The sequence below is a fragment of the Podarcis pityusensis genome, assembly GCF_964106645.2.
Source record: "Podarcis pityusensis genome assembly, chromosome: 12".
Taxonomy (NCBI): Eukaryota; Metazoa; Chordata; class Lepidosauria; order Squamata; family Lacertidae; genus Podarcis; species Podarcis pityusensis.
Window position 1 is genome coordinate 33,047,755 of NC_138037.1, and position 55,010 is coordinate 33,102,764.

The 55,010-nt window shown below is 42.2% G+C and overlaps 1 long non-coding RNA gene across 1 annotated transcript; it reads right to left on the minus strand.

Annotated features, from left to right (window-relative positions):
* Positions 1-641: 641 nt before the first annotated feature.
* On the minus strand, positions 642-28,606 carry LOC308459606. The gene is made up of 3 exons (XR_013978215.1): positions 28,494-28,606; positions 28,297-28,389; positions 642-786 (listed from the first exon to the last, which is right to left on the minus strand). It is a non-coding gene; the product is annotated as an uncharacterized lncRNA (long non-coding RNA).
* Positions 28,607-55,010: the final 26,404 nt, after the last annotated feature.

Below are 55,010 nucleotides of genomic sequence, written 5' to 3' on the forward strand. Positions count from 1 at the left end.
TAAAGCTATGGTTTTCCCAGTAGTGATGTATGGAAGTGAGAGCTGGACCATAAAGAAGGCTGAGCGCCAAAGAATTGATGCTTTTGAATTATGGTGCTGGAGGAGACTCTTGAGAGTCCCATGGACTGCAAGGAGATCAAACCTCTCCATTCTGAAGGAAATCAGCCCTGAGTGCTCACTGGAAGGACAGATCGTGAAGCTGAGGCTCCAATACTTTGGCCACCTCATGAGAAGAGAAGACTTCCTGGAAAAGACCCTGATGTTGGGAAAGATGGAGGGCACAAGGAGAAGGGGATGACAGAGGACGAGATGGTTGGATAGTGTTCTCGAAGCTACCAGCATGAGTTTGACCAAACTGCGGGAGGCAGTGGAAGACAGGAGTGCCTGGCGTGCTCTGGTCCATGGGGTCACGAAGAGTCGGACACGACTAAACAACTAAACAACAACAAAAAGCAGTGTTGTGGAAGAAATCACTGAAATGTCCAGAAAAAGCCTGACATGTGGCAGTCCATGTCAGAAGTGTAGATTTTAGAGAATTTCATTAACATAGCTTTTTAAAAATCCATTTTATTTCTTGAGATTTTGCAAAAAAAAAAGTTCAGCAACTTTGTCCAAATAAGCTCAAGAACTTTTGTGTCCGGATTTTCACTTTTTGAAATATGGCAACCCTAGGTGAGAAGGGAGTTACAAAAACCAACCAGCTTTGATCATTGTCACATTTGCTATAATCAATCTCATCTGCTTTCTGACAAGGAATCATGGTGGCATAATGACGTTGAATGAGACCTGTGGGACAGAAACAAGGAGAAGAAAGTGGCTTCAGTGTCACTGCCTTGCACATATAATATCATTGTCTGTTTCTACCTTCTGTCCTTTGTGTGGAAGATGGCAATGGATTTTATCCAACTAATTCATACTCAGAGTAGAGCCACTGAAATCACCAACTCTCTCTCTTTTAAAGAACCTCAGCTATTCCTAAAGCTTTTTAAAACCTTGCCCTTATCTTGCACTGAATGCCCACATTGAAATCAATGGGACTTAGTCCCAGATACATGTGTCTAGGATCACAGCCTACCAGCACCTGGATTTTACCTGGAAACTTCTGTATGCAAAGCAGATGCTCTACTGATGAGCTTCTGCCCTTCCCTACATGTCAAACAATTAACAATTTATACCACGCTTTCTTTTCCGCACACAGAACAGGAAAAGAACTTTGGCAGAATTACAATGGGGGGGAGAGACACAAATTAGCAGTGCAACAGGAAACACAAGGGAACTCAAAACAGAGCACGTTCTGCTTCCAAAAAAAAGTTTGAAAACCGGAACACCTACTTCTGGTTTTGCAGCGTTCGGGTTCCAAGTTGTTCGTGAACTAAACTGTTCGAAAACCGAGGTACCACTGTATAGGGTGAAACAAATATTTCCAGCATATTTCGAAGCCAAAACCCAAATGTTAAGATTCACATTTAAAACACTGGGTAGCCTGAGACTCTGTAAGCCAATATGGAGTTAAGCCAAACCACCTGATGACATTTGGAAAGATGTTGTACTATGTTCATTTGGCTTCTATTTAAGCATGGCATTACATTTCTCTCATCACTCTGCATTGCTTCCTTCACTTGGATCTTATCCAGTTCCCTTATACATTTTGTGAATCGTGCACAAGCCTTTTGGAAGTCTATTCCTTCCCGCAGCTCAGCTGCACCATTTATGAAGGCCACCAACTTTTCCTAAAATGGGAATATTGTGGGGCGGGGGGGATGAGAACATCACACAGAAGGCCTGAGAGAGAGAGAGCAGGTGGCCCAGTAGTAAAGATCCCACACCAGTGACAGGTTAGAAAATGACAGGCATGTTATATCAAATTCCATTCTTTTGGTAACAGAGTAAGAGGACAGCTGTATGTACAGGGTGGGAACATCTCTTATGCCAGCTGGGGCTAATGGTTTTGTGTTTCAGATTTGATACTGAGAATATTGCATTAGCTGGGGTTTGAATGTTTGGCTGAATGGTCTTCTAATTCCTAAAGTAAAAATACTTTTCTTGCCTTTTGCTGAAAGAGGCTCAAGAAAAGAAGTCGAGTTTATTTACTGCTCTTGGTTGTCATCCTAAAGGCATCATCTTAATATATTTATATCTATATTATCAAGAATCTCTTGAGAGCCAATATTTCAGAGATATTTAACTCAATGCAAAAATTCCACGCACAGTTGATTAAATGAAAGGCAGCACTAAATAACACTCTATCTATAGTACATACTTCATTCATTGCACAGACCTGGCCTGAGGCTTGTTTTAAAAAGCACCAGATGTTTCTTTGAGAAATGTATTTGTCTTTGTGTGATGACAGATGCTTTCTGAAATCACAAAGTATGTAATAGCAGAGTTTGCCATTTGCAATCAGGAAATTCAATTTGTATCCTCAAAGGCACAACTTGAAGGGCAAAACCCAGGTTTTATATGTCTATGTGTGTTTAAAAATGCTATATAGATGAATGCTGTTTAACATTATGTACATTCACTGCTACAACAAAGTTAATTTCTACTGTTGTGGGGGGTTTTGTTTTTTTTTGTTTTTTAAAGGGAAAACCAGTTTCAAAGCCACTGGTGGTGTAAAACATTCTGTATACTTTATATACTGCACATGATTTTTTATATATATAAAAACCCCAGCAACTATAAGTTTCATATGCTTCACCTCAGGTGACCTTATCAAGATACATTTTTCAGAGGTATCATTATTATCAATTTACGATGGGGTGGAAGGTTCACAGGCTACAAAGGACTTGCTCACAAATTCATTGACAGCTGCACACAAAATTATACCTAGGAAGTGGAAGGGGCAAGCAGAATATAAAATGGAAGAATGGTATAAAGAGATGTGGGATATAGCTATTAATGATAAATTAATATGTGCCATTAAGGTAAGATGGGGAACATGCAGGAGAAATGATTTTGAGGAGATGTGGAGGGTGTTTGTAGAATTCATACTGTTAAAATGGAAAGGGGTCAAACCATCACAAGAGGTGTTGAAATTTTGGGAGGTTGGGTAGTTACAATGGAATGGTCTCAGTGGTGGGGTGCACATTTTTATTCTGATTTATTTATGATTATTACTTCATCAAAATACAATTTTTTTAAAAATGCATTTTTCATGGGCAAATAACATTGCTGCTACTTAGGACTAGCCTAATTGAGGGACCACCTTCTTCCTTCCCACTTCTCCAGTCACTGTGGTCTTCAAGAGTTGCATTTTTTACTACGGCATGTGTTCCCAAAGTCTCCTCCATAATCACTGGGCCTTCAGCATGCTGTACCAACTCTATGGAAATCTCTGCCTTTGGACATTTGGGAAATGCCTACCGTATTATGTTTTAGGTGCTTGATCAAGACTTATCTCGCTACACAGCTTAGTTAGTTCCTCAGCGTGTGTCTACACTGCTGATAACCGTTCACTGTATATCTTGCATTTTATTTTGTATGTGCTATACTGGGTTTTAGGTTTTCAAATTGTGCACCATTTTGGTATTTATATGTTGAGTGCTATGAAATTTTGGGGAAATAAAATAAAGCAGGGGTTCCCAACCTTTCTATCTAAGAAACTGTTGTGGGTACTACAAAAGAACCCTTTCACAGAAGAAAAACTGGCGAAGCTCAGAACATCCCCAAGACTGGCAAAGCGGCTGCAGACCCCCAAAATACAAATAAAACACAGACAAAAAGAAGAAGACAATCTGCTCTAGAATCAATGGAAAAGATCTAATTTAAAAGAAATCTAGGAGAGGCAAAGGGTCTTGGCAATTATCAAATTGCTGAAGCATGGTGACCTCAGGTGCCATGTTAGAGACCCTAGAAATGTAGGGTTGAATCCAACAAAGGCATTGCAACAGGAATTTGCAATTTTTACTCCCCACCCCCATCTGCTCTGAAGGGTTGATGGAGGCAAAGGAGGACATCATCCATCTTCTTGCCTTGGAGCAAACAGCTGGCAGAGGGGGGCAAAATTATGGTGGAACACAGGAATGTATCTGCCTTATACCATGTCAGACCATTGGTTCATCTAACTCCATATTGTCTGCAATGACTGGCAGCGGTGGCTATCTAGGACAGGGGTAGGCAACCTAAGGCCCATGGGCCGGATGCGGCCCAATCGCCTTCTCAATCCGGCCCGCAGATGGCCCGGGAATCAGCGTGTTTTACATGAGTAGAATGGGTCCTTTTATTTAAAATGCATCTCTGGGTTATTTGTGGGGCATAGGAATTTGTTCATAGGGACAGTGGACTGGCCCACGGCTGAAAAGGGTTGCTGACCCCTGATCTAGGATTTCCAGCAGGGAACATTTCCAGCCCTCCCTGGTGAGTGATGCTGAAGATTGAACCTGGTGCCTTCTGTGTGCAGAGCAAATGCTTTGTTTCTGATCAATGACCTTGACTAACCTGCAGTTCTCTAACTCTGAGGTCAGAGGGGAAAGCCCCACCCTGTTCACGAGAGCTTCCTAGAGTCACTTGTTCAAGCTGTAGTTATGCAATCAAGAAGTCCTCCCTCTGAAAGACCCTTTCTAGCTATGCTTTGCTCTGTGTTGAAGGCGAATTCCATGCTTTTCCACTAGCCAACGAGGAGCAGAGATTTGTGTATCAGAATTAAACAGATACATATGACATTGCAGCCAGATGTCTTTGGGTATGTTTTTATTTTTATTTTACAAGAGATAAAAACCATGCCTAGTATGGTTTCTCAGCATGACTGTTTCAATTACGTATTTTAAACAACCTTCAAATGCAGTGCAGCAAATGGATTCAGCCACGATTTGAGTTGCTTTCAATGCCAGGTATACATAACAGAGAGATGCTGAGGCTGTGTGTGGTCTGAAGCAATTGTCTTTTTTTTCCTGCTGCACATTTTCTCGAAAAGCAAATAGACCTTTGCTTACGCTCTGAGTCACTGCAAGTGTAATGTTACCCGGTTATCTTTAAGACACAATTGGGAGTTGTGGAAAGGGAAAGAACCACTTCAGTCGATCATGTACAGAAAGCCCCACGCCAAACCAACAACAAGCACAAGATATGCAGAGGTCACAGCTTCAGCGCATGAGAAAAAGTTTGATTTACTTCTAATGGATGGATCATTTACGAAAGCACACCTGTCTCGATCATCAGCATCTCTAAATGTGCACTGGAAACAACTTAAAAGGCTTGGGGGACACAGATTTGCATACAATATGCCAAGGCTAATTTATATATAGATATGCAGCTTTTGACGGACTTCCAGAAGAGAAAATAAAACCCTTTGGCTCTTGGGCGGGATCTACACTGACCTGTCTAATATTATTTCCCCCTGTCAGAACAATATTAGATATGTTGTTCTAAAATGCCACAGGGCATACTTGTGAATTAAAACCTTTTTTATCTTGGTTTTTTTCCGTCAAATGTAAGTAATGTCCAGCCACACCATCTTCCAAAATGCTGTTTCTTTCCCTGCTGCTGGTGGGCGGTTGCTTTGCTCCACCCTCTGGTGTCACATTTTAATTCTTCCTCCCTCCCTGAGCACTGCCCCTCAAATACCATTGGAGGGGAGGTGGAGTTTGAAGGCAGGAAAAAAGGTAGAATGTTGCATAGGGACAAATGAGCAGTGTTTCACCGATATAGTGGCATAAAATGATTAAAGATTAAGCAATAAAAAAGACAAGGTAATAACTCATTATGAGCATAAAAGGTGGGACGTCATGTGTCCATCTACGTTATCAAAAGCATTCCTTAACCCTTCCTTAATTTGTCTCAGGGAGAGGGTGGAGATTAAGATGGTGGGGAAGTGGACCTCATTGGTATTGCTCATTACAGCGGGTGTGTGTGTGTGTGTGTGTGTGTGTGTATATATATATATGTACCAGGGTTTGTCCTCCTCCCCATATCACCACTCATCTAAACTGGGGGTGGGCATAACTGACCATTTCTGTTTCCCACAGTTTCTCATTTTTCCAATCTTAACTTCTGTTCTCCACATCAATTCCACATTGGTGGATCTTTGAAGGAAAAAAAAACATGGAAATAAATCAGCATGTTAGAGTGAATTTCTCCCAATATTGGCATTTTTGTGTGAAACTTTGCCTAATGTGCACTTTTTTGGCAAAGCAAGTCCCCCCTTACATAATGCATTCTTATAGGTTACTTTCACTAGCGTATTCATTTTATTTACACACTGTACCTCAGTATATGCATGAGATCTAAAGTAAAGATACAAAAAATTAATATTGATAGCAGCAACAACCCCACCACCAACAGAAAACCATAATCCTCAGCTTTTGTAGCTGGGGTCAGTCAAGGTCAGGTGGTAAAAGGTCTGCAAGGCAGGGAGCAGGTCTTCCAGGACTCACATATGAAATAAGGCCTCTTCTCTTGCATTAGATATCATTCCTTTCAATATTAGCAAGAATACTCTAAATTCTAACCACTGTCTTTCTTTGAAGATATTGTTGTTGTTGTTGTTATAATATTTCATACATGACTTTTACTGTTTACCTCTAGGAATTTCTAACAAAATCATCAATAGTGGATAAAATCTCTCTTCTTCTTCTTTTTAATCATGCCTTCTGATCACTTGAAAAGGGGAAGATTCCTGGACAGACAATGTTGCTGCTCTGCTGTCTAGTATGTCTACTTCCTCTATTCTTCCCATTATATATTGTGAAATGGAGATGAACTTGCCTTTATGAAAGAAAGAAAAATGGAAGTGTTGTTCTTACTCTGAACCACTCTGGTGTCTTTAAAAATAAAAGAAAAGTGGGGTATAGATGATAGATAGATGATAGATAGATAGATGATAGATAGATGATAGATAGATAGATGATAGATAGATAGATAGATAGATAGATGATAGAGAGATAGATAGATAGAGATAGATAGAGATACATAGAGATAGATGATAGATAGATAGATAGATAGATAGATAGATAGATAGATGATAGATAGATAGATGATAGATAGATAGATAGATAGATAGATAGATGATAGATGATAGAGATGATAGAGAGATATAGATAGATAGATAGATAGATAGATAGATGATAGATAGATAGATGATAGATAGATAGATAGATAGATAGATAGATGACTGATAGATAGATAGATATAGATAGATGATAGATAGATGATAGATAGATGATAGATAGATGATAGATGATAGATAGATAGATAGATAGATAGATGATAGATAGATAGATAGATAGATAGATGATAGATAGATAGATACATAGATAGATAGATAGATAGATAGATAGATAGATAGATAGATGATAGATGATAGATGATAGATAGATAGATAGATATAGTATATTCTCTTCATTAGCATGAGCCATTCCTCCACTGGTGTCATGGCCCAAGATTCAGACCTCCTGCTATTAGAGGAAGGGTCTCTGGTGACCTGGAGAAGGGAACCTATGGGTTCAAGATCTACCCCAGGCAGAAGCAGATTTAACCGCCAATCCCTCTTACCAGGGAACTCTGAAGGGAATAGGGGTGTCCTAACAACTCTCAGCAAATTTAATAATCTAAAGTTCCCAGGATTCTTTGGGGAAAACCATGACTGTTTAAGGTGGTATGATTCTAATTTAAATATAGCGAGAAGATGGGGCCATAGTCTAAAATGGTACAATTCACACACAGCATTAACACCTCATCTATGGTTTGTGAGAACTAGGCTAACACTAGAACAATGCTCAAGGTCCTGAGCATAAATGAAGTGTATATCATGGAGGTTCTGCTCTATTTATCTGCTAGTTGAATGGTAGTAACCCAAGGAAGTCTGCCATTTTGATGTGAACTGAAGATCTTCGGTTTGCCAAAAGTCGATTTGAGGATCTTCAGTTTGCCAACCAGCGTTCCACTTTGGGAACCACAAATAAATTCCATCCAGAGCTTTCTTATTCTATTAAAGTATCAAAAAATTAAGCTATGGGCCGAAATGTCACATTCTACTTGCTCTGAATCAGCCCTGGGCTGAAAAATAATTTGTGACTGGAAAATGACCAGTAGTTAATGCAAGCCAAAAGTGAACGAGTTTTTATTGTCTAAAAAATAAAGGAGGAAAAAAGAACACACGAGCTGATCTAAGGTTCCTGTTATTTCCTTTAATCAGAGTGTAAGTTGTTTCGTTTTTCCATAGGAGAAGTGCACAGCAAAATCCACAGCATATCAACTTTAATCTCTTAAACCAGAAAGCCGAAGAGAAGCTAATTTGAGAAGCACGGGGGGGGGGGGGGGAGCCTCAAAATGCAATGCCAAGCTGGTGCTTAGATCACACTGGATGTTAAAAAGTCTGGGGAAGATAAATAAATCAGCTCTGGATTTAGGGTCACAAGCAGCGGTTCCACCACACAGGGTGCCAAGCCGAGGGGGCACAAAATTGAGAAGATACATATCTGAGAAGATCCATTGGGGGAGGGGCACCAAATTTTTGCCTTGCACATGGCGCCATGTTACAAAAGATTAAGTCTATGCCTGGTGCAGAAAAGACAAACATCTGAGGAAAGAGAGTTCCATAGATGTCGGGTGCCTACCACAGAGATAGATGATTGATAGATAGATAGATAGATAGATAGATAGATAGATAGACAGACAGATAGATAAACTTTATTCGCATTAGCCAATGGCCATAGCAACACATCAGCTTCTCACGATGGGCTTTATTAAAGCAAAAAGGCTAATTGGACAGCGTCTGAAGGACTTAGAGCAACAGAACAATCTGGCCATTATAAAGAAACTCTGTCCTTGGTATGCCTACCACAGAGAATAGCTGCTCTCTCTTTATCAAGGTCCTATATTATTCTGTAGGGTCACTGTAAAGAATGCCTCCAGAGCATAGCACAACACAAGATCCTGCTGGTACGTTGCTGATGGGACCTGGTTTCAAGTCATGCTTTAAAACTTCAGTGGTAAGCTTGGGACACTTTGAATTGTGCTTGAACCTGAACCAGCAACAGTGCAATTCTTTCAGCACTGGAGTAATATGTTCTGTTCACCCATTGGCCAGTTACAAACCTAGCAGCTGCATTTTGGATTAACTATCTTTTCTGAACAGTCATTAAAGGCAGCCCTATGTACAATGCACTGCAGTAGTCTAGCGGGAGGCTTACCAGAGCAAGGCTAGCCATAGCCAGACTCTTTCTGCTTTTGATGACTGTGAATGGAAATAGAATGTGGTCAAATAGGCACCCGACTCTCATCCTGATCAAAACTAGCATGTAATTTCCCATTGGCTCAGTTGTGGTTACTTTTTCATTTACATACATTACAATACGCACACAAAAAGAAGCATGAGATGAAAAGCTGGCTAATTAAATAATGTAAAGTGCTTTCAAAAAGGAAGGAATAGAAATGGCCTTTGTTCAAGAAACCGATTCTGCGAACTTCTTCATCTCAAGTCATGTGGTAAGGCACATGGCCACATTAAAAAAAATCTTTTTTATCTTTCACACACTTGCACTTCTGTTTCGTCTTACGGCATTGATTCAGTCATTCTCTAAAGTTCAGCTCGGTCCCAGACCCGTTGGGGGCACGACCTCTCAGTTCCTTCATTGTGCTGAGGTTGTCATATTGACAAGCAAGTGTTAGATGTCATCTTTCTGCACCAAAAGCTGGCAAGCTCAGCTTGGAACAGCAACGCTCACATCAAAGAGACATCTTGCTGGAGACATCGCTTTCCTCTTCAGGGGGCAAACATGAGCAACATACTGTATAACCCCAAGTAACGTACGTAATTTTGGCAAAGGCTCTCCCTTCAGACGATCCTAAAGTGACTTTCCAAAGGTCGCTGAGGCTTAGGCAGAACAGCGATGCGAATGTGTACATTTGTATGACATTCCCTTGGAAAATGCTTTTATGTTTTCTCGCTAAATGCCTGCTCAATTTTGTTATTGTTTTTGGCACTTCCCCTTGGCATGAGATGATGGTTTATGTCAGGGAGATCAATGAAGCTTTTTCTTTTTCTTTTTTTAAAACAAAAGAGTCAGTGACTCTGAATCACTCATCTCTTGTGTTATTTGTTTGTTTCCTATTTCCTATAGCTGGCTCGCCCTAGAGATGTGCTCTGTTCTATGTTCTCTGAAATTAGATGTTTTCCATGCAGCCATATGGATCTCTCTCTTTTTTCCAGGGGAGAAAGCATCATTTCAATGATACCTCTTGAAGACTGGATTTTTGACATCTTGAAATTCTACATAAATCCATGCAGATCAGCTTAGGTCATGGTGGGTGAGGGCCAGGCCAAGCTGATTGCAATTAGTTCCCATTGAAAATTAATGGCACTTAGGTCATGACTGACTTTTAACACTGATTTAAATGGGTGTTTGCTTGAATGCATTGAGCCCAATGTTGCTTTGCAAGACTTGCAGGGGAACCCTGAGGAGCCACACACTGAGGACTTCTGGCAGTGGCGTGTAAATAGAGATAGGGGAAAGGAGGAGGAGTGGTGGAATTGCTAGCTTTTTGCTTCTGAGTAGGGGATAATTTAAAAAGAAAAGGGGGTTCCCTGGACAGAGGGATTGACTGTTCAGCCACTCTGAGAACTGTAGCTCCATGTGGGGAATACGGGTCTCTTAACAACTGTCTCCTTAATAAATTACACTACAGTGGTACCTCTGGTTACGAACTTAATTTGTTCCGGAGGTCCGTTCTTAACCTGAATCCGTTCTTAACCTGAGGTACCGCTTTAGTTAATGGGGCCTCCCGCTGCCACAACGTGATTTCTGTTCTCATCCTGAGGTAAAGTTCTTAACCCGAGGTACTACTTCCGGGTTAGCGGAGTCTGTAACCCAAGGTGTTTGTAACCCGAGGTACCATTGTATCTGGGAGTCTTCAGGAGAAGCCAGGGCTGTTAAAAGTAGTGTGATTCAGGTTTAAATGAATAGTGCAGATGGAGCCATAATCAGTGCTTTCTTCTGGGTGTATGCAGGGGTACGCATACCCCTAAACATTTTGTGAATCTTTGTACTTTTGTCCATTTACTGTATTTATTTTCCCCGATTTGAACTATAAAATGGTGATTTTCTTGAGTCAAAATGAGAGTACTGCTAAATATTTTTTTAGGAAAAAAAGCACTGGCCATAAGGATATCAGAACTTTGCTCTCCAGGAAACATTTACCTGAGAGAAAGCCCATTGGAAACAATGGGACTTCTAGTAGGACAAAACTTTGTAAGAATAAATAATAAATTATTAGCAATAGCAAGAATGAGTTCCTTGCCCTGTTCCTTCCCACTATAAATGTAAGTATTTAACATTTACCATAAACTAAAGGGCATTTAGATTTAGAAAATGAAGCTATGAGCTTGGAGGCCAAGATTCTTTCTTCTGTTGAACGAAATGAAGTTGCTTATAATTTTCACTCCAAACCACACCATACTCTGTAGTCTTTCTTGTTTCATAGAGTTTGATGTGTTTTACCCTCCCAGTATACTTGTGAAATGTAAAAATACCACCACCAGGTTTTCTTAATAAGATGTTTTCCCCTTTTATAAGCTCTCCAAACACAAAATGACACCCAACCAAAAGCATTTCAGTTAACATCTGTGTTCATCTTTATCAGAACTGATAATCAAAGAAATGGCTGCAATGTGGCTGACAAAGGGAGTTTCCGTCAGGATGAAAGTCAAATCAGGAAATAAATTGTGTGGGGGTGGGTTTTTTTAATATAAGTAAACCACCCTGAAAATGAATATTATTATGGCACTGACTTCTGAGACATTCATTTCAGAAAAGTCTCAGAAAGCAAGCCTCTTATTTCCATTTCTGTGTGCTTTTACATGTTCTGCAATTTCCTGAGCACTGAGAATTTTCAAGGGCAGTGCTTACCTGAGCTGGCTTTTGGCTGATGGAATGGCACTTTGGAGGGTAAGGCTATCAATAGCTACTTGCATGGTAGGATAAATAAATTCACGCAGATACGGATATTTTGTTTAAGGTTTTTGGGCAAAAATTTGGCCACAACTTTATTGATTACAGGAATGAGAGAGGCATTGGCTTAGGCATTGGCAAGACTATATCTGACTCCTGCCCCCTTTGCAGGAAGTCTGTAAGGGTAAACCACCCAAAGGGAAATGGCTTCGGGGGAACCCGCCTGCATCTCCCCTGGTGTTCCCAGAGGCCTGGCATGGCCCTCACCCTTCAAGCGGACTTCGGACAGGAACCAGGCCCCGGCTTCCTTTAACGGAATACCCTTGAAAATGGAGGGGCAGGTGATGGCCGACCTCCCCTCCCCCATTCACCATAAGCCAATGCCTAACCGCCAAACTGCTCACTGGAAGGACAGATCCTGAAGCTGAGGCTCCAATACTTGGGCCACCTCATGAGAAGAGAAGACTCCCTGGAAAAGACACTGATGTTGGGAAAGATGGAGGGCACAAGGAGAAGGGGACGACAGAGGACGAGATGGTTGGACAGTGTTCTCGAAGCTACCAGCATGAGTTTGACCAAACTGCGGGAGGCAGTGGAAGACAGGAGTGCCTGGCGTGCTCTGGTCCATGGGGTCACGAAGAGTCAGACACGGCTAAATGACTAAACAACAACAACCGCCAACCTTACAAAGTTGTGACGATTGCTAAGAGGTAGGCAAAAACCAAGTGGCCCATGCCAATTTGCCAAATGGAAAGAATTCCTACCCGGCCCCCGACTCAAGCCGGGAAACCAACCAAAGTCCAAAGCAAGGCCAAAGGATCTAAATTAAAGGGAGGGTGGGCGGGTGTTTGGAAGCACGAAGCAGGAGCCTGGCACAAGTCGTGCTGCCGCTTTTATACTTTCCCCCACTATCACCCTTGACTTGATTGGGCAATAGCTCTGGGTGATTGTGGTGAGGGCGATAGCTTCACCCATGCCAGGGTGGGGGGAACCAGGTTGAGAGCCTGCCCGCAACCAGGACCATCTATTAAGATGATCCCATTAACCACACTATGTTCTCCTTCCACACCCTCCAGCCCTCACAGTCAGGTCCTGTTTGTAGGCACCCCACAGGCATGAGGTTGGCCACTGTAAGAGCAGGATGTTGGACTGGATGAGCCATTAGTCTGGAGCTCTTCTTGTATTCTTACGTAATATTGGGAACAAGTTGAGCATTAGTGGAAACAGACAGAACACAAGTGGTCCTACAAAGGAAGAAATCCACTGTCCCAAATCACACCAGTACCTCCAGATATTTTTAGCTAGCAGATCCCGGCTCAACTCTCACTTCTCTCAAACTTTATCCCCTTTGTCTCTATTCTTTTCACACAGAGCTCTAGCTCACTTCTTTCTAAAAAGTGTGCAAAAACTTGTGTCACCCCAGAAAAATCCCAATATCCTACCCAAAAGTGGACATTCGTGGACAATTACGGAACGTCCTGCCCCAGAACATTCTTCTGTACAACCCTCATATTGTGATATAGCATAAAATCTGCCTTACTCACACTAACAATCATATAACAGTCATAGAATCATAGTTAGTACAGTTAGAAGGGACCCCGATGATCAACTTGTTGAACCCTCTGCAATGCATCATTAAGGTATTACAACAGCCCATAGCTGACTGCTCAGTAACTCCACTCCAGCCTCAAAAACTGAGCAAAAAATTTACTGTATTTTCTGGCGTGTAAGACTACTTTTTAACCCAGGAAAATCTTCTCAAAAGTTGGGGGTCGTCTTATATGCCGGCTACAGCAGCAGCTCCTGCAGCAACTCCCCACCAAAGGATAAAAAGACAGCAAATTAAATCAGAGGACACCAAGCTCTCTAGATGAAGCAGAAATATGCTTGAAAATTGGCCCCAGAAGCCCCCGGCCACTGGGAAGTGGAGCGGATATCTGAGCCAGACTGGAGACTGGTTTTTTAATTTTTTATTTGGTGTGCGTTGAAAGAGGGGTAGTCTTATACGGCGAGTATATCCCAAACTCTATATTTTAACTGGAAAAGTTGGGGGGTCGTCTTATACGCCCAGTCGTCTTATACACTGGAAAATACGGTACATGGAAAATGAGTCTGAAGTAGCAGACAGGAACAATCTCTTGTTGTCTTGCATAGATCATTTTATTTGCATGCCGCCTTTCCATATTTAAAACCATGCTCAATGCAGCTTACAACACGAAAAACAATTACATAATTACAAACAACACAAGTAGTCATAATAAACTATAAATGAAACGTCAAAAAGCGCACAACCAAATTAATCACGTTCTGCGTAAATCTTAGTAAGATCTAAAATAAAGATGCACAAAACTAATATCGGTAACAGCAACAACCCCCTTCCCCACAAAAAGCCTCTAGACGTACCCCAGTGTTGCCCAGATACCATGACTGTCAAAACTATGATAATTTCTTTAGCATCTGATCTCCATTTATACATATGTAATGGAACTGGAAGTCAATGGAATACATGTGTGTAAATGATAGCAGAACCAGGCCTCAAGTGTTTTCCTACAGTGTTGATGCCTTTCCAGATATTTTCATTTGCTTCCACAAATTATATAAATGTGTAGAGCTGAGATGCTCTCTCTCAGTGGGCATCTGCATCTTGAAATGTGTTGTGGATCAGTCAGTTCGGTGTAAGGATTTAAACAGATCTCTGAAAAAATATGGATTAAAAAAACAAAACCACACCCATCATAGATGCAGTACTGGTCATCTTCAAATTGCCTTGAGGTTTTCATGTTTAAATGTCTGATTCCCTCTTCTGTCTTGCAGACTCAAACTTTATTCATAGCTCCTTATTAAATATTATTTCCAAATCCTGTTATTGAGTTTGCTAAATTCTTTTGCCCCTTCTATACACACACACACACACACACACACACACACACACACACTTATTTCTTATTCATCTGACATTCAAAGGATTGCTTTTTTCTAACCACAGCAAACATTTAAAATCCAACCATCTAAGCTCTTAACTTGACTGCACTTCAGTTTAATGGGAAAGCACACTTGCCGATTTGACCTCTGATTGGATTCTGGTTGAGCGAAATAGGAAAGAGTTTCAAAGTAGACTTTCATACACAACCAGCTGCCAGTCTTTTTTCTAATGCACTGTGACTCATCCAGTCATCTATTCCCACCCCCCCATATATTTTTTTTCACAGTTATGCTTATTTGGCTGGTTCCTAATTGGAACCCTTTAGCAGAGTCCTGTCCTTAACCACTTTGAGGATGTTGAATAAATATGTCATTTATATTTTTAAAGGGTAAATTACGCATTTTAAAGGCAGAATCAGCAGGTTCTGGTCGGGGGGGGTATGGTATTTCCTTGACTGTTAGCAGCAATCCTTGTGAAATACGTTAAGTCATAATACATAATACTGGTTTTCCAAAACATTGCAAATTCGAGTGAAAATTAAGTTCTATTTGTTAAATTTGAAATTAAATTTGAAAATTTGAATTTTGAAAAATTTGAAAATTAAGTTCTATTTATGTGCTATTTGTCATTTCAGATGTAAACCATGCGCAGCCAACATGGTGGCCTCCAGATGTCGCTGAACTACAACTCCCATCATCCCTGACCATTGCCCATGCTGACTGAGGCTCATGGGGGTTGGAGGGCTGGAGGCTCCCCACCCCGTCACAGATTCTGTTACTTTTTGTGTGTTATGTTTTAAACTTATTTAATTGAGTTTTGCATTTTGTAAGTCATCCTGCCAGTCTGATTGAAGGGTAAGGTGTAAATCCCTACAATCAGGCAATTTATTAAATCTGCATGTGAATAAAATGATAGTTCTGAAACACAAGGAACACCCTTCCTTTGTCCTTAGATGATGCACGTGTGCGAATTGGGAGACATCATTTTAGGAGAAGTCTTCCATCCCTTGTGAGAACATGGAATGCCCCTTTTAGGATGGTGTTCTCCCAGTGCTATTCTTCCAGAAAAAGAGGTGCCATTCTCAATGAACTTTGCCCTTGTTCTCTTAGAATGGCAATGGTGCCCACCTGAGAGGTGATGGAGCTGAGCTCCGGTTGGAAAAAAAAATCCCTGGTGTTCTTCATTTTCACATTAGATCATGGCAGTATATACCAGGACAGCAAACCCCACAACTGACCCATTTTAAGTGGGAAATCCCAGAATCACAGAAGCCATTCCTGGCTTCTGTTTACATCCTGGAACTTCTAATTTTCTGGACTGGTGCTCTGGCGAAAATCCTCGTGCCAGATCACCGAACCAAAAGACACTCATTCTGTCAATAATCATTAGGTTTGTACCAAAACACCTTCCGGATTCTTCTGACATGTCCCAGAGTGCCAATTGGGGGGATGAAAATATTGGAGGGCATGGGGCAGTGCTCTTGTAGAGCTTCCAATCAGTTCAATGGAGAATGTGCAGGGGGACATCTTGGTAGATTGTTCTTTAAATATACCGTAACTGCTTTCCTCCAACAGTTCCTGTTCTTAGTAAATTGTGGGGGTTTTTTGTTTTTTTTAAATGATATTTATTGAGAATTTAAAATTACAGAGAGAGAAAGGGGAAAAAAAATAAAAAATAAAAAGGAAAAAAGGTAGACAAAAAGAGAAATTAAACAAATACAAGTCAATAAAAACAAAAATCAAAGAAAAAACAAAACACATAATACATCAAAATCAAAGACAAAAATAAACAAAAAATTAAAAACAAATCCAATATTCCCAAATCTTTATCTTTCGTTAACTTGTTCCATCGACCTCCTCACACCTCCCTTTTTTGTATTCTAGTTATTAATTATCTCAGCAAATCCTTTCCATCTTTCACTATATTCTGTCATTAAATTACCTTAATTTATTTTAACCTTATCTTACCATAAAAAGCCCTAAAGCTTAAAACTTAAAACTTATTTATACATAATTCTTTTTAACATAACATATTTATACATAATTCTTTTTAACATTTCTACTAAAGCCAAATAATTTCATTCCAACATTTTTCTAATACTCCTTAATTTTACAGTGATTTTCTAAATGAATTTTTAACAATTTCTTCCAATCTTCATCCATCGTCTCTTCTTCCTGGTCTCGGGTTTTGTCAGTCCTTTCTATCCCATCCATCTAGTCCATCAATCTGGTGACCTTCTATCCGAGGCTCTTAAGTCTTTTCCATGTCCCTTCTGCAGGTCTTCTTCATGTTTATATCTGCCCTTTACTTTATCTTCTGCTGCTCTTATTCTTAATTTCCTTCCTTTCTCTCGGGGAGACTCCAACTTGACAATATCTTTGTCCCTTCTCAACAGGTCAGCCCATTCTCCATAGTCGACACTGAAATCCAAAAGATATTTGAGGGCATGTTTCAAAGTCCCTCCAAGGTTAAGGGCCCCCACAACTCAAAACTCCCCCTGGCCCAAAGCCAGATCCGAAAAGTCAAAACATCCCTGCATAGGGGGATCTATCCAACTTCCCATCTACAGACCAAACAGTACTCCATCTCTCCAAATCTGACTTTCTCCAGGTTCAGTCGTCAGAAACTTATGTTCCTGCAAGGCTGCAGCTCTCTCCATTTCTATTACTTGAGGTTCAGCAACAACCTCCTCCTTTATCTTCTTCACCACTTGCTCTGTCAAAGCACATTCCTGGATTAATTCCTGAGTGGTTTCTATATAGGTATTCACTGTTTGTCCAAAATTGCCAACTGCAACAGTCATCAAATCCATCTTCTCATGTAGCTGTTCCAGTAAAGCACTTGTCTTGCAAAAAGCAAGCACTAAAGCTTCTTCTGGGCACATTCTTGTTCAAGGTCAATGTCTGGTCTCATGATCTTTAATCTCTACAGCTGTAGAGTTCCTCAGATCGACTCTAGCAACAGTTTCACAAGCTCCCTCTAAAGGAAACAATTTCTATTTGTATCCGTCTTTTTAAAAGCAGATCTAGCAACAAAGTTCCTTTCGTTTTTCAGATATTTTGTTCCTTTTAAGTGCAAAAGGGAACATTGGAATCAATATATTTCTTTTTTAACTATCTGTCAAAAACGTTTTATCCACAGTCAATGAACTTCCCCAAAGCGTCTGTCTCTGACACCCCGCTCCCAGGTTCAAGACGGTGGAAATTTATCTTTCTTTACTCTCTCTTCTGCAGGCTTAAACAGTCTAAAATTTCCCCCCTCTTCTCCTGCATCCAAGGGGGGTTTAGTAATTTTAACTGATGGAAATTTAGTCCTTTACAAACGACTTTCCAGACTCTAGCTTGCAATGTCTTTGCTTCAATCTATTTACAAAAGCGGAAGGAGGACTTCCTGTTTAGACCTTCCCGCTTCGGTGCCAAATTAAAAAGTTTCACAGTCCAATTTTCCGTTCTACTCACGGGCAGTTGTTTAAAATCCAATTGTCCACAGGAAAAAGTCAGCGCTCTCCGGCAACAGCAATGCAGCTTCACTCCGTGAAAAGAGCAGTCGATTCGAAGCACCGCGTCATTCACCCCACGTCGCTCCGGATCCCCGAAACCAGGTTTCCCCGCGAGTAGGGGAGGCGCAAAAGGTGCCAGCCGAATCCCACGTCCACAGGCTTCTCCCGCCTGTGGTTTTTGGTGGGTCTCCGCCTCGCCGCGGCGGTCCAGACCCTAGTTCTCACGAAGCGGATTCCTCCCGATCAGAGGAAATCCGCCATTGCCGGAGGCGCTAACCCAGAAGTCCCTGTTCTTAGTAAATTGAATGTGTTTGTTTTTCACAGTGATGGCTACCCAAATGAATGTGCTTGACATATACCATCATTTTCTGAGAAATGAATCGCACCAGAATTTATATACATTTCTTTACATCAGATACAGTGGTACATCGGTTTTCGAACATCTCCGTTGACAAACATTTCGGAACTTAATGCCATAAACCCAGAAATAAATGCTTCCATTTTTGAACATGCCTCAGAAGTCAAACTTCCAAGGAGGCTTCCTGTTTGAGTTTTCCATACGTTTTGAGGCTTCCATACGTATTGAGTTTTCGGTTTTCGAATGTTTCGGAACTCAAACGATCTTCCGGAACAGATTATGTTCGAAAACTGAGGTACCACTGTATAGGGAACCTCCAGAGGTCTTCATGTATTCCAAAGGGCCTTCTCTGCCCCACACATTTTCCTCCCGGTCTTCCCTTGTCTGATGCCAACCCCTTCAGCTGTTAGGTTTGGGGGGAAATCTTTCCATTTACACCAGCGGGATGGGTGGATATGTATGAATGGATATGTTCATGTGAGAGTGGGTGTATGGAGTGCCCTTCCCACTTCTGTTTTGGTCCCACCTATTTTGGGGCTGTAGCCCCACCCATAACCTGTAAGTGGCCCCCAGAAGGTTAGACATGAGTGAATATGATCCTGGGGCTGAAGAAGGTTCTCCAGTCTTGCTTTTCATTGATGCTTTCTCTACTTGTTCCTCCAGAATGAGTCATTGGCAGACCGTCACTAGTCAACCACCAGCCCTTCAGTGCATTCAACACTGAGTTGCTTTAGAGACGGTGTATGTACTTTTGTAACCTCAGAAAATATTTAATAAAAAACATTTTTTTAAAAATCCCCACTGATCATGACTGAAGAGGACATTCTTGTTTTTCAGCTAACCACTACTATTATGTCATTGACCACATGCCATTCAGCACTATCCATTTCCTTCTGTGAAGAAGCTCTTTTGCTAATTCCCTCCCCAAGGATGAGTCTCCTCTCTGAAATACATTGTGGAAAGTGGTAACCTGCAAGAAACCTCAGTGAAGTCGCAGGTATTTGGAAGTCTTCCCATTGGAAAACCATTTGAATATTGGAATTGGCAGATTTGCACTTGTTTGGGTTATTTTTATTGCATTTTGATGCTTTGCTGTGAGTTGCTTTGAACATTTGGTTGGAAAGTTGGGATATACAATAACCTCAATTACTGGGGAACGGATGCAGCAGTAGAGCATATGCTTTGCATGCAAATGAGCCCATCGCATCCTCCATTACGGATGAAAATGAGACCCATCTGAAAACCCAGAGATCTACCATTAGCCAGTAAAGACAATATTGAGCTAAATGGACTTAAGATCTAACTTGGTATAGTGCACCTCCTTTAGCCTTGTGACATACGAAGTAACAACAAAGGGAAGCATGGAAGCCCTCCAACCATATGCAGAAGTTTATCTCACCGCTGAATAACCATAGCCAATTCCTTACATCTGACATTAGGAAAGAAGACTTCCATGTTGGAAAGCATAAGTTCCAGGCAGGTATAAACTTTGGCATTTCTCTTTAAAAAGAAAGGGGGGGTCATCTCTGGGAGCTGGGTTGCAAAACCCAGGTCATAGAATGATCAAGAGAAATAGGATCCCAAACCTGCCGTGATCTGAGAAGTGGAAACTGGGGATTTAACATTTGTCCCACCACCTTACTCTGGTCAAAGTAGAGCTGCAGGGAGGTAACCCATATCAGCTGATCATCTAATAGCATTTGAGCCTTATAAAAGCTTCTGCGTCAAAATTCTTCACTGATCTGAGCAATCAAGAGACCTGATCTCCAGACTCATCTTTGCCCTTCTGCACCACGCAGGAACCAGGTTTGGTGCTCAGTGAAGGACTATATTTTGGCAATTTATCAAATGCCTGCAAACAAGGGTCATATAAACTGCCATGCATTACAGCTGCATTCGTGATGTCATTTTGGTACCAAGCATCCTTATCAGAAGTGGTGGCATGCAGTGAAATTTCTTGTAGGGGAACACTTGAGGCCAGAGGCACCAGCTTGCAAGGGCAATGGGGGGGGGAGTGATGTTGCATACATGAGCACTGCACTTCCCTTCCTAAACCAGGCAGAAGCTTCCCAGGCTCTGGGAAAGAGGTGTCGGGTTTTTGACAGGATGCTGGAACCCTCCTGCCTCCTTCCCAAAGCTTGGCGGGCTTTGGGAAGGTGGCTGGAGGGTTCTTGGACCTGTCAGAGCATTGTGCCTCCCTCCCTAAGCCGAGCAGAAGCTGCCCAGGCTTTGGGAAGGAGGCACCAGGGGAACATAGGACTAGTCTAGTCCCCCTAGTCCACCGACCACATGCCACTGATCAGAAGCACGTAAAATGGCTTCTGATAAAATAGTTGCAGTAGCATCTAAGATGCCACACAAGTAAGGAAATGTGATTTTCTGCTGCTGCCTGTCTGTTTAAAATCCAGTTACAGTTAGCTTCATGGGAGTCAAAATACTACAACTCTCATCATCCTTGGCCATTAGCTAAGCTGGCTGGAGTTTATGGAAGGCACCACAATGGCTGCCTCCAGAATAACAGAACCATTCTGCCCTGCACTCCTGGAACAATCCAGTCACATCTATCCATTAAGCATGATATTCATTCTTATAAAACCATGATGCATGGCAGCTGTGAGGCTATTGGCGAAACTAAAGCAGCGCTGATGCAACTGGCTAGCTGGCCCTCCCAGTGCAATGCCTCAAGAGTGTTTGCAGGCAGGTCCTATATAGACTTACTGGCTTTTGCAGCCTCTTATAGCACTGGGTCATAAGATAACACTATTGTTTTGAGCTCAGCTGTCTGAGCATTTAAAAAGCAACGACACAACAGGGCGTAACCTCAGAATGAGCCCAATAGACATGTCTGCACAATTTGCTCTGAGCAGCATCTGGAGTGACAGAACACACTTTGTGAGCAGAACTGAAAAGGAAAAAGCTAACACTCCTCCACCATCTGACCTTGCCCTGGAGCAAAAATAAAAATCTCCTTAGGTTCTACTCAATGTCACCCACAAGGTTTAGACAAACAATTCCCAAGTAATTCTAGGGGAAAGGCAAATTAATACTGAGAAAAATGGTTTTCCTTTCCTTTCCTCTCTCTCTCTCTCTCTCTCTCTTTGGATCAGCAACCATTATTGTGATTTTAGTGCTGTCGCCATCTCCAGCCGTTAGGATAGACTTTGCATCTCTACTGATTCTCAACATGTTTTGAAATGTGTGGCAGAATTCCTTTCTGTTCTGCTGTTCATCTAGCTACCTGAAAGCATTGAGAGAAAGCAAGAACTGGGAACTAGATAAATTAAAACCCTTCCTCTAGTTTTGTATAGATTAGAAAGTTCTGGCTTTGTCAAAACCACTCATCAAGCTTCCTCTAGGCTATTTGCTACCAATTCCATTCGCAGATGGGGTGATGAACTGGATAAGCCAGTTGCATGTTACAAAATGGCAAGCTTCATCTTCCTAGATGCTTGTCTGCAAGAATTCTTAGGAAGGCGACTTAAGCACAAATGCTTGAGCACAATTTTGCAGTATTGTGTGTGCTGTGTGCTGGCATCTATCATTCTCGAGAGACAATGGAGTGCGCCTGTGGGGGCGAAGTCAAACTGTGTTGTTTTGCTCCATTAGCAGCACCGAAATGACCTCTCTAGGGTGCAAGACTGGGCAGTGTGTATGGAGGTCTTGGGCGGACAACAAGACCCTCCCTCTCAGCCTCCCTGATGTGGTCCAAAGGAAATCATAGCAATACATTTGGGATCAGCTTGGCTGCAGGAGTTGCCGGAAGGAGGCGTACAAGACGCCAGCCAACTATAATAGGGACTCCACCCCATAGGTATGTCAGGTTTGCTCCTTAGCCTTTTCTTCTCCTGAGGAGCACCTGATTTGCATACATAAGGTCCCAGGTTCACAGGAATCTCCAGTTAAAAGCATCTCAGGTACCAGAGCTGTGAAAGAGCACCTCACCTGAGACGCTGGAGACCCAGTGGCAGTAAGAGTAGGAAGTTCTGGGCTAGATGCATCCATGATCTGATTCATTATAAAGCAGCTTGATGTGTGTTTATGAAAGTTGAAACCCAATTTATCCATGCAGGAAGGAAGCAAAGACATTTGCTGAGGTTAGAACCCTTTGGCAACAGAGCTACTACATTTGCTGTGCGCTGTGTGTGTGTGTGTGTGTGTGTGTGTGTGTGTACGTGTACTATAACAATCCCAACCCTTTTAGAATCACATCCTGGATGATGTCCACTCTGCAGTAGCTCAGCATGTTCTATTAACACTTCAGAAAAGATAATGTTTCTTAAGAGATAATGTTGCTTAGGAGAGCCTCTTGAAAGCCGAGTCTTGTGAAAGCTTATTCTGTTTGACACTGGTAAAAGGCAAAAGCCCCAGTTAAAGTGAAGTGACAGCTGTTTACATAAGCAGACCCTGGTTACTTTAATTATTCCTTTTTGGCAGGCTAGTAAAAGTTTAATCTTCCCTAAATCCTACAGTAATGTCTGCTTGCTGGAGGGTTTCATTGCCCTGGGAAAACGAAAGAAAACTTCCTCAAGAACCTATCTTGAAATCAACTAAGTTCTGCAGGAAAACTAAAAGGAACTAATGTGAAATGACCGAAGGCCATGAGAAATGAACATGGGTGAAATGGGCCAAAGCACAGGAGGTGAGTGGTTACTGAGGGAGGGGCTTAACCATGTGTATGCAGTAGGAAAAACATGACACCCAACTTGGGATAGAAATGGCCACAACTCTATTGATTACAGATGTAAGTCAGATTTGGCATAGGCCTTGGGTATGTAGCCTGAATCAGCCAACCCATTTGCTGGCTAATAACTCCATTAGGATTGATCCTGGTGAAAGAATACCGCCCCCTCCCCCCGCAATTGACGCAGTGCTCACAGGGTTCCTATTCAGGCACTGATTAGATCCAGATCTGCTTAGCCTCAGCAAGGTGGGGGATTTATGTGCCTTCAGACCATGCTCTTGGGGCACCACAATGAGGTGCCATTCTGTTGATTTCAATAGGCACTGAGTGCAACTGGCTTTGTCGGCATCCAACCCAATATACTTAACTTTGACCAGTTATTCTGAAAAGGTTCCCTATAGGAATCATAGTTAATATTGGGGAGATCATGCTGTGTGAATGAATGACGCTCCCCTCAGTTGCTTTATTTTGTGTAAAGGCTGAAAGTGGTGCAGCAATGCAAAACATATGCAAGATATTTATGCAGTATGTCACCCTTTTAAAAAGTGGCTTCCCACTCCCCACTCCCTCTCCTAGTGGAAAGTCTACCTGAGCTATTCAGAATGGCAGTTAGCATTAATGCATATTTCAGAGAGTGATAGTAATAGAATCTCTCACAGCTGAATGGTACTACTGATTGATATTCAGTGTTGCATGATAAATGTGCATGGAGGCTTATGTGTTGATGTGAAACCCTGGCAAATCATGTGGGAAGTGGAGACACTGAATGTCAAGATACAAGGCAACATAGCAGCCAGCAACAGCTGTTGAGAAGAAAATACTCTTTGGCCTGTATCTGGACTGTGATAATGCAGGCTACGTAGAAAGAAAATAGTTTTGCTGATGGGTTAGCCTTTAAAAATAAGCAGGCACACTTTTAATTTTGGGTTGTGATTTGTTTAGGAATCAAGGGCAGACTTTTGTAAAAGGTCGAAATTGATATATTTTTCAGGCAACCTTTAATTTGCTATGTTTTCAAGTTTCGGGGTGCACAAACCAGCTGGGGATGGTGGTGTGATAGATCATGGTTTGCCAATCCCAAATAAATCATGGTTAGAGAACTAGGTTGGATTTGGTAAACATATGAGGGTGTCAACTGTACATCACACACACACACAGAGAGAGAGAGAGAGAGAGAGAGAGAGAGAGAGAGAGAACACGCAGAGAAAATGCATTACTTAGGAAAAGTGGACCAAAAAGGGCTCCAATCTACATAAAAATGCATGTGCATGTGAATGAGGGCATATCGGTACTTTTTGTGGTCCCCTCTGTTTTCATGCTCATAAATGTGGCTGCCATTTTGTGCTATGTCACCCTCAAAGCAGCCATTTTGTGACTGGTACTCAAACTTCCAAATGTGCCTACTGTCCCCTAAAGATTGGCAACCCCTGGTCTATACAATCTGACAATTTAGGAAGCATTTGGTGCTGAGTAAAAACTTCATTTGCTTATGAGTCAAGGGCTTTTTTAAAAGGAAAAGACTTACTTTATTCAGGCTTTTAAAGTTTTAAAAAATGAATTACCGGTATATTTCCTAAATAACTAGGGGGTTCAAGGATATAGAACTGCAGATATAGACACTGGAATATGAAAAATATATACAATTTCTCTCATTAGACTTCAAGGCCTGAGCTTTTCCTAAAATAAGGAAACATCCTTCTGAACCTTTCACATAGCTCTGATTTTGATGCGTGCTAATGTACATAGTTTCTTCCAGGGGTGGTGAAACTGTGGCCCGGCATATGTTGTTGGACCAGAACTCCCCTCAGCCATGAAGGCTACAGCTGACAGGAGCAGGAGTCCAACAACCCCTGGAAAGCCACTGGTTCCCTATCCCTGAGTTTGCATCATGGATGCAACAACTTTACTAATACAAGGTAATATCTGTCCGTCTGCCTTTCTACCCAGTTACACAAATATCAAAAATACTCTGTGCTCTAATCCATGGAATGGAGACAGCAAACATTCCAAAGTTAAGCCCCATCTGATGAAGAGAGTCACTGGTCACAGTCCAGATGAAGCTGAGCACTTTGAAGTCCAGCTGATTTCAAAGAGAGAAGTCTAAGCATCTGCTTAACTCGCTCTCTTAGAAGTGCGCAACACAGCAAGCCTATCCTGATTAGCTTGCTTCTCAGTCTTCCTTTGTTAGAACTGCATGGAGCCATACAATCAGAAAAATATCTATGCCAGCATAGCAAAAGCCTTTACCAGTGGGAAGTTGTGGCTGGGGAAATCCCACCAGTGCGAGGAGCAAAAACTCAATGAACCAAAGATGTGGCAAGGAAAAAGCAGAATTCACAAGACCCCCTTTCTCCCAGCCCAGATGAGAGCATTGTCATGGCTGCAAAGAGATGTCCAAACTTAAAACATGGGATGGGGATGAGGTTCATAGCTCAGTGGTAGAGCATGTGCTCTGCATGTTCCTCAGCATCTCCAGGGAGGATGAGGAAAGGCCCCTGTTTGAAACCCTGGAAAGTCGCTGCCAGCCAATGTAGACAAAGTTGGGCTAGATAGATCAATGATCTGGCTCAGTATAAAGCAGCTTCTGACATCCACATTTTCCTAAACAAATGTGTAGTGCTATCTGACTTTTTTTCCTTTCTCCTGCTTTGGTCTCTCCAGCTGGAATGGAGTTATGAAGTCAATAACAGGGTGGCCATATAATAGTAAAGATGCGGTAGGAAACATTCTTTTGGCAACAAGCTAAGGGGAAGTGACACACTGTATGAATCAGTCATGAGTCATTAAGAGAGTTCTACTCTGAGTTCTCCAGGTTTGTTTGTAGTCATTTGCGTTTTTAAGGCTTTAAGCCAAACAACTGTTGGGGGCCCAGGAGCATATTTGGAAATTTAAGAAACTTTTTTTTTTGGGGGGGGTATAAAATAATACAGATTTTACAGGAAAATAGTGGTTACCTCAGACCACCACTGCCACAAACAACAGTGAAAACGCAGAAACTCCAAGCCAATTGAAACACAGACCAAAAGAAAAAAGAAAAGAAGAAGCAGGTAGCACAAAACCAAAAATACCTGGTAAAAAATGGGAGCGGTCAGAGCCTTAGTGTGTGCCAAGGGTTTTGTTTAGAGCATCATGTGGTGCATATTGCAAACCTTAGCTCTGAATCATCAACAGAGACAGTGTTTTGCTATTTCATCTCCAAACCAATTTTTGCCTCCCCACATCAATTACTGCTTTCATATAGCAGTTAAAAGTAGTGTGAAATCTGAGTGTACTTAGCAGGTGAAGCCCACAGGTTCTCTGAGACCTTTGTTTTAATATAACACAATTACGGTCACAGGTGTTTTTTTCCCCCTGGGATGAAACCTCCTCCTTTGTTTTTTCAAGAAACGGCTGGATCTTGTCACAATGGTTTAGGTACGAGATATCGTGTCAGACATTACCTAGTTAGTAGAGTCTGCTTACTCATGAGAAGCAATTGCTTGAGGGGTCTGTGACTAATTTCTGACATTATATGGTGTGCTGAAGCACCAAACCGAAAGGCTGGATATGGAGGGGAATAATAGGAAGAAACAAAATGACAAAAAGTCATGTGGGACATTCCGCACAGCAACCCTCGGAGGTACAGTGGTACCTCGGGTCAAGTACTTAATTCGTTCCGGAGGTCCGTTCTTAACCTGAAACTGTACTTAACCTGAAGCACCACTTCAGCTAATGGGGCCTCCCGCTGCCGCAGCGCCGCCACGCAATTTCTGTTCTCATCCTGAAGCAAAGTTCTTAACCCGAGGTACTATTTCTGGGTTAGCGGAGTCTGTAACCTGAAGGGTATGTAACCCGAGGTACCACTGTACTCTGGACTGATACATAGTGATTGTCCAAGATCAGCCAGTGAGCTTTTTGGCTCAATGGTGATTCAAATCTGATTTTTGTACAGAGAAATTATTCACTTGGCCACCACACTCGCCTAGCTCCCTATAGCAGAATGATCTAATGTGCAGTGGTACCTTGGGTTACAGACGCTTCGGGTTACAAACTCCGCTAACCAGGAAGTGGTTGCTCCAGGTTAAGAACTTTGCCCCTGGATAAGAACAGAAATCGTGTGCCAGTGGCACAGCGGCAGCAGAAGCCCCCATTAGCGAAAGCACGCCTCAGGTTAAGAACCATTTCAGGTTAAGAATGGACCTCTGGAATGAATTAAGTTCTTAACCAGAGGTACCACTGCATTTTAATTTAACCAATACCAAGTTCCCCTTTTGATGTTTCCATCAACTTGTGAAATACTATCTCATACAAGTTCCTTCCTGATATTTCACAACATATTTCAGTGCTTCTGCTTATTTTGCTATGGAGCAAGAAGAAAAGCAATACTATTTTTTTTTTTTTAAAGGACTGGGGATTTGGAATTATATAGGGAAAAGAAACTTCTTCAAGAACAGGAACTTCTTCTTTCTCACAGATGTCAGCAGCAGATGGAAGACATCATGCTTTTATTTAGCTGTCTGCATCATTGTGCACCATTGGAAGCAGTCAGGGCCAGCGCAAGACATTTTTCTGCCTGAGGTGAAGGACAAGATGGTGCCTTCCCTCATTCCATGTATAAAGCCAGCAAGACTGGTAGTTGACACTTACTCTATCACCAGTGTCAAAATAAAACTCAAACTCAAAATAAATCTAGTCAGCTTCTGATCTTAAATGGGGATACCATCTTGCCCTTGCCTCAGGCAGCAAAATTGCTTGGACTGGTCCTGCCTAATAGTGGCATCAATCCTGTCAACAGTTGTTTAGTGGGAAGCTTTTTGTTGCTTGTAAAAAGTTGAAGGATTTCCTTTTGTACATTGTCATGTAGGTTAAGAAACGCAGTCCTAAGCAGTTTGACTTGGAAGTAAGTTCCACTAAAAAGCACGAGGCGGGAGGCAAAAACTAGATACGGTCCCAACACAAGTGACAACCTACCATCCAGTTCCCTCTCTTCCTGTAAAAGTTAGCTCCTGGGATGCACAATGTTGGCCTTTGCTTGCCTCATCCCGCTAGACATTATGGGCTGTTCTAGGAAGATAAGGAGAAACATCACAACATGATTTTCAGGAACTAAATGTTGTGGGAAGGAGAGGGGAACCTGGATGAAAGACTGCAGTTTTTGGCAAACTCACATTTGGCATCACCTCCACTTCTGTTCTTCCTTCCAAATAAAAATGTTTAGGCCTGCAGAACTCTTCTTATTCTGGAAACATTTTTGCTTTTCAGCCAGCAGCTTTACCCTGGCCTTCACTTTTTTTCTTGGCACGCTCTTGCCTTCAGTTATCATTGGTTGTTACGGATGGTGATCATGTGCTGTGATTTCAGGGAAAAAAGTTAACTTTGTTTGCAAATGAGAGATAACAGAAAAGCCAATATTTTCTGTGCAGACGGAAATTGTGATTCACTAGAAATGAAACAGCAGTTCTGTTACGATGAGAGCCATGTTGAAATGCATGCTCTGTTATTTACAGATATTCTGGTTCTAAACCAGTAAATGCTATGGACTCAGTTTTATTAAGTTTAGGTGGGAATTACTGTAGACCTATCCATGTGTAACTTGTATGTAGAGCACATCCATTTTGGCAGCTAAGTGGGGCTCCATATCCATTGCACAAACCTCTGTTCACATGTAGGAGCTCTGCGCAATTGGGACACACGCACTGTTTTATGTGCTGTTAATTATCATTAAGGATCAGACAGAAGTACTACAAAACAAGCAACTTCCTTTAAGCAACCTTTTTTTAGCTTCTAACTCTGACTCTCCTGTGATCTCTTTATACCCGGGGTGCCAACATGAATAAAATATTGGGGGGAGGTAAGGCCCGCCATGCAAGATTGATCGCATGACACAGTGTGTGTGCACGCGCACGCACACGCACACACACACACACCATTTGAATGGCAATGCCCATTAACTCTGGGGTGGTCCAGCCCCCTCAAATATTTTTTTTGGGGGGGCCAAGGGACTTGGGCCCCTATGAGTTGGCTCCTATGCTCTAAACTTTTGGTGTTGAATTACTTCCTGGTAGCTGTTCCCTTAACCTGTGCTATCTCTCCATCTCACTAAGTTTTTATCCCTGACTGTTGTCCTAATCCTCTCTTATAAATTTGGGTGGGGGTGGTACACCCTCAAACCCTAGAAATTAATAAACCCTAGAAATAAATCTCCCTTTCCTGAGCAAGGTTCTGGAGCGAGCGGTCGCAGACCAGATCCAGACTCTTTTGGAAAAAAATGATTTTCTGGATCCATTTCAGTCAGGATTTAGGCCCAGTTTTGGCACAGAAACTGCTTTGGTCACCCTGTATGATTACCTCTGTCGAGAGAAAGACAAGGGAAACATGTCCCTGTTAATTTTCCTCAACCTCTTAGTGGCTTTTGATACCATCAACCATGGTATCCTTCTGCGGCAAATGTCCAAACTAGGGGAGGGTGGCACCGCTTTGGGGGTATTTCCAGTCCTACTTGGATGGTCGTTTCCAGATGGTGTTGCTTGGGGAATGATTTTCAGCCCCATGGAACCTTCAATGTGGGGTTCTGCAGAGCTCAATCCTATCCCCTCCGTTGTTTAACATCTACATGAAACCGCTGGGTGGCGTTATCCAGAGGTTTGGAGTACATTGTCAGCGGTATGCTGATGACACTCAGCTCTGTTTCTCCTTTACATTTGCAGATGAGGCAGTGGAAGTGCTGGACCAGTGTCTTGCCTTGGTAATGGACTGGATGAGAGCCAACAAACTGAAATGCAATCCAGATTAAGACTGAGGCTCTGTTAGTGGGTGGTTCCCTGGACCGGATGGGTGGGAGATCACCTGCTCTTTATGGGGTTACACTTCTTCTGAAGGAACAGGTTCATAGCTTTGGGGTACTCCTGGATCCTTTGCTGTCGCTCGAGGCTTAGGTGGCCTCAGTGGCCCAGAGTGCCTTCCATCGGCTTCGGCTGGTGGCCCAGCTATGCCCCTATCTGGACAGGGATAGCCTAACTACTGTTATCTATGCTCTGGTAAACTCAAGGTTCAAGTACTGCAATGCATTATACGTAGGGCTACCTCTGAAGATGGTTCGGAAACTTTAGCAAGTGCAGAATTCAGCAGCCAGTCCTAGTCTGACTGCACTGGCTACCAATTAGCTTCTGGACCCAATTCAAAGTGCTGGTTTTAACCTATAAAGGCTTAAATGACTCGGGACCACAATACCCCAAGGACCGCCTCTTTTCATATGAACCTACCTGGACCCTGAGATCATCTTCTGAAGCCCTTCTTTGTTTGCCTCCTCCTTGAGAAGTCCGGGGGGTGGCAACATGAGAACGGGCCTTCTCTGCAGTGGCTCCCTGTCTGTAGACTGCTCTCCCCAGGGAAGTTCGCCTGGCCCCTTCATTATACACTTTTAGGCACTAGGCAGAAATGTTCCTCTTTAACCAGGCCTTTGGTTGACATCCTATGCCCTTTTAAAATGTGGTGTGTTTTTTTTTTGGGGGGGGGGGTTATTGGGTTGTTGTTTATATTTTGATTATGTATTTTGTGGTTTGTTTGTTTTTGTGAACTGCTCTGAGACTTCCGGGTATAGGGCAGTATATAAATTCAATAAATAATTATTTATTATTGTTGTTATTTGGGGTGTGAAGCAAGAAATACAAGCTGCAGGGAATTCCTCTGCTCTTTGCACGCCCAAATGAATCAAAGGAGCGATCTTGCTGCCGTTATTTTTGCATGAATGCCAAGTGGCTGTTAGGATGGCATGACATCTGATGCTGAAGCAGAATTGTATTCCAAAGCAACATTCTAGAATGACACCAGTCTTAGATGTAATGACATCTAAAAATAGGGTGTTTGGGAGGAGCTATTATTTATAGAACGTGTGCTCCTGTAGTCACCAGCTTAATGTTATTATTAAACACGTATCATCCAAACTGGAAGATAGGATAATGCAGAAGAAGAAGATTTTTTACAATTATTTGATCAAACAAGTATTTGAGCTTGACCTGGGGGTGGGGGCAGGAAGGAATCTTGACAGTTATTCCCTGTTTGTCTAGGAGGACAAATCAGGACCTGACAGTTCCATTTTCTTCTTTTTTTACTTCCGCAGCTGTATTTAGAATGTGGTGGGCTCATACGATCCTTCTTCAAGGTGCAGAAGGTCAGGAATCTGGCAAGGCACTCTGCACATAGTCGACAAGTGCATTTCCTAGACACACCTGTTAAGTGGTTCAGAGGCGAAAGAGTTAACAGAATGGCAGCATTTCTGTGGTTAAAAATAGATCCAGAAGCTTCCTGTATGTCACCAGTGCTATTACAACTCATATTTTTACAGTTGTTGTTTTTTATATTTTATTTCCATTTATAAAATAATCTACAATGAACAATGTCAAGTAATAACAAAAAAAATCGGCAAAACGTTCAAAAGTAGCTCATTGCAATTTATTACTTTTTCCAGGCACACACCACACTTTAAAGCTCCATATCCGAGGACCATTTCTTTCACCCTGGAGCTTTCCTTGAAAAACCCGCTCTTTAGTGCTCCATTCGAGCAAACGTCAATCTGCGAAAACCCAAATAGATATTTGCTCTGATTTTCGAGGGGGTTTTCAAGGGGGAAACTCTGGGGCAAAACAAACAAACAAGCATGCTCTCACTTTAAAGTGGCTTTTGAGTGACTGGGGAAACCCAGTCAGATGGGTGGGGTATAAATAATAAAATTATTTATTATTTTTATTAAAGTGCACTGCCTACCTGTGCCTAGACAGAGCAGGGGGGAAGATAAGTGTGGATAAGCCTGCAGTGCCTTGCTGTTCTTTTTTAGGTCAATTTGCACTTGGGTCCAAGGATATCCAAAGCAGTGGGAGATCTTTCAAGTGACTAGCTCTAGCCAAGTATGACACCTGACATCCTTTTGTTGTTAACCAGGTGATCCAATCAAGTTTCATATCATTCATAATTCCATTCTATATCATTTAATAATACTATTAAGCTTTGTGTGTTATTAAACAGCCATTTGTTTCAATTACAGCCAGGATTCTTTGGGGCAGGGCTTTGGGGCAGACATCCAAGGCTCTGTGCAGTAGAACAATCAGGAGGACACCAAAATGAAGCAGGGTTGTGTTCCTGTGTGTCAAAGTAAGTGTCATCTTAAAAACAAGGTTAATTTGCTCAGAATATCTTGCTCATGTTTTCTGTTTTATCAATAATATAGAGACTGTTTCCCTTTTTCTGCTAAATCAAATGAAGTTAATATGTAATTGGTTTATTAAAAAAGATAAAGAGAGCCCTCAACCTCTTAACCAAAGTAGATTAATACGATTCCATTTCCTGAAGATAAACTCACACAAAGTCTGATGTATTCCTGGAACTGCACATTGTATTGTGAGCCTTCTTGATCTCGCTATCTTTTGTTTCACATACTGATAGAATCATGCATAAGATAATCCTGTTTTCTCCAGCGCATACTGCATAAGACAATGCATACCGAGAAACTTTTGTCTGTAGAAATAGTATGTACTGGATAAACGTACGTGCTCGTTGGCCAAGTCTACGTGTCGTTACCCCTATGTGGTGTACAAATTCTGCTAAATAAAGTTAACAAATATATTGGCCGTTCTAAACAGAAATCTTCATGATGGGAAGTGTGAATGATTGAAACAAGAGGCCAAGTTGGCATGGGGAATCCTCCTTGCACATTTTTGCATAATGGCGATGATGTAGTAAAATCATCCCATTTGCATGATATGTTGGTATTCAGATGTAATGAAATCAACTATGTCTGTGATTAAGAACGTGCTCACGTTCACTAGGCAGTAACTGTATGTTATGTACTGAGTAGAATAGGATCCAAAAGGCAGCAGTCTGATTGGTCCAGAACAATAGGATTCAGAATGCAGCAGTCTGACTGGTCCTAGAACAATAGGGTCCAGAATGCAGCAGTCTGATTGGTCCTAGAACAATGCAGCAGTATGATTGGTCCACAGGAGCCACCCAATCCAGCTCCAGGTGGAAGTGAATCCGCAACCTAATAGGCCTACAGGAGAATCCCAGAATTAGTCAATCACGCGCGGCCCATTGTGTAAATAATGTATATAAAGCAGATATTTTGGGAAAACATTCATTCCTCACTACTATGAGCTGAATAAAGAGCATGAAATCCATACTTGACTCCGAGTATATTTCACTGTACAATGACACATTCTGCAGAAAGCTTAGATCCTTCCAAGTATTGACATGGCCGCACTCTCTACATGATGGAGTCTGAGCAATCGCACTTCAGGCACACAGCTGAAAATTGCCTTCGTCTGATGATTTACCCTTCCCAAGGCTTCATCCTTAGTGTATCTGTTTGTATTCTTCCTCAGCATCTCTAAAGACAACATTTTATAAAACGTTTGCACCGCTCTGGGCAGCAGAACATATTTTAACATTTTGTTGATTATTTTAAGCTGTGAGTTCATTCCTAAAACAATTTCTAAAATAGTTTGCTGGCTTCCCAAAGGCATCTGATTATCTATTGTGGGAAACAGGATCCTGAAGAAGATAGACTTGATCCATCAGGTATCTGCTTGTGTTTTACCATGGGCAACAGTCAGAAGGGAAGGCTGCGTGATGGTGGCTTGTCTTCTCTCGATACTGGGATGACGCAGCAAAGGAATGACCAGCAATTTTGGTGGACTGATGCCGCTCTATATCTTAGCTAACATTATAATAAGTAGGAGCAGGAGAGTGGAAGTAACTGGTCGTTCAAGATGTGCAATCCCTCTGTGTCTCATGAAGGGTACATCAAAACAAAGGTATTTTGTCTTGATAGTGAGGGCAAGTGAGGGCAGTTCATCCTCTCAGTCACGTTGTACCCTCTGGCAAGCCCACCGGCAGAATGCTGCTCTTGTTTCGTGAGGAGAGCCCTCCCTGTGTTCCAGAGTGAAGATAGATTCCCTCTTGTTTTCAGCCATAACCTAAAGGGAGCTTTCGAAATATGGAAATAAAGCAGGAGAAGCTGATTCGAAATCACAACAGTATTTGACCTGTCTGCATGCATCAACAATCCTGATTTTAGCTACTAGCAAAAGTCGGCTGTAATCATTCTTATTTGTTTGCTTTGGTTTCTGCCCTGCAGTATGTAAAAGCAATGAAGGGGATAAATATCAGATAAGGAGGGAAAAAATGAAGGCAATGCTTTTTACTATGGAAATCCTTGCCTGTGCATTCTCCTTTTCTTTCCCCGTTTCCTGCATATAGGATGAAAAGAGACTGGCATTCTACAGTGAGGTGAAAGTCATTTGAACACACATCTTTAGCCCTAAGAAGGAATGTCTTAGAATGCAGCAAATTTTTATACCACTTCCACCACACTTGGACCACTTGTTTATGCCCATGTCTTTGTCTGTAAGGCAGGCGTGGGCAGAATCCTGATCTCCTCCATCCCCAGGGGCTGAGTTTGACAGTCAGGTGGTACCACCCACTTGTCAATCACCTGACATCACAATGAGATGAAGGGACCTGAGTTTTGTCCACACCTTTGATCCGCTGATCAGTGGGGCTTGCAAAACATCACACACAGAGCTTTGTGAGCCCCAACGGTCAGCAGTCAGGGCTTGCGCACTTTGTGCATTGAAGCTATGAAAGCCCCATATGCCCATTATGGCATGTTGTTTAGTCGTTTCCGACTCTTCGTGACCCCATGAACCAGAGCACGCCAGGCACTCCTGTCTTCCACTGCCTCCCGCAGTTTGGTCAAACTCATGCTGGTAGCTTCAAGAACACTGTCCAACCATCTCGTCCTCTGTCGTCCCCTTCTCCTTGTGCCCTTCATCTTTCCCAACATCAGGGTCTTTTCCAGGGAGTCTTCTCTTCTCATGAGGTGGCCAAAGTATTGGAGCCTCAGCTTCACGATCTGTCCTTCCAGTGAGCACTCAGGGCTGATTTCCTTCAGAATGGATAGGTTTGATCTCCTTGCAGTCCATGGGACTCTCAAGAGTCTCCTCCAGCACCATAATTCAAAAACATCAATTCTTCAGCGATCAGCCTTCTTGATGGTCCAGCTCTCACTTCCATACATCACTACTGGGAAAACCATAGCTTTAACTATACGGACCTTTGTTGGTAAGGTGATGTCTCTGCTTTTTAAGATGCTGTCTGGGTTTGTCATTGCATAAAGGGCATGGCATAAAGGGGATCAATTTAACAAAAGAATGTAAGCAAACATAATTTTGGAGGCATTCGGTCCCTTGGCTTGATTACGAAATCAATACATCCTGCAGCTAAATGATCCATGCATACCAGACATTTGAACAAAGTATTCTCTCTTCTCCAGTCTATAGCACAGTGCGAAAACACTTGGTTTGCATGCAAAATGGTCCCAGGCTCATTCCCTGACATCTCCAGGTGGGTCCAAAAAGGCCCTGGTCTGAGATGTCAGAGAGGTACGGTTGGTTAAAACAGACAATGCTGAGCTACATAACTTGATCTGGCAGCTTCCTGTCCTCATTTTCTACCAGATTGCTAGATTTTTGTGTGAGAAATAAGCTGAGTGAGAAGCAGAGGACTTGGACCGTAGTTTTAATGAAAGGACTGGGCTCCTTCAGAAGGCAGGGCAGCATATAAATTGAGTAATAAATAATGGGGGGGAAGTTGGTGATGGGGGACCTACTGCCAGCTTGTTTGAACATTATACTTTGTTGTTCTTTGTGTGCTATGCAGCAATGGACAGATCTGTCGATCTCAGTTTCTCATTTTTTCCATTCTGAAATTTTGCTTGCCACAAGTTCTCTAAAAGATGCGATATTGTGCACACTTTCCTTTAATATGTATGTTGGCACACATATATTTCGATTAAGAACTGCATCATATTCAGGAGAATTGTGATGTTTGAAGGGTAGCTGCTTTTCAGTTCATCTATTGTTTCCAGAAGCGCAAATTTGCAGGGCAACGTGAACCAAACCTAATTTCTCCTAGATCCTTAATTCTGTGCTCATGCAAGCGGTGCAAAAAGGGAAATAAATCCCAACAAACTAGAGGTGTGATAAAAAAAGAGATCAAGCACAGCTGCAAACTAATGCAAAGACATATGATACATAGGAAATAATTTAGTCAGTTCTGATATGGGCCAGATAGGAATCCAAGAGCACACAGTTTGAAGGTTCACTAGCTGGATTCTTTTAAGATATTTTCTCTTTTTTTCTCTAGGGGATGTGGGGAGATAGACCTGTAAATCTGAAAATAAACCACTGTATATGACATAAAAGCCCACCATACTGAACAGAAATGTCCCTTAGAGATCTGTAACTTATGTGTTATTTTTCTCTGCAATTCCAGATTTTTTTTAATACCATAAGGATATAGGCAGATTTTTAAAAACCTTTTCCACTGTTGTGCTTTATAGAGATCCTGACAGCTGGCAACATCCATGTAATTTCTTTTTTTAATCCTTTTGGTGTCCTTTTGGTGTTTTTCTGTCCTCATATTTTGTAGGGCTAACTCAGGAGAAATTAGAATATGTTTTAATCATCTTCGCTAACTCCTGATAATTTTCATTCTATAATAAAACAATCTGTTGGCATCACCACCAAAAGTCCCTTCCTTCCCACAATCTCTCCAACAGTTTGGTGATGTATTGGAAGTAATATGAGAAAGATGATGTCATCAGTGTCAATTTTTTTAGGAACATTCCCTCACATGTGCAGGTGCTGATTTGTACCACTTTGAGTTCCAAAGTGCTTTCCAGTCCATGCCGTCTATACCTTTGTCTCCTCAATCCTGCCCACTCTTTAAGTGCCTTTTCGTCTTCACTGGGTCCAGACTGCCATGCTCTAGAACAGGGGTGTCCAACTTCCAAGAGACTGTGATCTACTCCCACTATATAAAAAAGGTAGTGATCTACCCAAAGTTGTTGAGCTTTTTTGGGGAAGCTCTTTTCTTTTTTTAAAATAATATTTATTAAGATTTAAAATGTTACAAAAAGAGAAAATAGAAAACAAAACATCACATCACAATAAGGGAAAAAAACTAGAAAAATAAAAACAGTTAGAGGGAAAAAAAAATACAATGAACCTTCCCATAACTTATCTTTCATTTGCTTGTTTCCTTGACCTCCTCACACCTCCCTTTTTTGTATTCTAGTTCAGTTAGCTATTTCAGCAGGTCCTTTCCATCTTTTCCAGTTTTTGTCCTATATTTTATCTTAATATAATGTAACTTTACTTTCCCTCCTTTCACCATTTAACAATCTGTTTTTTCTTAATCCTTTATAGCATTTCTGCTAAAACCACATTACTTCATTCCAACATCCTTCTAACATTTCTTAATTTTACAATGTTTCTGTAAATAAACTTTAAATTTCTTCCAATCTTCTTCCACCGACTCTTCTCCCTGGTCTCGGATTCTGCCAGTCATTTCCGCCAGTTCCATGTAGTCCATCACCTTCATCTGCCATTCTTCCCGGGTGGGTAGATCTTGTGTCCTCCAGTTGGGGAAGCTCTTTTCTTTCCTTTTCGCTAAATCTATCAGGATCACAAGAGTGACCAGGATTGACCAGGGACACCCTGCAATCGACCAGTAGATTGCGATCGACCTGTTAGACAGGCCTGCTCTAGAACAATGTATTCTATTATTAGAAGATGTCCATGCCCTCTATACAAATATTTAGAACCTTTTCCCAAGAGGAATTTCTATTATTCTAATTCTATAAATTTGGGACTCGGGTGGCGCTGTGGGTTAAACCACAGAGTCTAGGACTTGCCGATCAGAAGGTCGGCGGTTTGAATCCCCGTGACAGGGTGAGCTCCCATTGCTCGGTCCCTGCCCCTGCCAACCTAGCAGTTCAAAAGCACCTCAAAGTGCGAGTAGATAAATAGGTACTGCTCCAGCGGGAAGGTAAACGGCGTTTCTGTGCGCTGCTCTGGTTCGCCAGAAGCGGCTTAGTCATGCTGGCCACCTGACCCGGAAGCTGTACGCTGGCTCCCTCGGCCAATAAAGCAAGATGAGCGCCACAACCCCAGAGTCGGTCACGATTGGACCTAATGGTCAGGGGCCCCTTTACCTTTAATTCTATAAATTAGAAGATGTCAGGCTTCAGGGAATCAGCTTCCTCCCCCTGTGGTAGTAGATAAGCAGAACAAAGGAAAAGGGGTCTTCTTACCAGTTTGAAACTTTAATAATCACAGTGAGAGAACAAAGAACACATCTCCTAGAAATGGCAGTGCTCCCAATTAAGAATCCCACCCCCTTACGTCCCTATTAATCCACATCACTGCTCCGTCTTGTAATATGAGCTTGTTGCCTTTGTGCTTTGTGTGCTTGCAGGGCAGCAGCTGAAGAAGGAGCAAAAAGGGTTTTCTTGTGTGTGTGTTTCTTTGTGGCTGATTACCTGCTCTCCCTGTGCAAAGGTCAGAGGGGGCAGGGTTTCTGTTGAGGCAGGTGATTAGCTGTGGGAGGAGCTTATCAGAGCTTGCAGGGCAGCGGCGTGCGCCTAGTGGCGTGCGCAGTTTGATCCATCTTTTAGATTTAGGGGAGCTAGTCTCAAACGTTTGTTGGGGGAGACCTAGGTTTTTTGGGGGGGGAGTTATTTGTCCTATCTTCATGCTTTTTATGATGGAGGACCGCTGTAGCCACCCCCAACGACACATTCTCAAGATGGAGGGGGAGGGAACAGCTGCAGTCGCCTGCGGTTCCTGTGCAATGTTTGCCATCTTGCCAAAGGTTGCAGGCAGCTTTACCTGCAGCAATTGCATGTTGATTGCCCTCTTAGAAGACAAAGTCCAGCAACTGGAGGAACGTGTAGCTATGCTCCAAAGAATTAGAGAGCTGGAGCTCTTCTTGGAAGCAACAGAGCACACCGTCTCCACCAAGGAGGAGACAGGGGACTTCCCTGAGAAGGAGGCTAGTTCACCAACACAGGAGCCAGATATATGGAGAAACGTGACTCAAAGAAGTAGGAGGCCCAGGGTTCGCTCTGATTGTTTAGAAATACACAATCGCTTTGAGGTCCTCTCCCCTAGCATGGAAGACAAAGAGCAGACTCCATTTGAGGATCTCTCCCTCATTACAGTCGATCAGGTATATGAAGACGAGCAGCAAAGTCAGTCCTCAGGGAATGTGCAGGCGACCTTGGAACGGACAGCTCATGAAAGAACCCCGACCAAACCTAAGAGGAGACGTGTAGTGGTGACAGGGGATTCCCTACAAGATGTCTCGGGAAGTGTGCTGTCTCCCCGGGGCTAAGATCCAAGATGTAACTGAACGACTGCAAGGAATCATAAAACCCACTGACAAAGATGATTTAGCAGAGGAAACACAGCCCAGAATGACTAAGGAGATAGTACAAGAATACTTGGCTAGTTTAGATGTATTCAAGTCTCCAGGGCCAGATGAACTGCATCCAAGAGTATTAAAAGAACTGGCAGATGTGATCTCAAAACCACTGGCAGTCATCTTTGAGAATTCCTGGAGAACAGGCAAAGTCCCGGCAGACTGGAGGAGGGCAAATGTTGTCCCTATTTTCAAAAAGGGGAAAAGAGAGGACCCAAATAATTACCGCCCAGTCAGTCTGACATCATTACCAGGGAAGATTCTGGAGCAGATCATTAAGCAAACAGTCTGTGAGCACCTTGAAAGGAATGCTGTGATCACCAATAGTTAGCATGGATTTCTGAAAAATAAGTCATGTCAGACTAACCTGATCTCGTTTTTTGACAGAATTACAAGCCTGGTAGATGAAGGGAATGCAGTAGATGTAGCCTACCTTGATTTCAGCAAGGCATTTGACAAGGTGCCCCATGATATTCTTGTAAATAAGCTGGTAAAATGCGGTCTTGACTATGCTACCACTCAGTGGATTTGTAACTGGCTGACTGACCGAACCCAAAGGGTGCTCATCAATGGTTCCTCTTCATCCTGGAGAAGAGTGACTAGTGGGGTGCCACAGGGTTCTGTCTTGGGCCCGGTCTTATTCAACATCTTTATCAACGACTTGGATGATGGACTCAAGGGCATCCTGATCAAATTTGCAGATGACACCAAACTGGGAGGGGTGGCTAACACCCCAGAGGACAGGATGACACTTCAAAAAGACCTTGACAGATTAGAGAACTGGGCAAAAACAAACAAGATGAATTTTAACAGGGAGAAATGTAAAGTATTGCACTTGGGCAAAAAAAATGAGAGGCACAAATACAAGATGGGTGACACCTGGCTTGAGAGCAGTACATGTGAAAAGGATCTAGGAGTCTTGGTTGACCACAAACTTGACATGAGCCAACAGTGTGACGCGGCAGCTAAAAAAGCCAATGCAATTCTGGGCTGCATCAATAGGAGTATAGCATCTAGATCAAGGGAAGTAATAGTGCCACTGTATTCTGCTCTGGTCAGGCCTCACCTGGAGTACTGTGTCCAGTTCTGGGCACCACAGTTCAAGAAGGACACTGGAACGTGTCCAGAGGAGGGCAACCAAAATGGTCAAAGGCCTGGAAACGATGCCTTATGAGGAATGGCTAAAGGAGCTGGGCATGTTTAGCCTGGAGAAGAGGAGGTTAAGGGGTGATATGATAGCCATGTTCAAATATATAAAAGGATGTCACATAGAGGAGGGAGAAAGGTTGTTTTCTGCTGCTCCAGAGAAGCGGACACGGAGCAATGGATCCAAACTACAAGAAAGAAGATTCCACCTAAACATTAGGAAGAACTTCCTGACAGTAAGAATTTCGACAGTGGAATTTGCTGCCAAGGAGTGTGGTGGAGTCTCCTTCTTTGGAGGTCTTTAAGCAGAGGCTTGACAAACATATGTCAGGAGTGCTCTGATGGTGTTTCCTGCTTGGCAGGGGGTTGGACTCGATGGCCCTTGTGGTCTCTTCCAACTCTATAATTCTATGATTCTATGATTCTATGTTCTGCCACTTTCTCAGCTCTTCTTGACCTTGGGAAGAGTAGACGAATGCTTTCCAGAGACAGTGAATCTGTTAACCCTCTGTCTCCCAGTGTTTCTTCTCCTAGCTGTTCCCCATCCAGTACCGTATTTCCCAGCTTCTGTTTTCTGAACTATGTCCCACTGCAAACCACTGTTCCAAATCGATACTACTTCCCTGCTTCTGGGAAGATTCAGGATCTGAATCAGGAGCAGGGGGAGGGGGAGGGGTGGCTCCCACCATTCCTCCTCAGTACAGCCCTCCTCAGCACAGTCCCTGACAGAAGACAACCACTTCCTCACTGCATTCACTTATTCCTCTTTTAAAGATTTATATGAATTATAACAGGCATGCAAGAATTGATCTTAGATATTTTAGACATATAAACTTAAAGAAATACATTTTACACACTTATGTACATGTATGTGTGTGTTTACGTATATGCACATATATATGAGAAAGAATAAAATACATCCATATTTCATTTGAGTGAGCAGAAGTGAGGCTAAGCCATTACTATATTGTTTCCAACAGGCTGTGCAGTTGAACATCATCCCACATCTCATTGCGCTAGGGCATGATGAAATTGCTCCATTGTTCGATGAATAAGTTTTCTGGTTGCTTGCACTCTCTCTCACACTTACAATATTAGTCAACCTAACCACGCAGGCTGGCTCTTATCACAAAATCTCTCCATTCATCAATCTCCTGTCTATTGCAGTGTATGATTGTCTCATTCTATGTGCTTCATAATTATGACATAAGCACGCCTACACCCCAGTCTGCTTTACATTTGGCTGCAACACCATCTTCTTGAGAAAACTGGTTTTAGATTGTTGATTTTAGAATGCTTAATAATACCGGGAAATGCAAAATTCTGGCGAATGTTAGTAGTCCACCATGTCCCGTTATGAAAAATCATGACCATTTTATTGGCTTGACCACTCGGCCGCATAAACCCAGCTCAGGCGTTCTCATAATGTGTGATGGGAGGAGTGGGTAGCCCTACCTCCAATATGCCCCGTCCTGCTGCCTCTACCCTGACCTTTGTACATGCCTGAAGGAGTAATCTTTGTGTATTTGGATGACTGTGTCTTCCCATCACCAGGAACCATGAGTGATCATAGAACATTCTAACTGCATTTAGCTAGCTCCATTCAATGTCCAAAGGATTAGGGTCGCAGCTAAAGGAGATGAGGATGTTGGCATGGGGTTAGTGTGTGCTATTCCACTTCTGCCCCCAATGTGTTTACCATGAGATCGTCCAGAGGACCACTGTTAGCTATCCTCTATGTTACAGAGACCCAAGTAGCTTCCATTAGATGCCGTGCATTTAGGGTCACTAGTTCCATCTCTTCCAGCAAAGATTTGGCAGGCATCATCAGTACTGACTTTCAGGCATCCCTTAAAGACCATTTTGTGGCTTTGAAACTGCCAAGGAGTCCAGTTCACTTTGTTGTGCCTTTACAAAGTATCTGAAGACGCAACAAAGCGAACTGGACTCCTTGGCAGGTTTTGAATAAACATTCACAAACTTTTTATGGATAATAATCAGCTAAATAGTTTGAGGATCTATACAACTTTGTAACATGCAGAAAACAGCAGTCTCAGAGAAACCAAAGACTGGAACTGAGGGTGGGGTGGGGGTGGGTGGGTTTTGTGTGGGAGGGGGGGAGGGAGGAAAAATGGGGGGGACAAGGATGATATGTTTTTGGATAATATGTCTTGTTATAATTTTGAATAAAATAAAAAAAGAAACTGTTTATTATCCAGACACTTTCATGATTATTTGTATTTTTTTATGGTGCTTTATGTTTTATTGCTGTGCCTAAACAAAGTTGTATACATGAAACAATTAAGGATCCTCATCAACATCAAATACTGTGGGTCAATCTACACTTAACAGTCAGTGTGTAACGTTCACCAATAGCAGCTTCCCTACACTTGCAAATGGAAACAGGGTGGGGGAGAAATTTTGTTGGGATCAAAGTGCGGGAGGGAAGAGTTAACCCACTGACTGCATGCTGCAGTTGTGATCCCCACTCCCAGCTACTAGTTTCAAAAGGGGGGGGGGTGGAATGGGTCCACAAGTTTTAAAATGATGTGTAGTTTGGCCACATGGCATACTAAACTGTACTGAAAAAATAGTGTTGTTTTATTTCTTAAACATTAATTAGAAATTAAACAAATGATGCAATCTTGAGCGTTTAGCTTGAAAAGAGATTTGAAAATAATAGCACATTTCACTCAGTTCCTAATAATGATTAATGAATAGCACAGACTCAGTGCCTGCCCAGCTGTGGCTGGCAAAAAGACCAGAACTTCCTCCTACACCCACACACTCCCTCCCCTTGTTGGCTGGTAGTGCATTCATGGTAGTTTTCTTGCGAGGCAAATGACTTAGGAAGTTCATTCCTTTCCAGGAGATGCAGTTGGGGATCCATGTCACCTTTGTTTTGTCCTCAGCTAAGTTGGCTAAGGATGGAGGAAGAATTTGCAGTATTGCCTGAGGGCTGCAGTAATGCCTCTTGTCCTTTCGTAAAAGGTCAGCTACCGAGCTTCATAGCTGAGTGGAGGCTTGAACCTAGTTCTCCCCACTTCTCCCTAACTTAACACACTAACCACTATGCCATGCTAAATACTTGGGGTGATGGTTCCACTTCTGCCTGGAGTTCCACAGTGCCACATGTGAATGTATCATCTTCCCTGAGTCACTGTTTAGAAACTGCTGATGCTCACAGGCACTGTCACTTTTGGTCCAGTCTTAGGGCCAAAATTGATGAGACACCATTTATACAATGAGTGGTGGCTATTTCAAGTGCATTGTAGGTGTAGGTACAAAACTGGATCAGGACCCCAGACCCCCTAAGTGTCCAGGGACAGCCCTCCAGATTTGCAGAAGCTGTCCCGGTTTCTGATTTGATCCCAGAATGTCCCATTTTCCTTAGGACGTCCCTCTTATCTTCGGACAAAATGTTGGATGGTATGGACGTATGTTCCCCCGAAGCAAGAAGATAAATAACTCTACAACCTTTAGAAGACGTCTGAAGGCAGCCCTGCACAGGGAAGTTTTTTAAATGTTTAATGTTTTATTATGTTTTATACAGTATATGTTGGAAGCTGCCCAGAGTGGCTGGGACAACCCAGTCAGATTTGTGGGGTATAAATTATTATTATTATTATTATTATTATTATTATTATTATTATTATTATATTATTATTATTATTATTATTATTATTATGGAATAGGACGTCCCTATTTTCATCAGAGAAATGTTGGAGGGTTTGGGACCTTGGGTTTAACCTTTTGCCCCAATCCACATCAAGTACCTGCTATTTGCACTGGAGAGCCAAGGCTTAAGGCTGCATATTTTGCGCCAGGGTGCCAATGCAGACTGCATCCCTCTGCTGGCCATTGAGCTTTTAGAAGTCATTCACTTGCTAATTGCACAAATGGCATTTCGCCTAGTTTGACCCTTAGACTAGCACCCAAGCCCCACAAGAACTGTTGAGCATGGGGGCTGAGGAAATGTTAAAAATGAAGGTTACGGCCTTCCAGAGCAGAACCAATAACAAGCAAGGTATGAGTAGGGGAGCTTCGGGAGTGAAAAGGTGCAGATATTCATAGGCCACAGTAACACAGGAAAATGAACTTCGCTTCTCGGCCTTTTGGCTAAGATCAAGTGATGTGTAGGAAAATGAACTTCAAGCAGATTTTGCCATCTTGAAAGGCCGCAGGCCCTTCTGCCATGCACCTGACAGCCATACTGAAGAGACATACAAAGAGGGGGAAGTGTTTCTTTTCTTGGTACATTTCTATCACTTTCCTAAACAGATTGACAAATATAGCAACTTCTTGTCTGGACAGTGGTACAGTGGAACCGCGGGTTGCGAACGTGATCCATGTGGGAGGCACGTTCACAACCCACAGCGTTTGCAACCCACAGCGCCGTGTCTGCGCATGCGCGGGTCATGATTCAGTGCTTCTGCACATGCACAAAGCACGATTTAGTGCTTCTGTCCATGCGTGAGTGCTGAAACCTGGAAGTAACCCATTCCGGTACTTCCAGGTTCGGTGCGGTGCACAACCCAAAAACATGTAACCTGAAGCGTCTGTAACCCGAGGTACCACTGTATATATGTCAAATAATGATAATGTCCACATCTTGAAATGTGGGTCTTGTAGTATAATGTCCGTATGTGCTGTTTTGATAAAAATAACTGTGCTATGTGAATTCATATTTGACTGTTATAATGATATATTAAGCCTTTGCACCTCTTTGTGTGCAAAACAAGTAGGTACAATTCATGAAGTATTCCAACGCCTATAATATACATTCAAAACCTACTGTATTTTTCCGTGTATAAGACGATGTTTCTTGCCAACAATATTTAGGCAGAAATTGGGGGTCGTATTTGTGAACGCAGAGGGGGGGGGTGATTGGCAGGGGTGGAGACTGGCTGGGTGAGCGACTGGCGACGGTGACCTCCCAAAAAAGCTCAACAAGTTGATTTCTTAATTTTGGGTTCAAAAAAATAGGGGTCGTCTTATACATGGGGGCATCTTATACACGGAAAAATACGGTATGTGTTCTGTACAATAAACACACAGATTACTCTGTCTTCCAATATAGTGTACTGGCTGAATCTCTTGCTTGAGATCAAGGGCAGGGAAAGATTTAGCCTATATTGTGCCCTCCATATGTTGTTGGATTATAACTCCCATCATCCCTGACGATTGGATATGCATCTGGGCCCCACATTGGCTACCTCTGAGTTGGAAGACCAGCTGTGGTGCAGGGTCAGTGTCCCATGTGCTGTGCAAAATGCCTCCATCCACAAAATAAAATGAGGCCTGTCTGTGTTTAAGCCCATTCTTTGTCCTCACAGCTGTGTTGATTTTGCAGTGTTGTCTTTGGGCATTTTTAATGGCCCTGCTAACTGGCATTCCTGGTTTCTTTTCTTCAGCCGCCTTTGTGGGACATACCATGATCCACTAGGCTACATCAGCCTAGCCTTGACTGTCACATGTTATACATTTTCCATAGATCCATTTCTGTTACCCGCTGCATGATCATGCTCTGCCCTGAAAACATTTAATTTAGAAGTTTCTAATGCAGTTTGTTTCATCTCTTTGCCAAAGGTATCATTCCTCCCCACACATAGGGGCTATTCATCAGCTGCCAGGTCTACAGAGCAGTTCCCAGTTGGCCTTTTCCCTTAAAATGACTAACTTCTGTGCCAGATTCATTCCTAATTTCGTGGGCTTCATAGTCACCATTTGTACTATTTCTTTAGGCTGTAGTTTCCTGGAAATGGTCCCAGAAGTCAAGCAACCAGAGTCACAATGTTATGAAGAATGTTTAGTGGAGTCTCCTGTTCTTTCGCACATTCCTCCTGTTATTACAGCCACTTCCTGCAATATCGATGGTGGAACAGGCTTGACAGGTTGGGCATGATGATGATGATGATTGTGATGATTATGATGCCTCTTGCAGGTACCGAATGCTAATAATGACATTTGCATGAATGCAGATCAGTAAAGTGCAAACTTTTGCCATTGCATCTTGGCTCCCAGCAACTGGATGGTTGAGGGCAAAAGGATGTCGATGCGCTGGCAAATGGCCATGCAAAAGACCCCTGTCTTCTGTTTGGCTTATTCAATAGACTTTATGTTTTATCTCCAAGAAGTTAGGGAAATGAACTGACATTCTGATCCAGCTGTTCTTAGCCTGATTTCCCCCCCTAGGGTCCTTTACAGCTGCTGTGGCAATTCAAATGCATAATCAGTGGGAAGCAAAATTAAAAGTGTGGTTCTACACAGCAATTTATATAACACGGTATTATCCCCAATGCCCGTCTCCAGATAGAGCCTTCCATAGGGTTTGCTTAGAGCCCAACTAGATGTGACATTCATTGTGTGATTGCAGTCAATGTGCCTAATTATTTAATTTAAATAGCAAGCATGGAGGAGTGGGAAGGCAATTATGTCTTGGTGCACTGCAGTGGTGGTGATAGACTCCTGCCTTTGCCCTCTCCGTGGGTCCCGTGAAAACTGTACCAGAAGCTTCTGTTCAAAGTGGGAGAGAATTTTCCATTGGCATCAGAAGCTGCAGGGAGACAATTTTCATTAAGACCTCAGCATTTGGCAGGCTGGGGATTAATTTTGGGGATGGGCCTGGCAGAATGTAGTCCTACCTCCTCCGGTGCATGGCACATGCATGAAAGTGGCTATCATTCCGCATGTTTCTTTGTCCCTGCTAGTGACAGCTAATGAAGTAGAACTGAGAAACACCCAATGTGATGATGCCGTAGCATGGAGAAAGCCAACCGTCACCAACTTAGTGCCCTCTGGGTATTTTGGACTACAACTCTCATGCACCCTAGCTAGACACCAGGTTGATAGAAGCCGGAGTTAGTGGTGCTACAAGCATTAGAGAAGAAAGAAAGTAATGCCAGTTTTAGTGGTTCTGCCTGGACTGAGTAGGCAGAGGGTTGTTCTATTGATTGCTAATTACATTACAAACGATAGAGGACCAAACAAGAAATGGTGTGAGACATCCATGATCAGATCTGCTGGTCTTGTTTTGTTCGCTTAGAAGCTGTTGAACTTCCAGCATCTAGCGGCCCTTTTATTTCAGCAGGCATAAGCCATTTCTACTTTTATAGTTAGTATTTAATTGATTATATCTCTATGCTGCTTGCTAAGCTTATTGCACACCCTTTAGAGATAATGGTGATTAAGCCAATTACATATCAATTGATGAAATAAATAAAGCATCTGTTTGCCCTCCGAAAGACTTAATGTACACTGCAATGACATTAGCAATTCATGTGCCATCTGGGGGGGGGGCAGCGTTTTACACACACACACACACACACACACACACACACACCCAGGCACAAAACCAAACCCCTTTGCTCAGAAAACAGAGTGTCTCTGAAACAGCGGTTTGCAGTGAGAAAAGTAAAAAGTGCTCTGGAAATAAAACAATAATGTGCAAAAAAAACCAACCACAACAACAACCACAACCCAATAACCTGACTGCATGAAAGTGAAAGAAAAGAATAAGAGACAAAGGATATGAAACTCTGTCTGTTGTGCGGACCACAGTTTTGCGGGGATGTTGCCTCTGCTTTTTTGGACTTGAAATGGAGGGAAGAGGAAGAGGACTTGCATGAAACGCTACTTTCCAAGAGCACATTACTGTACTGCCGCTTTTGAAACGTTAATCTAAACTTTTCCTCCAGAGGACTTGAGTTTGTTTGATGAGGTGTCATGGGAATGTTGCTAATACTGTGCCCACATGGAAGGCCTGCTTCTGATTTGCAGCGAGGGCCTTTTCTGAAGCCCATATGCTTTGAGCAAATCAAGTGCTGATTATAAAGGCTGGAAAGATAGATGCCTTGTCCCTATGTGAACTTGGAGGAGTGGGAGGGACCAGAGGAAGGAAGAAATCCCCCTTTCCAGTAACCCAGAATGGAGAAGGGAAAAGAGGATCTCATTATGCTGCTGGCAGCAGTGCGCACAGAGCCTCCCCCCCCCCACAAATATCAGATGCTTATTTACACAAATGCACACATCCCATCTTGTTAAAAACTGTAGGGATTTTGCTTGCGTTGTCAGTAATGAGAGGAACAGCACAGACGGCTATTAAACGTAACTATCGTCCTGTTTTCAATTTCTGTATTCTTTCTCCACCAGGGCTGTTTAGAATTTTTCCAAAATAAAGGATTCCAAAAAAGAACCTCTTTAACATTCCAGCATGGTTTAAATTTGCCTTTTTTAAAAAAGAGGGGGGGGGGAGAGAAGTATGCTAGGGTCTGAATGTCATCTGATGTATTACAGTCAGTTACACAGTTTCTTCACCACAAACATTTTGCATCAAACGTGGTCCATTTACACTGCAGTCCTAGGCACAACACTTGGGAAGTAAATGCCATAAGCGTTAATGGAATTTCCTCCCAAGTAACGGTCATGATCCAGCCAGGGTTTTCCTCTCTGCTGGCTACAGAGCAGCTTTTGCTTGCAGTGTTTTGCTCTCTTCCATAAATGACAATAGGACTTGGCTGGATCACAATCCATGTATTTAAGATTGGTGTGCTTGAACACATGCTTTAAAGGAAGTGATCGGACTGAAATGTATGAATATGATTTGTGCATTCTTGGGTATACCATGAAAACTCATGCTTCAGTTTTATTCTGAACCCATTGTTTTAATGCTCATGGGCTCCTGTGTTATGCTTTTCTTCCTCTGGAATGCTACCTTTTGCAACCTGAGCATTTTCCTCACTTTGTCTGTGCATCTGCCCTGCCTCCTTTGCTTACTGCTCTGGACTTGGCCTCGCCTGAGCTATGTCACTGCCTCTGGTACTTTCAACGGACTGTTTGCAAGCCTGACACTGCAGGACCCTGATTAGCGACTACTGAAAATATAAGCGGACTCCAAGACTGTCTTTAGGTAAGAGACAGGTATTTCTTTTAACCATAGCGAAATCTTTCATCACTTTCTGAGGGGTGCTGATAAAAGGGCAATTTAACCTTCGCCCTACAAAGTGGAAGTGGTTGGGTGCCTCTATAACTAGCCCATGACCAATACAAGGAGGATCTCAAGCCAACATTTTCACAGAAGCTCAAGAAATCTCAATGATTTTTGTGCTACAAATGTATGTATTAGAATATCAGGAAAGCTTAAAAGAGACATTTGCAATGCTTTTTGTCTAACCTTGATTGCACAGTCTTCATTGCAGCAGAAAATTTGCTTTCATATTCCACATTTTGTCTTGAAGACCACAGACCACCACAGCCAGCATGGCCCAGGTATTCCAGTACACCTTCCCTACTCAGCTGTGGGACATTCCTGAGCAAACTGGCTCCACCCCATTTCTGGCTCATCCATCCAGTTGGACTCATGTAAAATTGTGAATTGATATTATCTGCATTCCATTTTAGAATACAATTACTCCAAGTTTTCTTGCCTTGAAAGGCTCCTCAAGAATCTTCCAGGTGATTAAAAACACACGAGTTTCCCCTCCACAAAAGGGCAACATTCACACTAACCATGACCCAGATTAGCCGTGAGCAAACTCCTGTCATTCTGCTAATATAATTTGCATGCTTATGACGCAAGCGGCCTGCAAGGTTGCTTATATAATTCAAACACCGAAATATACAATCCAAAATTTTCTCTAGCAAATGATCATGGAAAACCTTCAAAGAAACCAACAAGCAATAAAAGAGACAGTAGGCAGTAAAAGCATAGCATCAGTCAAATGCTTGGGCAAATAAAACTGTTTCCATTTTGCACCAAAATGGTAAAAAATATGGGATATATGAATCTGGGAGGGTATTTAGGGTGAGAACCTAGGCATTCGTTGCCAAAAGCAGAGGGAAGGTGTCGTGGAAGGGATTATATACCTGTGTGGCAAAATGTATGTGAGTATGGCACTGAGATGTGTACAGATAAGAATTCTGGAAAATAGGTCTAGGATTAGACAAAATATTGTGGATGCACTCCTGATGCAAAACTACATTGAATATGGCCATACAATTTCTATTTTAATATTCATATGTAGACTTCCCCCTTAGAAATTTTTGAGTCCTTGAAGAGGGGCTCAAAGGCTGTGAGGCATACAGAGACTAACAGCAGTTTTGAAAAGGAGGTGTTCCCCATCTCCCCCACCTCCAAAAGAAGACAAAATAGGGGCAACGTTTTACTAGCAACACATAGCAGGAGAAGTGCAGATCGTGCTTGGTAAATAGGGCCAAATTAGGACATACGGGGTCTTTGCAACAACTGTCTGATTTCATAATTTTATTAGAAATGGATCATATCGAAATGAGTATCAAAATATATTTCAGTGAAGTGATTCAAAGTATTGCAAGACACATCTTGCTCCATCCTGTAATACGCCAGTTTTATTTGTTTTAAATAAAGTCTTAATGGATATTAGCTACACCCATCATCCATGCATATTTACATATCTCATCTTGTACAAAGAATCATTCATCTTCACATCCATAGGACTATGTATAGCAGTTACATTTGTTAGTGCTATATTAAGCAGTAAGCTCATTATGCCCAGAGGAATTACATCTCATGCCAAGGCAATTTGAGTAGATGGAACAAACCCCTAATAAAAAATCTAGTCTAAAAGGAATGTTTTTAGCTGCAGCACACTTAAAAGAAAATATTGACTTAAGTAACATTCCACTTTTCTTCCTCTCCAGACTTTGTCACCTTCTGATGATCCTTGGACGAAACCTGCACTTTATTAATCCGTTAAACGTGAGTGACAAGACTGACACAACACGAATGTTTCCTGTACTGTATTGCAATTTGTATTCCATGGAATTAAAATTATAATGCAATGAAATGAAGTGAAAGAAGCAATAAAAATATAGTCTTAAATTGATGTGAATATTTAATGCAAACATGCCATGGACCACTTGAATGAAGCTTGTGGACCAAAGGTGGTCTATGGACCCCTGTATGGGAGCTCCTGGCTTATTTCATTAAGTCATGTCATTGACTAGTTTGAAACATGTCGGCATTATAGTTGTATCTCTTTCTAAAGCTGCTTCAGGTAACATAATTCCCTGCATGACAAAGAGATTGAACATGATATTGCTGAAGTGTTATCCTTAACTGATTGTCCTTCAGGTTAAAATCCCTGCGTAATATTGTTTTGATGGATCTTAAATTCAAAGATAAAATGAATTGCTGTCTTTTACTGAGTCATCTTGCTCATTCACTTGCTGCCTACACGGACAGGCTCTCTGGGATTGCAGGTGGATAGGTATCTTACCCAGTCCTTCCTAGAACAAAACAATACACTAGCCTTGAGGATACTTCAAGGGTAGAGATGACCAAATTATTTGAAGAACATTCTAACATACTAAATATCTCTTAGTCTTAAAGTGATGTTGATTACATTTTTATGAAAAATTAAACAGATACATTTGGTTGTTGTTGTTTAGTCATTTAGTTGTGTCCGACTCTTCATGACACCATGGACCAGAGCATGCAAGGCACTTCTGTCTTCCACTGCCTCCCGCAGTTTGGTCAGACTCATGTTTGTAGCTTCGAGAACACTGTCCAACCATCTCGTCCTCTGTCGTCCCCTTCTTCTTGTGCCCTCTATCTTTCCCAACATCAGGGTCTTTTCCAGGGAGTCTTCTCTTCTCATGAGGTGGCCAGAGTATTGGAGCCTCAGCTTCAGGATCTGTCCTTCCAGTGAGCACTCAGGGCTGATTTCCTTCAGAATAGATAGGTTGGATCTTCTTGCCGTCCATGGGACTCTCAAGAGTCTCCTCCAGCACCATAATTCAAAAGCATCAATTCTTCGGCGATCAGCCTTCTTTATGGTCCAGCTCTCACTTCCATACATCACTACTGGGAAAACCATAGCTTTTACTATACGGACCTTTGTTGGCAAGGTGATGTCTCTACTTTGGTAGACATGAATTTTTCACATGACTGAATTTTTGTGTTAATTATTCTCATAATAGCAAGTCACTTCCCTCTCACCTGTTCTTCCATGTATTTGTTGTTACTTATTACTAAAGATGATTTCCCCCCTAAGAAGTAGAATCCAAACAATTTTTCGGCGGGGGGGGGGTTGATCTCCACTTGAGGTATATCTTGTTCTTTGGATAAGATAGAGCCTTTGATCCCTCTGCAGGCAACACATGGAGAGGAAGGCGTGTGAGCTGCCTGCTATACATTGCAAGTATCAATCATTTTTGAAAGAGTGACAGCTTCCTGGCAAAGAACGTTTGGGAATAGAGTGGCATCAAAAAGATAGTTGCATGCAGCAATGAAAGAATGTAAATGCAAACTTGAGCACCAAACAAGACTCTATTGCAAGCTAAATCTTGTATTCCCCAGCCCTTGGACAGATTTCCTCAGAACAATTAAGGGTTTGTCTGCACACATGATTTGTTACCAGCTAACGTTTTCAAATGCCCTTGTAGTCTCAGTCAAGCATGTTCCATTGCATGTTTATGAATGAAGTAGGAATTCTAATCTGTGTGACTATAAATGTTTACTGTATGTATATATGTACCTTTCTATGATTGTTTCCCAGCTGGATAAATGAGTGTCCACTTATCAAGGCTTTTGTCTTTTAATTGTTTAATGTGTAGATCACCTTGAGATGGTGGTTTGGAAGGCAATTAATAACTGTCATAATAATACCTTTCTGTCTACTTATCTGGACGTAGGAGTATCAGACCCCACAAAGTGGTCAGGTTTCAGGGTCTGCAGGAATATTGGCTGTCAGTCTTAACAGATATTATTATTATTATTATTATTATTATTATTAATAATAATAATAATAAAACCTCCCTTTAAACGTTTCTACATCCACAAAATAGAGGCTAACACTGAAAAGAGGTCAGATCATTTTTCTTTTCTATAGGTATATCAGCAAAAATTAATCAGCAAAATATGGTTAATGTTGCTTGTAGGCAGAAGTTGAAATAAGCTTGGAAATGCCATAGAGGTGAAAAACTGACTCTCGGGCTCACACAGCTGGTGTATAACAACAACTACTAAGACAGGCTTATCATGTTCCAGCTTATGTGTTACATATTGAGATTTCTTTCTAACTTTTCCCAAGGGCTCAGAGTGATTTGTAATATATCCCTATCTCATATTAAAGCCTCCTATACCTTTACTAGGAAGATAAGCTAAGAAATAGGGCAGGTCTGGGTCTTTTGCTGAGGCATAACTAAAGCAGATGACACACTTTAACAAAACGGCAATTGCTGTAAAAATGTCACCTTGTGGATCTAACGGTTGGGCTGAGATTTAAAAATGGACCTTCATTGTCCAAATGCTCTACCTATCATATGGCAGGAATTCTATGTTACTATGCAATTATCTATGACAGCAGTGTCACATGTTCAAGCGATAGCTGAAGTTCTCACGTGACAGGCATTAATGTGTGAACCTAGTCTTGGGCATCAACAATCCGCTTTTTGCAATCAACAGCAGCATTTCCTATACTTGAGTTACTCCTCCTTGGCAATGGAGTCAGTGAAGTCAACCAAGAGAACATAAATGCTCCTTTCACCCCAACACACACACACACAGAGAGAGAGAGAGAGAGAGTGTCACAACAGACAGGATTCTGATTAACTCCGAAACCAACCACTGCACTGTCCCAGGAATATGATCCAAACAGGAAACACACACCAATTACATCAAGACAGGCGGCATATAGCCACATCATTCTGGCCCCATATAGAAAATCAGAAGCATATCCTTAGGCAATTTGCGGTAGGAATTTTTCACAAATAACACTCAGAAGTCTTCTCAGAACATGGATGTTATCTCTGTATTTGGGCTCAGACCTAGACACCCACAATCGCTGATTTCATCTTCACGGCCTTGAGATTTGGATTTTTTCCCCAGACCTGCATACAAGCACAATGACATGTACACAATCCTTCTCCCAGAGCTAGCTTGCCTTGGGCCCCCCAAATGAAGCTGTTAATATGGGGCTTCATATGCTTTGTGATTATTTATGGAGACTTAAATAATAACTATGATAAGAATTTAGGAATCCTAATAATGTCACATTATAGTATAATCGAAAAACACAGGTGCTCTTGTTTTTGCAAGCTTGTATCAAGCTGGGTTGCTGCAACAGACTCCTGTCCGAAATGATTCTGGTGAGCTGGAAAACTCAACTGGTTCAAGCCACAGCTTTTTGATGGCTATATAAGGCAACTAGTCCGCACTGTTCTATGTTGCCCAACCTTTT